The sequence below is a fragment of the Vigna unguiculata genome, chromosome 6 (assembly GCF_004118075.2).
Source record: "Vigna unguiculata cultivar IT97K-499-35 chromosome 6, ASM411807v1, whole genome shotgun sequence".
NCBI classification, from domain to species: domain Eukaryota; kingdom Viridiplantae; phylum Streptophyta; class Magnoliopsida; order Fabales; family Fabaceae; genus Vigna; species Vigna unguiculata.
This window is the reverse complement of record NC_040284.1, coordinates 27340958-27399599: the sequence shown is the minus strand read 5'-3', so window position 1 is coordinate 27399599 and position 58642 is coordinate 27340958. Positions and strand designations below refer to the sequence as shown.

The 58642-nt window shown below is 31.9% G+C and overlaps 7 protein-coding genes across 11 annotated transcripts in view; 4 read left to right on the top strand and 3 right to left on the bottom strand.

Annotated features, from left to right (window-relative positions):
* The first annotated feature begins 1554 nt into the window (after positions 1-1554).
* LOC114187667 (WEB family protein At1g12150-like) lies at positions 1555-4402 on the top strand. 2 transcript variants are annotated; one of them, XM_028075975.1, is made up of 3 exons: positions 1555-2092; positions 2245-2429; positions 2612-4402. In XM_028075975.1, the coding sequence occupies exons 2-3, from the start codon at positions 2265-2267 to the stop codon at positions 4181-4183; spliced, it is 1737 nt and encodes a 578-aa protein (XP_027931776.1). In that variant the 5' UTR covers positions 1555-2092; positions 2245-2264; the 3' UTR covers positions 4184-4402. The 2 variants fall into 2 exon arrangements, with proteins under 2 accessions (XP_027931776.1, XP_027931775.1); XM_028075974.1 differs by lacking the exon at positions 1555-2092 and having other exon boundaries at positions 2104-2429.
* A 1523-nt stretch (positions 4403-5925) lies between these two features.
* Positions 5926-9787, bottom strand: LOC114186529 (phosphatidylinositol/phosphatidylcholine transfer protein SFH1). Its single transcript, XM_028074455.1, has 11 exons — positions 9487-9787; positions 9344-9375; positions 8610-8693; positions 8260-8313; positions 7969-8046; positions 7766-7819; positions 7591-7650; positions 7391-7486; positions 7167-7268; positions 6988-7068; positions 5926-6582 (listed from the first exon to the last, which is right to left on the bottom strand). Exons 1-11 carry the CDS (start codon positions 9542-9544, stop codon positions 6289-6291), a joined length of 993 nt encoding a protein of 330 aa, XP_027930256.1. The 5' UTR covers positions 9545-9787; the 3' UTR covers positions 5926-6288.
* A 9216-nt stretch (positions 9788-19003) lies between these two features.
* On the top strand, positions 19004-20753 carry LOC114187195 (U-box domain-containing protein 35-like). Its single transcript, XM_028075363.1, has 4 exons — positions 19004-19489; positions 19986-20110; positions 20179-20294; positions 20376-20753. Exons 1-4 carry the CDS (start codon positions 19180-19182, stop codon positions 20575-20577), a joined length of 753 nt encoding a protein of 250 aa, XP_027931164.1. The 5' UTR covers positions 19004-19179; the 3' UTR covers positions 20578-20753.
* A 1812-nt stretch (positions 20754-22565) lies between these two features.
* LOC114189063 (U-box domain-containing protein 35-like) lies at positions 22566-24295 on the top strand. The gene is made up of 4 exons (XM_028077767.1): positions 22566-23148; positions 23374-23492; positions 23585-23700; positions 23784-24295. Exons 1-4 carry the CDS (start codon positions 22764-22766, stop codon positions 23998-24000), a joined length of 837 nt encoding a protein of 278 aa, XP_027933568.1. The 5' UTR covers positions 22566-22763; the 3' UTR covers positions 24001-24295.
* Positions 24296-25525: 1230 nt separating this feature from the next.
* On the bottom strand, positions 25526-29638 carry LOC114186910 (serine/threonine-protein kinase D6PKL2). Of its 4 annotated transcripts, XM_028074984.1 has the most exons (4): positions 29422-29577; positions 29218-29289; positions 27541-28583; positions 25734-26619 (listed from the first exon to the last, which is right to left on the bottom strand). In XM_028074984.1, the coding sequence occupies exons 3-4, from the start codon at positions 28494-28496 to the stop codon at positions 25734-25736; spliced, it is 1842 nt and encodes a 613-aa protein (XP_027930785.1). In that variant the 5' UTR covers positions 28497-28583; positions 29218-29289; positions 29422-29577. The 4 variants fall into 4 exon arrangements, with proteins under 4 accessions (XP_027930786.1, XP_027930785.1, XP_027930784.1 ...); XM_028074983.1 differs by lacking the exon at positions 29218-29289 and having other exon boundaries at positions 29422-29638; XM_028074982.1 differs by having other exon boundaries at positions 29218-29429.
* A 7860-nt stretch (positions 29639-37498) lies between these two features.
* LOC114187066 (phosphoglycolate phosphatase 2) lies at positions 37499-43467 on the bottom strand. The gene is made up of 10 exons (XM_028075189.1): positions 43283-43467; positions 43046-43206; positions 42885-42956; positions 41208-41279; positions 40743-40802; positions 40602-40654; positions 38394-38491; positions 38200-38299; positions 37997-38100; positions 37499-37905 (listed from the first exon to the last, which is right to left on the bottom strand). The coding sequence occupies exons 1-10, from the start codon at positions 43365-43367 to the stop codon at positions 37805-37807; spliced, it is 906 nt and encodes a 301-aa protein (XP_027930990.1). The 5' UTR covers positions 43368-43467; the 3' UTR covers positions 37499-37804.
* Positions 43468-55835: 12368 nt separating this feature from the next.
* LOC114186764 (farnesyl pyrophosphate synthase 1) overlaps positions 55836-58642 on the top strand; it is a 4431-nt gene continuing 1624 nt past the window's right edge. Inside the window, exons 1-6 of the mRNA XM_028074772.1 lie at positions 55836-56141; positions 57183-57207; positions 57371-57486; positions 57610-57696; positions 57803-57919; positions 58010-58098. Of these exons, the coding sequence (XP_027930573.1) occupies positions 56031-56141; positions 57183-57207; positions 57371-57486; positions 57610-57696; positions 57803-57919; positions 58010-58098 (545 nt within the window). The 5' untranslated portion in view covers positions 55836-56030. The remainder of the gene's footprint in view (positions 56142-57182; positions 57208-57370; positions 57487-57609; positions 57697-57802; positions 57920-58009; positions 58099-58642) is intronic.

The following is a 58642-nucleotide window of genomic DNA, read 5'->3' as shown; positions in this document are numbered from 1 at the left end:
GTTGTAGATTTACACTAAGTGACGTGTAAGTGTATGCGACATTTTATATGATAAAATTAACATATTTTAAATAAATAGATAAAAATTAAATCATGTTATTTTATTAATAATGTGAGATAATGTCTTCCAATGATGATAAGTAGTAAATCACTGAATGTAACATCATTATGATTATATGTTGTGGATGCAAATATATATATATGATATTGATGTGATGTGTTAAGTATCAATAGATATTATTCATATATATGCCACTAATTAAGTATAAGTTAAAGATGAGATATCTAACTTTTAATGGTATACAGTGAAATAAACAAATTAAGTTGATAGTTTAACTAGAAAATAATCTATACTATATTATAGTATTAAACTTCTAAAATTCTTACTAATATTAGATTTTATCTTCAAACATAATACTAGTCTTCATATATAAAATTTATCTAATTGATAAAAATGTTTGATATAAATATTTAATGTTATTTGAGACTATGATTATTATAATCATTTATAAAATAGTTATATCATACAATAATTTACACTTTTTTTACGATATTATTCTTTATATATATAGAGGAATAAATTAAAACTAAAAACTAATATACACGACTAAAATAAAATCTTTATAAATATTAAAAATAGTAAATATTTAGAAAAGGCAAAACATCACAAGATTGATAAATTAAGATAAATAAATATAAAATTGATTTTTATAATTTAAATTGTATAAGTAAGCATTGTTTAGCTAATTAAACTATATACCTTCATATTTATGTCTAAGTTAGCTTATTAAATCCACTAAAGTTGAATAAAGTTTTCAGTTTTAAGTGAAAAATTTGTTCTTTTTTCTTGTATTACGTTATTTCTAATTTTTATTTCTTTTTATCGGCAAGTTATTTCTAAATTAATGTATTTAAAGAAAAAGAATAAGGTCATTTCAATAAAATATATTGTTATATGCAAGATAACCTTTTACTGTTGCCTTCACATTATAATTCATTTTCCTTATAGTAGTAATTTAACATTCTTTTCTCAAGTCAAGACAATTTTTTTTAATTTTCAACGTAATTTTAAGTTAATTCTTTTTTATTTGACTTTTCTCTCCTCTAAAGTACACTAAATACACACTTTTTATAGGGTTTATAAAGCAGAAGAAAGAAAGGAGTTTAGAAAATTATAATGATAAAAATGTCCGCACCATTATTTAGATGCAGCAGACAGCAAAAAGAATATGGTCTGTCTGATTAATGTTCTGCACTTTCTTTCATTTGTGACGGAAATCAAAATTAAAATACTTTTGTTTATGTTTTATTTTTTATTTTCCCATTTATGTTATATTATATTTATTTTATCAACATATATTATATAGATATTTATTATTATCTAACTTCACTCATATTTGTTCTACTTTATTCCTTTAACTTAGACGTGCATAGGAAATGTTTGACAAAAATCTCTTCAACCCTTTGCAGCAATAAATGGGTAGTTATCACGATCAAATGACTAAATCCGTATATAGTTATTATAGTTGTATATAATGGATCCAGATCAGCAAGGTATACGCAAATTTCTGCCATATCCTACCTTTAGAACCCTAAAAGAAGGAATTGCAACCTCTGAATCGTGAACTGAGTTGAAAAGGGTTGACCCTTTGGTAAATTTTCCAACTCATATTTACTGTGAAATGTTATATCCATCATGGCTTCTTTGAATCTTCCTCATTTTCCGCTACTACAGAAAGAAAAAGGGTAATTTTTTGTATTGGATAAGCCTTTAGTTTTGAATCTTCCTTTCTGTCAGCACCACCACAAACTCCTATTCCCCTTGAGCCAAAATATAAGTTATATATAGCCAATTTACTCCAAACAAATTTAACCAGCCATATTTTAGGGCATTCCTTCTTTCAAAGGTCTCATCAGGAAGGTAAATAAAAGTTGGACTTAAAAGAACCAACGTTTTCATCTGGGTTCTTTTGAATTTCAACGCCTTCATTTTTCAAATTCATTATCTGCCTCATACCTGATCAAGTGCAAGAAGAACTCTCAGCCTCCACATCTGTTTCATTCTATCCTTTGTTGTAACATCAAACATTAAGGTAAGCATTTCATAACTTTATATGTAAGATGTTGTGCAATGATGTTGGTGAAGTTTGAAAGCATTAAAATACGTTGTTATTACAAAGCTTCGTGTAAAGAGATTTATCTGTGCATTGCTCGTTACTGTGTATCATCTGCTGCATGCATGCAGATACCTTTTGCAAGCACATAATGAGTTTCAGAGTTAGAGATCAAGAAAAGGAATCTGACTCTCCAAGAGAGGTTGGAGAGATTGACACAAGGGCTCCATTTCAATCTGTTAAAGCAGCAGTTAGTTTATTTGGTGAAGTAGCCGTGTCAAGGGACAAACGTTCTTTCAAGAGAAGATCATCAGAGGTAAACATCAAACATATTTTTTCCTTAAAAGAACAATTTAGGACAAGGACATCATCTATTTCAAAATGAATAGTTTATCTTTTAAGAAATCTTTAAGCTTCAACTCTTATTTAGATAGAAAACTGTTATTTAAGAAGTTATATTATACATGATATATGATTAGTAAATTGTGTGACTTGCAGAATGTGCTGGAAAAGGAGACTCAGCTTCTGTTGGCCCAAAGAGAATTAACCACCATAAAGAAAAAGCTGGATAGTTCTGAGGTCACAAAAGGAAAAGCACTTACAGAGCTTGATAAGGCCAATTTAACACTTCTAGAATTGACGAAGAAGCTCAACAGTGTGAGAGAATCAAAGCAAACAGCAATGGAGGCTGCTGAAGCTGTGAAGAATCAAGCCAAAGTACTTGAACAGGCATTATCCCAAAAAGCTATAGGATATGAAGCATGGAAACAAGAACTAGAGCATGCAAGAAAAGAGTACACAACAACAGTAAAAGAACTAGATGCTTCCAAGAAAGAACTCAATAAAATCAGGCAGGATTTTGACGCAGCTTTGGAGGCAAAACTAGCTGCATTCCAAACAGCGGGAGAGGCTCAGCGTTCTGCAAAATTGAACTCAGAAAAGCTCCAAGAACTCTCAAACCAAATTGCAACCATGAAAGAACAAATTCAACATCTGAAGGTTGCCTCATCACAAGCCCAAGATGGTCAGGCAAAGGCCTTGGAAGAAAGAGAAACACAGCTAAGTTTCTACAAAAATGCCAAGGAAGAAGCGCAGAATAAATTGATGGCTTTGAAGAAGGAGTGTGACCAGGAACTAACACAGGGTCTAGAGGCCAAACTTCATGCAACAAGTAAAGAGATTCTGGTTCTCCAAGAGCAGGTGAAACAGCAACATTCTTCAGAGATAGATTCAGTGAAAGTTATAACTTTGGAGATCGAAGAAGCCAAGAAAACACTTCAGGAAGTTGTGGAAGAGGAAACCTCCCTGAGAAACCTAGTGGATGTACTTAGGGCAGAGTTAGAACGAGTGAAGAAAGAGCAAGAGGATCTCACGGAGAAGGAACAGGCAGCAGAAGCCCTTACTGCTACCCTAACTGATGAACTACTGATTGGATCAGAAGAGATAAGGTCTGCGGCGGAAAGATCTGAAGACAGTGCTGAAGTAGAATTGAAGATCAAACAGCTTTCATTTGAGACAGAAGTTGCAAGAAGGGAAGAAGAAGAAATAAGAAGAAAAACTCAAGAGCTGAAGCTTGAGGCTGAAAAATCCAAAGCTGTGGCACAAGAATTGGAGAAGAAACTAGAGGCTTATATAAAACAGGCTGAGGAAGCCAGAGATGCAGAACAAAAAGCCATTGTGGCGATGAAGATGATGTCTGAAAGTGTCAACACTCATGACTCAGGCTCAGTTTTAGATGCTAATGGGAAGATTGTGTTGACAGTTGAGGAGTTTGCAGCACTGAGTGGGAAAATCAAGGAATCTGAAGACTTAATTGACAGAACAGAAACAGCATCCATGGCTCAGGTGGAAGCAATCAACATAAGAAAGAATGAAGTGAACAAAAAGGTGGAGGCAAACCTGAAAGCAATTGAGGAAATAAAGGCTGCAACAGACATGGCTCTCAAGAATGCAGAGATGGCAGATTCTGCAAAGGTTGTAGTTGAGAACGAGCTGAAGAAGTGGCGTATAGAAGAACAAAACTTGGAAAGCGCAGAAAATTCTCCAAGATCAATCTCTCTGCGTATTTAAAAGGGTCTATCATTTATCAGTATTCAGTAGCATTCACTGCCTTTGTTGCTTAATTTTTCTTGGGAATTGAAAAGCTCCTTGCACCACATGATCAATCATTTAGGCATCACAAACTCTCTCATTTAGCTTAAATGTAAATGTGAATTCTTATTGTCAAAGTTCTGGCTTCTTTAACTCCTAGACAACACAAAAATTTTCATGCTCTACATTCTTAGACAAAACCTCCTTCGGATGTAGCTGTTCTCTGGTGTTCATCGTTTACAAACAAACATGGTAATTCACGTGTCCAAAAAATAGGTAATAAAAAAGCATCTCAACATTATACTACACGAGATAATCGATTATCAACTTGTAATAGAGAAACAATCTCTTTTAACATAACAAAAATATTGTTACTTAACATCATATACTTTTTTTTGAAAAAACCTGCATAACTTATTGTATCATCTTTCTAACCAAAATTATAAACTTTCTTGTATAGATAAAATTGTAAATCACGCAATTATCTAATTCCTCTCAAATCAAATTATCATTTTTATAACAATAATTTATCAATAACTTCTTCGTATTACTTAATACAAAATACTCAGTTGAGAACAATTATATAGATTATACTAAATATTCATTATGCTCTTATATGATTTGAACCGTTAGTCAACATGCAAAAAGTTATAAAAGGTTAAAAATTACTTTTATTAATAATTAGTTTTCTTTTTCAAATTAAACAACTTCAGAATTTTGTTTCCACTTTATTTTTTTAACAAAAAACTTAATATTTATGTATTTCTTCTTCTTTTACTTATTTCTTCACCCTCTATCTCTTCCTGTCTACCAATAGAGGGTGGCAAACATTTTGGCAATTGAGGACGTTTTCATTGACAATTGTTTTTTTTTTTTATGTGCACAATATTTTATCTATTCATTACTTTCTCTTTATGTTACTCTCATGACGATTATTTTAGTCAAATGAGATTTGCAAGTGGCATTTTTGTTTCCTATGTAAAAGAAAATAAATGATGACAGAAGAAAAAAGTAACTACCAAAAGAAGACGAAAAAGTTGTGTGCTTTTTACTGTTCAACAATGAACCAAAGAGTATGGTGAAATTTTAACAGACATTTAAATGTGCTTAATGCAAAGAGGGCCCAGCTAGAACAGCGTAGCAGGGTAGGAACGTGGAAATTTTGCTACTGTCATAAAAATGCAGTAACTGTATATAAACTGACATAATGTATGAGTAATTTAAATAATAAATGAAACTTAAATCTGTGTTACATTAATAGTTTTGAAATAAAAATAATAAACATTAATTGTTTTGAAACAGAAATAATATAAGAATTGAGAACATTATTATTACATATTTTACCAATTGTACTGCATAACTTTCGAATATAAGATGACCTCAATAATGGCAATTACTATGACAACACATGTTACTATGACAATCTTTCTTTTTCTACTAAACTGTATTTGAAACTGAAACAGATACACCACTGTTAAATTTACCAGCAATTTCACTACTTATGTAAGTTCTAAGAGAAAATATATATCAGAGTTAATGAAAGAATTGAAGTTAAGGAAAGATATAGATGGTTTGAGATAGATACTACTTGAAAATTTGTACTGCATTAGATGTTGTTGGAAGAATGTTCTGTTCTCCATATAGGTGCAAATTGAATGTTTTTCCATTATACAGCTTTATGTAAATAAATTGGAAATGAGTAGGTACATTTTCCCACAAATATACACTATTTATCTATCTCCAAGTTCAGTACTTCGAACACAAACTGTTCTGTATTTTAATTGAAAAGGGAAATTGAAGATTAAAAATGCAAATATCTAGCTTTAGAAAAAACATGACGGGAAAGATCACATTTAATAACATTTCTTACTTGTTTTATGGCATAATGCAAATCTAGGACCCGCTTTATTCTTGCTACTACTTCCTAGATTTCTCAAGCTAACATAAACAAGGCTAACTAGTACTGCAGAATCCTGATGGTAGTGAAGAGGAAGAACCCTTGTACTATATTAGTTTGGTTCAAATGGTTAGTAGGACTGGTAAAAGACCACATGGCCAACATTGGCAACAGTATTCATCAATCTTCAGTCACAATCCCCATTGCTGATCTTAAACTTGTGTAGCTCAGACTCTAAAGTCTTGACAATCTCAGCTTTCTCAGCAGGAGGTTCAGGAAAATCTACATGGAATGATCCCTGCTTGATTGGTTCAACAACTTCATGGATTCTGGATTGTTCCTTTATGTGATTGTAGAGCTTCTGATGGAAAGGATGATCAAAGGAATAGCAATTTTCATTTCCACTTCCATTATCTGAATGTCTGGATGATCCAGAGCCTTCTCTTTTACAGAAATGTGGCAGCGATGCACAATCCATGATCTAGATGCGGGTTTTATTTGTTAATTTCCATTGAAAGATATAAAAGCAGACAACAAGTTATCAAGCATTTATTTATGACAAAAATAGGAACTACTCCACAAGCTTATTAATAAGGACTGAATAGAAAAGTAAAGAAATTTTCAGAATAAGATTGTATGCACTTGCACAGGAATGAACTGTGTTGTTCTGGCTACTGCTACCTTTTATAGAAAAACAGTGCAGAGATGCATATATGCCACAGAATCATTAATTTCTATGCTTGTAGATTTAAGCAGTGAATAGCATGCATGTGGTTGAAAGAAATACAGCAAAGATTCTCATCCATAGGCATGTGCTACTGTCTCTTATCTGTGGATAAAATTTCCAATTTAGCATCTCTACGACAAATAAAAACAACCACTTTACCTTCAACAGTTCATCTCGTCCACAACCCGGCAAGACTTGAACTTTTCTTCTTGTTCTCTCTTGCAGAAGTGGCTTCACAACCTGCCAATGCAAAGTGTTAAGCATTATCCCTAGGTGCACAACTTAAACCAGCATAATGAACAAAAGTATCACACAGAAAACAAAGTCACAAGGAATACCTTCCAACAGGCTGAAAATATGTATGGGGCATTTACAATGTAATAAGTATTTGTTTTCTCAGGGTAGTTCAGATCATCGATGGATGATATTATTGTTAACAACTGCATCAGCATGAAAGACAACTCAGCGATATAGGAAGACTCTTGAAATTTTGTATGCATTTTGATGTACCTTGATTTGTATTCATTTTGATGACCAGGTAGATGTATGAATTAGAAAGTACCTTGATCTGATTCAGGGCTGATAACTTCAGACCAGTCATATCCAAAACTTTTATACATGTGGTAATAGGCTTCCCATGCTTCTTTGATGCAGAAGGCTACAAGCATATACGGGTCAAAACAAACAAAAGGGCAGAAGCTAAATTAGCAGCTTAACAAAAAAATTAAGAATGTAAGAGGACTTCAAAGTGAAAATGCTCACCAATATTACACGATCACGATATTCGTTAATTTGAATATGAGACTGCACATAATAATGGACCTGCAAGCATACAAGCACGCAAAACTAGTGTTAGAAGAGATAAGAACACAAGACTTTTAAGATGAAGAAATAGATAGTGCCCCAAAGTTCAAACATAGCCATTGAAAATGCTTACTGATGCTTTGTCAAATGTGCTAAGCCCAACACCAATTGCAAAGACAGGAAGACCCTGAAAAGTATGGAAGGAAGAACAAGCATTACAATTGCCAAGATGTGATATAACAAGCAAGTTAGATAATCTTGATTAATGACAATAAAAATGTAATCAAGCACAACTAAGATGATATGTACTGAGATAAGATTGTGTTTGAAGAGCACCTCTCTTGAGTAACCTGACAAACCTACAAGTTGTGAATCACGAATGCCTCGGTATAAATCAGTAGGAATTATGGGTTTCTGAAAAAATGAAACAGCTTCCAGACTTAAGAACTAAGAACTCATAGTCTTGTGCAATCAGTACACATTTTAATCAGATTTTGCCAATAAATACATAAAGGGACCCCACGAGAATATCTCTCAATTACAGACAAAACTCCAAACTAAAAAATATGAACTGCCAAAAGAATGTCTAAACAATAATATACAAGGATGGGTGGAATCTAGACTTACCGATAATATGTTGTCAATCTCATTTTGCACTCTCCAATTTAAACAATCGATTATCTGAAAAGTAATACAGGCATTTAAAACTAAGTTAAATGGATGACATAGTCAATTTCCAACAATAAACCAATATAGCTAAATATCCATTACAGCACCGCCACAACGCTATAACATGGCTTTTCTGACCCCTCCACCATGGAGAATTTGTAAAGGGAGACCCACTTTGGTGGAGCCATATGCCACAACAGCATGTGTATATAGCAGAATTTGGGCCTTCTGACAGCCGTATTTATCTTTGCATTAAACACATTTGCAAAACATTCAATAAAACAACACTTCCTCTGCACATGTCTTACCATTTTATGTGCCTTGGTAACGTTCCACTCCCTAGCTTTTAGGAATCGAATTAAGGTTTCCGTGACACATCCTTGATGAACATTCTGCAAAAAAAAAAAAAACAGCAAATAAATTCCAAAAGGGGAGATAGAGTGCTTTTCTAGTGAAAAACACTTGTCCTTAAGCAGTTTCAATGAGTTGCCAAGAGATCACCAGATTTCACCAAACTCAAACTAGAATAGGTAGATAATCGCACGCAATTGATTGAATTAGCAGCAATCCAGAAATAGAAAGATCTTATATGTAAGCACACTTAAACAATAGGAGGTGTGAAACACAAGAAATGATTGTCCCCTTTAACCAAACTAACATTGAGTTTTGAAGAGAAACACAGAAGTACGACATTGATTGACCTACATACTTGAAATCAGATCTCATCCCCCTCCCCCTTTTTTTAGCTGAATCATCACTACCCCAGAAAAGTCTTAAACAGGAGAGGAAGAGGAATGTAGAAGAGCCAATTAGTCAACAGCATCCATGAAACACACAGAATTTCAGGGTTCCAAAGACCACAGTTAACAAAATCCATTGAAGCACCACATGCAATTTATACAGGTCAGACACAAAAAAGAGAGAGAGCGAGATCAGGGTCACCTCGCAGATGTTGAAAGCAAACAGACATCCAAGAAGCAAAAACAGAAGACAAAAAATAGAATGTTAAAATCATATGGGAATGAGTAACCAAAATGGTCACCTGAAAAGTTCTCAGCAGTGGCTCCTCCTCAACTAGAAAGAAACAATTCAACAAAAGGAAGAAAGAAAAGAAAAAGGGGTGAGAGAGAAAAAAACAAACAGACAAAGATGAAAAAGAAAGAGAAGATGTGATAAAGGTAAGACCTTGATCCATGAGAGCTTGGAGCTTCTTGAGGGCATCCTCAGAAACAACAAGGCCCATTTTTTTGTGTTGGTGAGAGAATGAAGAAAAGCAAAAACCCCAGAAGAGGAGAAGAGAGAAGAAAAATGAGTATTTTTTTGTTTGGTAGTTTTTGTAGCTTTAGCTTCACTCACTCACTATCTAGAGTGTTTGCATTGCTTGACTGTTACAGATACAGTACTGCACACCAAAGTTTGATGTTATATGCAGTCATTCCACTTAATGTATTGTACAGTAAGTGAGTCAGAGGTAGATAGTTACACAGATAGATATACTCAAGATTCAATCAACCATGCCATTAACCCCTCTCTCTCTCTCTCTCTCACACACAAACACAGCTTGTATTAATTTTAACCATTGCCTTTGCATCTGTGATTATTTGGTTGGATGTCTTTTTCAATATTACAATATTGTTTTTATAAAATTTATCATAATTGTTTTTCATTCTCAGTCATTAAAAATATAAACTAACTTTCTGTTACGGTCTCTATTTTTTCCTTAGTTTAAATCATATTAATCAATCGTAAATGTAAGAATATAACTAGTAATACATGATTAAGATTGTCTTCAAACTTGAAATATAATAATAAATAAATAAATTTAAAAAAATGGAGGGAATATCTTTCGTACTTTTGTCAAAACTACTTTTTCATAATTTTTTTACTATTTAAATTAAACCAATGCAATACTTCTAGCTTACTAGAGTTAATTTTGTAGAAGACTGTTTAAGTGGGTTTGTATTAAGAAAAATATAATCAATTCAAAATAAAAATATGTATAATTAGTTTTTACTACAATTAGAAAATTCTGGAATGTGTTGTTCTTTTAAAAGAAAATGTGTTAAAAAAGTAATTACATCCTAACAACTTATTTCAGTTTCTCAAAGAGAACAATTGTATTTCATTTAGAATATATAAATAACAAATAACTAATGTTTTTATAATTAAAGTTATCAACATAGTAAAAAGAAAGGGGTACTTTGAAAAAGGAAAACCATTTTGATTTAACAGTTTCTGTATCTTATTTTATTTAATCTGTGATTTTCCGTTCTCCTCTGACGTTAAAGCCATTGAACACTTATATTTCCGAAAATATAATTTTAGTTTAATCCTCCATTTAGAATTTCTTTTATTTTTTATTTATTCTAACATGTTTATTTAAGCTACTATTAAAAATATTTAATAAATCAATTAACCTGTAAAAAATATTAAAAATATAAAATCATTTAATCACCTCCTCGTCTTGGTTTGTGTGATGCTGATATAGGCATGACAGAGATCTGAGCCGTTCATTGCTCTGGTCCCGGTCTGTTCGATCCATTCTCCACCGACTGTTTTAAATTTGACTTTTGCAAAGGTGATAATAATAAATAATTAAAATTTTAACTATTTAAAGTTTTAATAGGTTGTTTTCTTACTCATTTTATCATGCCCTTTATGGAATCAAATCTAACTATTATATTTTTCATGAAGGAAAAAAAAATAGAATATACTCCCAGCATGGATCCCCTAATCATGAAGTTCCTATAATAGGTTAGATGAATGTTGGAACCTTAAATTTTATGGTTCTCATTTTTCTATTTTTTTTTATATATATAAGGTTAATGGTCAGCTAAAAAATAAAAATTAATAAACAATGTTTTATTTCTTTAAGGTTTTTATATTAAAAAAAACCTAAGAAAATACTATCAAACAAGGAATCAAAACACTTTTTTTTTCATTTTGTATGATTTGTACTGCACCAAAATGATTTTTACTGCATCACCTGTTATGCTAAGCAATTATAATTCATTGGTTGGAATGTATGGAGATATATGAGAATGTCATGAAACTTGTTGGTAAAACTACAAATGTATTATGATAAATATAGATATAATTGGAGATGAACTAGTTTTTATAAATCTTATAAAAATTGTTTTAGTTCTACAATTATAATAATATCAATACTTATTCACTTAAGATATTAATAATTCATTGGTTGTAATATTCAAAATTATTTATTTTTATCTATTTCCTTTGAACCAAACATAGCATTAGCAAATAGGTGGTAGAATGGTGAAAAATGACTAATAAAGTAAAGAAAAAAAGTTGATAAGATCGAAGAAATTACCTTGAGATTTTACATTTGGTGGCATGGGCTTGAAATGGCCCAACATTTGAATGTCCCATCAATTGAAAGGGCATGGTGAAAACATGCAACATGTTCTTGAAGTTTTAAACATATTCCATGGTGTTTTCCTCTATAGTCAACTTAGACTCTTTGAAAGTCTTTATCTGTGATTCTACTGAAATGGTAAAAATACTATTTTCTGAAGGTAGAATCGTGAATATTGGTACGCATCAAATGGTTTCAAATGTGGAGGATTTGTCGGAAAGCATAGGATAGGACCCCAATTGTGGAGGTCACACTCACATAAGATGCCGAATTTACATCAAAATATGAAAAATTATAAAATTTTAGGTTTAATTGATAGATGATATCTATTTTTATTTTTTATTTTGATATGTTAGTTTGGTATTCACTTGTAAAAATGTGTTAATTGAGTCTCAATTTTTGAAAAAATACCTCAATTAGGTCATTTTTAGCAAAAAATTATTAACATCGTTTAACAATATTGCTATTTAAAATGACTTACAAACTTAAGTATTGATACTTATATTAAAATTTAGTAGTAAAAGTCATGAATTAAGTTAACAATTTTAGTAATTTTTGTCTGAAAATGATCTTATTAAGACATTTTTTAAAAGTTAAAACTAGGTTGATAGATTTTTAATAATGCGTATCAAACTGACACATCTAAACAAAAGTGAGTATCATCCGAGTAATTAAACCAAATTTTTATAACATCAACCAACTTAAAGGAAGAATGGAACTATATTTTAAAAGAGGCTATGAACGGTTTATTATCAAATTATGAATGTAAATACATATGGAAGGATGCACTTTTTATCTAAAGAGAAAGTTGCACTGGATGGAACTAATCTCACATAAATACCAAGCACCACCACGTACCATGATAACTCTACGAAATGCAGCTTTTACTTTTCACAAAGGATCTTACCAAAAGCAATTCATATTTCTTTTTATTAAGATCACGTTTGAAGTTCATAAAAAATGTATATTAACAAAAGTTTTAATAAAACAAAAAAGTCCCTTAAATAAAATAAAAAACATAATATGAAACTTTACCTTTCAAAGTGTCATCCTTTCATCTTATTAACATGAATGGGCCCCATTAGTCCAATGTATTTGATTGCTTTTGATGTTGAAGGTCAAAACGTTAGAAATGCTTAAAGATTAGTTTTTGTTTTGATTTGACATTAAACAAAAAACTATACAATTTGGTTTTAAAAATTTTATTCAACTCAACCTAAATTAGTTCAGTTAAAATATATTAGTTGATTTTGGTTATTAGGTTTAAGTGGAAACATACATGTTTAAAAAAATTATAAATTATGTTAAAATTACTATATTTATTCATTTTTAATATTTGTGACCAAAATGTATCAAAGTTTCGGATAAATATAAATTTCAATTTTTTATCAAAGTTCATATATAAAAAAATAGTTAACCTTATTATTAATAAGATTTTATACAATTAAACACTTGAAATTGAGATATTTCTCACATATGAAAAACATAAACAATAAATAAAATATTAAAAAGGATAAAAACAAAATCTATGTCTTAAAAATTATTTGATTTAAATACATTATTGGAAGAAAAATGCACAGGTGTAATCAAAGCTGTAATAAGAAGAAAAAAATAGTAATCTAAATGAATGTAAATATTGAACTACAAATTAAGATAGGTAATGAAAAAGTGTTTGATAAAAAAAGAGAAAATAATAATTTTTCAAATGAAATGAAATGAAACTAAAGACAAGATAAGTTTGTTAAGTTACATATTATACTACGAGTGTTTTAATAATTTAAAATGGTAACATAAGAGCGAAAACGAGTATGGAGATGAGATGAAAAAGTTATATATATATATATATATATATATATATATATATATATATATATATATATATATATATATATATATATATATATATATATATATATATTCGTATGATCCTTACACTCAATTTAAAGAACGAGACATTACTCATTCATATACCTATAATTAACTATAATTAATGAAGGTAAAAGTTTTCCATCAAAACATTATTCATAAGAACAAGTTCAACAAAAATCCAAAGAAACAAATCTATTTTCCATCCTTACATTTAAGAATCAAACATGTGTCATGTTTTATAGACTTGTTTAGTTGGCTGATATGTATTTTTTTGAAAAGAAAAAGGAAAATATATTACTTGCTTTGTTAGCTGATCTAAAAATTTGTTTACATATTAAAAGTTTAGATAGGTGTAACTTACCTAAACAAGCTAATCATCATTTAATAGTCAACGAGAAAACTATTATGTAAGACAAATTATAAATCATCATAGTTGAAATAATTTATCGTGGAACATTAATGAAACTAAATAGGTTTGACTTTATAAGAATTTTCTAATAACGGTTAATAACATATAAATTTGTTTTTAAGATCCCATCTTAATTTCATTCATAATAACTCGTTTAATTAATTGTATATTTTACAATCAAACCAATAAACACTATTTTTTTAAGTTTACATAATTTTTTATGAGAGTAACATTTCAACACTAAAAATAACAAATAAATATTTGGGTTTAATATATATATATATATATATATATATAATTAACAAAAATATTATTTATGTTTACTTAAATAAGTTAAACATTTTAGATTTAAAGAGTATTTGAATAATTTCATTCCAAATTTTATTCAACTTGGGTGTATCCCTAGTCTAGGCTCATAGCTGGTTTGTCAAGCCTACGCACATATTTTGACTAAGTTCAATTAGTCAAACGTCATTATTTGACAACTAAATTATTTAATGTTTTATCTTTTTTCAAAACAACATAAAGTAATTGATATCTCTTAAAAACGTACAATTTAACATATATAAATATCAATATTAGTAAATATTTAAATAATTGTAAATATTTATATAATATACTAAGATGTGTTCTTATAAGATTTTTAAAAGATTGGAAATATACAAAAAAGTCATAATAATAAAAACTTTAAATAACTCCTGAGACTACCTAGTTTGTTGGTATAATGAGGTTAGTTAGTTACCTAGAAGTTTAGCAATAACTTTAGAATATTAGTTGGGTTAATTTAATAACACAAAAAATGATTACGTTTCTCTACAAATTAAATTACCTGTAGTTACATACTTATTTTTCATAGTATCTGGCTTGTTGGTAATATTTTATATAAAAAAATAAATTATGCTAAAATTTTTTAGTTTTGTACAAATCTCTATTTTATTTATAGAAACTATGTTGTCATTCCTCTTTATATTACATATATGTCCATTTAACTTTTAAAACATTATGCTTTCGAATAAATATTCTCAATAAGAAAACTCATTATAATAAAAAAAAAATAGAGGTGTAAGTGTATTTAAAAGAATCTCAGAAATATCTTACTCTTTTTAATAAAACTATATTAATTCTCTATGAGATTTTTGTCAAATTTCTCACACTTTTCTCTTTATACTACTATACTACTATTTGATTTTTTTTTTAAACATTACTAATAATTTTTATTAATTATATGGACAGCCTATAGTTAAAAAAACACGCCTTACATTGTGCTCCTTTAAAAAGTTATTATTAAAGGTAAATAATGTAATCTCACAAAATCTAGGTGTGAGAACTTGTAATTTTAAATATCATACTTTTTTAATCAAAACGCAAATAAAATAGTGTGATTGATTGGACTTTATCATATTGTAATATGTTTCGAGTTTTTTCTTACAAAATCATATGAAACAATGTGGAACCCATTGAACCCGAGTTTTAAAAAAGCAGAATAATCTCTTATTTTATAAAGTTGAAAATATAAACTAATTTGGTTCCAAATTAAACTAATTAGTAGTTTTTATTCATTTTTAAAGACAAACACAATAGTTTTTTTTTTTTTTTAATTCAGTCATGCAAGACAAAAGAAGTGTTTTAAACTCTAAGCTATCTTTTAGTTGGGTATGATATCTCTTAATTAGGCTTAGTCACCCTAAATATAATGTTATTTAGCAACTAGACCTAGTCACCCTAAATATAAGCCACGACAAAATTCTTTGTTTGTTTATATAAACTACGAATTATTTTATATAAATTCATTTTTATTTTTACCAAAATGCCTTTGGGTATTTTCTCTATTGTAAATATTAGAGAATTAAAGAGATTAATTTTAATAATTAAAACTCCATCAGTATTATTTAAATTTAGAATAATTTTATAAAATATTAAAAAATACAAACAAATTTTATGTTAATAAGTGGATGATTTCTCATATATATATATATATATATATATATATATATATATATATATATATATATATATATATATATATATATATATATATATATATATATATATAAAATATAAAACAATTGAAGACTAAACATGAGGAGTTATCAAACTCAAGGGATGGCAACGGGATATAAATAGTGTCTATCCAACAAAAAATTCACTCCTTACTTACTTATATGAGTATCTATTTAAAAAATTATATTTATAAATTTTTTAAATTAAATTTAAATAAAATTACAAAAAGTATATTAAATAAAAAATAAATTTAATTTAAAATAATAAAATATAATTTTAATTTTAATTAAATTTAACTTAATTAAAAATCTTAATTTTATTTTATTTTTTTGCAGGTAACGGGTATTTACGGGTACGAATAGTATGATACTCACATTTATAAGCGGGTATTAAAATATCTGCTATCCGCAAATCACAAATACTCGCGAGTACAGATAATATAGTACCCGCACCTGACTCGTTTATAAGCGGGTATTAAAATACCCCCTACCCATTAGTAACAAATACCCGTGGGTACCAACTATCTGTCGCAGATTTTATCTGCAGATACTTACAAACACTGGTATTTTTGCCATCCTTACCCAAACATGACTGGGTTAACCTCACTAGCTCTATCCTTTTTCATATCATAGTGTTTATGATGTGAAGTTTCGTTCGATTCACACCACTTAAATATCACATCCTATACAATGAGATACTAGTTGAGTCAAAATAGTTTTGCTTTCAGACTCCCCTTTTAGTACATTTTTACATCTTAAGTAGTAGTATTTTCTTTGAAAATAGCCACATAAGACCAAACTTATCATTACAAGCTAAACAAAGCATAGATAAACAAAAATTAAAGTTTTGTTCGAAAAAACCCATACTAGCTTAACATACGAGCTTTTATCAACTTAATATCTCATTCTATAACAAGAAATTCATATATTTATCCTTATCACCAATAATCATTTTCTTCAAGATATTTAGCCTAGATTTTTTTCAAAATTACAGTCACACCAACACCATCACCATAGTATTAAAAATTTAGTATTAATAAAAGAAATTCCTAATCATCATTAATGCATAAAAATCGTTCTATAATTCATTATTAATCAAATATATACTCATTTCCAAACATAATACATATCACCAAAACTTCATTATTTAATTGAATCAAACTTCACCCAGTTATACGGTTATCAATTATTATTTTTAAGTAATTTTAAATAATCAATTTCCTTGACCTTAAGGAAAACTATTATTGTTCTCTCCTTTATACAAAGTCTTTAGTTACAACTGTCATATATTCACAACCTAAAGACTAAAATTAACGATTGAACAATGGTTTAAGAACCCCAACTAGATGAAGATACATCTAGAAAACAGACAAATCACATGCAACAAGAGACAATTGCATGCATAACAAAAAAAAGAATTGTTCTGTCAAATGAGGAAAATTTGAACTTACCCTAATATGAAATTGATCGACTTGTATGGTAGAATCTTTGATACCAATTATTTCTATGACTTTGGATCTTCAAGAAAAAAAAATGAAGGAGATCAATCTACTAAAAAGGAATAGGAAGGAAGGAGATTGATAATTGAGAATGATATGATTTTATGTAAACAACCTTTGTTTTTCAAAAGATCATCTAAAATCTTTTAACTTTTTATAATATATATAATATATTATTAATAAGGAAAAAAAGTATTAATATAATAATATAAGTCCACTCATTCTTAGGATTTATAATGAAGTTCTCATATTATATTTTTCTTAGTTCAAAGATGTCATTGTTTAGTTCAAAATAAACTTCAAATAAAGCAAATTGAACAATCCTCACTGTAACTAATCAGTTTCGCAATTAACAAGTTTTAGTTCATTCAAACATTCAATATTATTATTTCAATACACAAGACCAACATACACTTCAGACATTAGCAACAATTTCAATTTCTCATCACAATTCCTTTATTGAGCAAAAATCATAAATCAATTTATATAATTAAATTAATTTCTCTTACCTTGAGTAAAAGTCCTAACTCAAATGTTACTCTTGCAACTCTAGTAAAATATTATCAAAGATCATAACACATCTTTATGATCACAAACATACAAATATTCAATTTGACATATTTTGAGTCATATGCATACACAAAAGAGTCACATGCAACTCAAAACAGTAGACTAACTAAAAAAACAAATGTGAGTTTACTCTATTTTGAGTTCTGATCAAATGGGTGTGAAGAATTTTTTTCAAAGATCCCTTCTATGAGCTTTCACTTTCAAATAGATGAAGATAAGGTTAAAGACATAAAAAGAAAATAAAAAAGAATCTTTAGAATTTTTCTTTTTAAAAAATAATAGTCTTTATAAAATGAAACTTAATTAATAAAAAATTTATTTATAATTTAAATTATAAAATAATCAAATCTCACATTTGAAAATCACTACTACTTTTTAATATATGTTAAACTTCAAGCAGACTTTTTACCACCTACATAATTGTCATTTGGAGTGCATTTTTAAATTCAATGCTAATGAAATATCTGATTACAAACATCACAAAATTCAAAATATACTCATGTATCTATTTAACTAAATTAGAACTATAGATATCAAATCCATTTTAAATAATCCAAAAAAAATTAGCCTTTTAACTATTCAATTAACGAAATTTGGCTAATAAAAGCCAACTTTTCCCGGACTCAATATGTTAAGTCAAATTTTAAGCACCTAAATGTTTCTTTGTAATTATTTTTTATTTCCCCCTAGAGTTGTTGAGCAAAATTTTAATTTAAAAAGAACTAAGAGTCCTTAATTAGCAACTGTAAAATAAAAAATAAAGTCATGAATTGAGTGCCACTTCTTCTTAACTTTTAAATATTTAAAAAAAAAACTAAATTCATAAATTTGAAAAAAAAAAGAAAAAAAAAAGAACTACACTGTTGAGTGGCAAAATATCTTATAGAACACATTTGGGTTGGTCTAGAGAAAAAAAAAAGTCAAAGTTGATATTCAAACTCTAAATTTCCTAGTCTACGAATCACATGCCTTTTCACACCCTCAAATTTGTTTCTGAGGCCGGTGCTGCTATTAATTCAACTCCATACATTTCTCTCTCTCATTTACACCACACTTTCTCTCTTCATTTACACCTTCAACTTTCTTCTAAACATAACTATTATTGCCCTTTCACCCAGGCCAAGAACCCACAACAACAATTCTTCACTCATATAAATGTCTCAAACCTTAACTCACACCATGCACCGTTCACCTCTTCAGCCGGAGAACAACCGCTACGGAAGAAGCAACAGCACCGTGAGTGAGATAGAGGAAGATAACTCTTCAGACTTGCCCTTCAATGATTCTCTGGTTACCATTAGCGAACAAGAGAAGAAGGAGGAGGAAGACACTGTTTATGTGGCCGTGGGAAAGAGTCCCAGCAGCATCGAAGCCTTGTCATGGACTCTCAACAACTTCACCACTCCATCTACCATTCTCTATCTCATACACGTTTTCCCAGAGATCAAACACCTTCCAAATCCATGTAACTTTTCTTCCAAATCTCTCATGCCCCTTTTCTTTGTTTTTTTCTTTATTTTGTTCTTTCGTTTTTGGATCATACTTTTTCAATCATTCTTTCTTTTCTGTCTCTATGGTAGATATATAGGTGCAAGTTGTTCACACCCTTGGCCTACCTCTGAGGTTGAGGTCTTACCCACCATGCTCTTTTTAAGACCACAAAAAATTTATCAATCACTTCTGTGATATGTATATGATGATGGTTGACAGTTTGAAAGGTCAACATGTTTTCTTTTTTCTCCCATTCGGTTTTCTTCAGTATTTCCCAAGAATCAATTTTGAGGGCTTATGATAATCCAATGTCTGCTAAAGTTAAAGTTGTAATGTGAATTTCTAATTCTAAGACAAAAGGTCAAAGCCCCGTTTGTTGAATTTTTCCACAAATAAGAATTTTGCAAGCATATGCATTTGTGAGTTTGTGAATGTGTCTGAGAGATGGCACTGTGTTTGTGTTATGACAGTGGGAGTGGGAATGATTCCAAAGGACCAAGTGAGTCCTGAGCAGGTAGAGAGCTACATGGCCCAAGAACGAGGCAAGAGAAGAGAACTCCTTAACAAATTCCTCCAACTATGTTCTGCTTCCAAGGTACTCATTCTACAACTAAAATGATTTCACCCAAAATCAAGACTTGAAGTAAGCAAAATATCAAACAGGTTAAGGTCGACACAATCTTGATTGAGAGTGACTTGATTGCAAAGGCTATCATCGACCTCATTCCCATTCTTCAAATAAGAAAACTAGTGATTGGAGCAAACAAATCCCAAATAAGGTACAGTACAATATTTTTGAAACAGTTAATTTATCCGAAAAGAATCGATGATTTAGTGTTTGTAACATTTTGGTTGGACAGAAAATTGAGATCAAGGAAAGGGAGTGGCATAGTTGATCAGATAGTTCAGAATGCTCCAGAAAGTTGCAATGTGAGTATTGTGTGTGATGGAAAAGAAGTAAATGAACAGATAGGTGGTGCCATTGCCAGTGATACTTCCATGTCCCAGAAAAACAAGCATCAGCAGAATGCATCGGTTTCGTGTGTTTGTTTCAACTTTTAAGTCAAAAGTACTGTGTGTCAGTCACTGAATTTCAGCATTGGGAATAGTTCCCTAAATGAATGTTGGTTTTAGATTTTACCCTTTGAAAAACCAACAATGTTCATGAATCTACCATTGTTTATATAGAGGTGTGAATTGGGTTTAAGAATCTACATATATTCAGAATTTTTTATTTACCAGAGACTGGCAAAATTATGTTAAATTCACTTGCTGGGAGAAGAGTAAATAAAATAGGAGAATTTATCTTCAAAATGAAAAGGATATATATATATATATATATATATATATATATATATATATATATATATATATATATATATATATATATATATATATATCATTCATTTTAAAGTACATTTTCATCTGAATTTATTAAAATTAGTAGTTCGTAAGGAAAAATATTAATATTAAAAGATATGTTCAATTTTTTTTTATTGAAAGGTAGTTAAACTTTTTTTATTCAACTTAAAAAAAAAATTATGTGTTTAACCCTTGATTGTTGGTTCAAGCTGATCAAGTCGACAACTTAGTGGTTTATCCAGCAATTTGTGGGCTGGTCTTAATCTACACAGTTTTTCTGATTTTTTTGTTTATATTGATTTTTTGGTTTTATAGACTTCATTTTTTTTTTATTTAAAGATGTTCTTAATTTATTTTGGTTCCGGTGAAAAGAATTCTTTGATTTTAGTTACTCTAAAAACTACAATTATTTATAATACAACGTGACACTTATTAATTATTTGTGAGCAAAAGTCAAATGATAATTTTCAATGATGAAGACTAACAATAGTATGATATGATATCAAAAATAACATCGTTAAAAATAAATTTTAAATTATTTAAAAAAAGGATGTTTTGTTTATTTTAAACGGAACTTTAAAAAACTAAAATTAGTGATTTAAATTTTGAAGGAATGGAAAATAGAAGATATATTACAAGAAGTATAGAATCAACTTCTGTTTTTGTAAGGATTAAAAACAATAATTTTAAATTTCACAAGAATAAGAAAAACGTTATAAGAACAAAGTCAAAATTTGATTTCAAGAATTAAACATATATTTAAAATTTATTTGTTTCATGTTAGGGTTACGGGTAAGTTCATCAATTTTGATAGCTAAAATAATCTAATTTTATTGTTTTTGGTACAATATTACTTAGTAAAAACAGAAAACGTAGACTCAATTAGAATTAGCTTTTCAGTCTATTGAAGTTTTTTTGTTTATTTTAAAGCGCCACAATTTTCTTTTAAAGTTAGATAGTTTTAAAAATAACCGAACATGTAAATTGATTTTAACTTTGAAAAAAAAATGATTCATTTTATCTTTTTAATAAATCTATATGCTATAGTTCTTTTACATATTTATTAACTTAAATTCCAACCACACACATATACAATCACAAGTAAAGTTGTACAGTGAGGTTTTTCTAAGTCACAATGCTGAAAACGAACAATTACATAAGATGGAACTTATTGTATGATATGACTTAATAAAGCTTGCATTGCATGCTTGATTAAAAATTTCTCATTATAAGTTAAAAAAATAAAATCTAACTCATAATATTGAAGTTTATTTTACTAATATAACCATTATAATCAATGTCCCAAACTGTCTGAGCACTCTCAACCCAAAACCTTAAGGCAATGAGTTTATGGGTCTTGATTCTTATATAGTGCTATACTTTCTCATTTCTGGTCAATGTGGGACTTAGACTCACACTTAGATTCCTAACACAAACTCCATTAATTTATATTTTAATATTTGTAAAGAATTTTTCTATTCATCTTCGTATCATTTTCTTACTAATTAAAAAATCCTCCTCTCCGCACCTTCATTATTATTACAAAACAAAACATATACCATTGAAAATGTATGCCAACTAACTTCAACTTATTTTAACTCAATTCCAATAACATTAGGTTCAAGTGTCAACTATGAAAATGAATTAAATCCTCGTATAGAACTTTCCCTTAACAATTTTGTCTAGTTTGAACAACATTAACTTCAAAAACAAAATACCTATTGTCTATATAAAAGACAAAAAATTGTTCATTGCAGTTTCGTTTTAGCTATGCTTATTAACACAACGAAACTCTAATCCAATTCCAAGGTTTTTATCAGAGAGTCTACAAAACTCATCATAAGACAAACCAAGTTGATGTAAAACTGTTACTGTAGAAAACACCAATGTTGTCAGGGGAAACTAGGCATGATTGTGTGCACTACGAATCCGATGATGAAACCTTTAGCTGTTCTTGCGGGTTCATAGGGTTCGGGAGAAACCAAGTTTATGACAGCAGCATCAATGGAGCAAACAATGAAGATTCAGAGGAGCTATTTGAGATCAATCTGAAGGAGTCATTGGAGACAATATCAGAAGACTGTGAGAGCAGTGTGTTCTCTTTCGACATTCACAACGACAACGACACAGATGTTGTTCATGTGGCAGTAGACCACGTTGGAGAATCAAGCATGGAAGCCCTTTTATGGACTTTGAACCATGCTGTCACACCCTCTACCACTGTCTATCTCATACACGTTTTTCCTCAAATCAGACTCATCCCAAGCCCATGTGAGTCATCATCTTCTTTAAGAGAAACTGTTACATAGTTCATCATCATCACATGGTCCAGACTATAATTTTGGTTATTTTTCAAAAGTTGAAAATTTTGGTTGTTACCATTTTCATTAATTAAAATGCTGAAGTCAACGAATGAATGAAGTGGTTGTTTGTTTCCATTGATTAATCAAGCCATTCATTGAGCTATGACTTTGTGTGCTTGATCTTTGATGGCAGTTGGAAAATTTCCTAGGAATCGTGTGAATGCAGAGTATGTTTACTTTCACTTGACTCAACAGAAAAGCAAGAGAATATTGCTCCTTCAAGAGTTCATTGACTTGTGCCTTGATTCAAAGGTAAAGAAATTTTCTCACACAAAAACAATACACAGTTTGATGGTTGAAAAATATCACTTTCATGGAATTTAATATGTAAAGAAAAAGTGCAGGTTAAGGTGGAAGTGATGGTTGTAGAGGGTGACAACGTTGCCAAAGCAATAACAGAACTAGTTAGAGATCATGATATAAGAAAACTAGTGATTGGAATCACCAAATCTAATTTAAGGTACCATTTCATGCAATAATCTAAAATTAAATTAATAGCAATAATTGTTTCTACTGATCTGTCACTAATTTTTTTCTGAGTAGCAAATCCGTGTCTAGAAGGAGAAATGGTATAGCAGATAAGATCCTGAGAAATGCAGCAGAGATCTGTGATGTTAAAATGATATGCGATGGAAATGAAGTGACAGATGAAATGATTAGCAGTTTCGGAGTTGCACATGAAGAGAATGAATCATGTGGTTTTGTTCCTCTTATGCGTTTTGTGTCCAATCCTATATGGCTATTTAGACCCAGATTTTGATCAATAACCCTGTTTTAATATAGTATTACCAAAAGGTGGTGCATAAAAATGTCATTAATTAGTGAATAATTGATGTTTAAAGAGCTAATTATCATTATGGAGATGTATGTATTAGAGAATTGTAATTACTGAAAGTGGCAATTGTCTATTCCAAGCAATTAGTGGTGAGCATGTGATGCATGATGATGTGGTGAGTTAGGCTGAAAGTATTTTATACTAATGTTGTTGTAACGTGTGGTGGTTGCAGAGACTTCAAATTGTTGCTCTCAAAATTACAATACACATGCATCACTGGCCTGAGATAAGATAATATTTATATCAAATATCATAAATTCAATTGACCAAGTGGTAGTTTAAATTATCTACTATTTCTTAAAAATGGTTTTAGTTTTAAATTGCTCTGACTTTTGAAACAACTAAAGTATTCAATGATCTATTTACATAATTGTTTGGGATTAATTCTTGAAATAAAGTTACATTTTTTTATTTTCTAAAATCTTGCTTTTTTTGACTTCTGATCTATTTTAGCTTTGGTCCTTGTTGGTTTATTTTAGTACCTTTAAATTTATTTTTTCTTTTGTGTTTTACTGACTACTTTTAAGGGATTAATTCAAAATAAAAAAAATAATATGAAGACTAAAAAAATATTTACCAAAATCAAGATAATAAATTTCATAGAATTCAAGTTTTTTTTTAAAATTCAATTATATATCAAGTACTAGTGAAATATATACACATAAATGATACTCCTGTCGGTTGCGTGTAATTTGAATAATTCATACTAATGTGGAAATTAAGAGATTAAAACATTATTTATTAATTAGTATTGTATAGTTAACATAATTAATGAATAAAGTCAATAAGTATTTATTGGGGCTATAATAGAGGCTGGATTTGGCTGAGGAATGATAGTATAAGCTGGATATTTAGACCAGTAAATACAAAGTATTTGTTGAAATCTACTAAGAATTTGTGTTTTTTTTATATATTTGTACTCCTCATTTAAAATAAACATGAATAAAAGTGTAACTGATTTGTAATCTTCTCCGCTCTTTTTAAAAAGTAAGTTGATAGATAGAACTTCTTTTTCAAAAGTAGAAGCCGCATTCTCTATAGTAGTCAATGCAGCAATTTGTAAGAAAAGGTTCCGAAACAAAATGAAATTGCCATTAAAAACTTAAATTGTAGCACAGTCTAACCTATATTCATACAAATTAAGAATCAGAACTTTATTTATTTTAAGAAATGTTTTAATGTTAATTGTTTTTCTTCGCATGACTATCACACAACATTTGTTTTCATTATCACTCTTTAATTTTATTATATCTACAAAAATAATTATAAACTGAATAAAAATAAAAGTATGAGTGATGCAATATTATTATTTTAGCATCAGGAGGAGCTAGCTCACATTTGTTTTGAAAGAAATGGTGTGGAGATTAAAATGAGGATGTTGGATGATGCAGATGTGCTCCACTATCATTTTACCAATTGGGGAGCTTAGAGCATCATCACCAGCATTGGCTGGTAGTGAATAAATGTTGTTTTTATATGACTTGTATTTGAGATGACAGAGAAGGCATGCATTAATTGTGCCATACAAATATGAAACTGCAAATAGCCAACAAAAAACAAACATACAATTCCTCATGGTCTGTTTTCTGAAACATTGAAAAAAACTTCCTCCCCTCTTGACAGAAACCATTGGCAATCAATAGTGTCTGTCTCTACCTCTAGAAGAAATCAAACTCCAGATAATTATCAGAACCTTTCTGATTAGCTATTGACATGTGATTAACAGCCTTTTCACCAGCACCACCTGATGAGGCTGGGGAGGGTATCTTCTCAAACTCCACAGCCTTTGGGATCTCAGGTGGAGTAGCACATCTGATCAATGCCCAGTTCACACCTTCAAAAAAAGGGTGTTGCTTTATCTCAGTTGCACCTCTTTTGTATGCCAATCTGTGCTGGGGTTCTTTCACAAGCAACCCCCTTATGAGATCTCTTGCTGCAAAACTCACAACAGGTGCTTCTGGAAAACGCAGCGGCTGACCCACGACGTTGAACAGTGTGGCTCGGTTGCCGGATCCCTTGAAAGGAGTTTTTCCGAACAACAGCTCGTAAAGAAAGATCCCAAAAGTCCACCAATCAACTGCACTGCCATGACCTTCACCCTTGATGATCTCAGGTGCCAAGTATTCATGAGTTCCGACAAATGACATGGACCTAGCATCGGTAGGCTCTGCAATCAGCTCAGGTAATGGGCTCACTTGGTTGCCAATTTCAGTTTTTGGCTTTCGGTCTTTCTTTGATTTGCTGGAGAAGAGGCGGGGTGAAAAGCATGTGGTGGGGGCAACACAGGATGGTTGGATGCAGGAAGGTGGTTCAATACATGCAGGTTGGACACAGTAAACAGGGTTCTTTCTTAAAGGCTCAGAATCCGTGGATGAGGTTTTCACAAGGGTTGGACTCACGGCACATCGGAGGGAAAGATCAAAGTCAGAGAGCATAATATGTCCGTCGTCCCTAACAAGGACATTTTCTGGCTTAAGGTCACGGTAGACAATCCCAAGCATGTGGAGGTACTCCAAAGCCAGAAGGACCTCTGCTACATAAAATCTGCAATTTACAAGGAAATTATCAGTGATTACCATCAAATCATATTAACATAACTGCCAAAACCAGGAAAAGTACCCAAAAGGAAAGAAACCATGACTAAGAGGCTTAAGGAGCATTCAGACATCTCATTTTCAGCTGAAAGAATTGATAGAAAATCAAAAGCTTTCCTTAAACCATGACTAATTACAGTTACAATTTGCACTTAAGTTATCTTACCTTAAACAAGCTTTCAAAGATTCATTCACTTTTACTATGGTTGAGGTTATGTATTGATGTGTTCATTTAGAAAAATGAAAGCAGACATCAAACCCACAATTGATATATGAAATTGTCTGGAATACAGTATTTGACTTCATATAGGACTTGAATACATCAACCAGAAGCATCATAAACCCTTTGAAAAGTAAAACAAGCAAACCCACATGTTAAAGAACTCGTATCACAACCTCCACCTATACTTTCCATGCATGCATGAGAGGAAGATTCTACACTAAAAATTTGATGTTCTTTACATATTAAGCAATTAAGTGGTCATAGATGTTTGTATAATGGAAACCAGGATCTGGACACAAGGATAAAGTGATCAAAGCATTAGAATTAGGTTGTTTAAATATAGTGCAGCAATTAGAGCAATAACCACAAATAAGGATGAGGCCACTGCAACCACCTACATGAGTTTATCCAGGGACAATTTTGAAAAGAAATTAAAAGACAAATGCTTTAGTTGTAATTACAACACCCTGATAGGACTCAAATCTAGTTTCTTTCCCAGTAGAATAACAAGCCAGTAAGCACTGTATCTGAAATCGGATCCAATTTTCACTAAATAGTATAAGAAAACGGAGAAACTCTAAAGGAGAAATACAGTGAGTATAATAATCATTATGAATGAACCAAAATTAAATTGTAATTTAAACATACTTTACTGCCTGCTCAGGAAAATGCTTCCCTGGTTGCTTCTGCCTGAGAGTATGGAGGTCACCACCTGGGCAGAATTCCATTACCAAACATGAGAATTTCTCAGTTTCAAAATGAGTGTACAAAGTTGGGAGAAACGGGTGATCAAGAGACTGCAGGATTTCTCGTTCTGTCTGAGCACGAAGTAGCTTTTTGCGACTCGCTAGGGACCCTTTGTCCATTACCTTCATTGCAAAGTAACATTTAGTTCCACTCAACTCAGAGAGATAAACACTGCCTATATCCCCACAACCCAGCCTCTTCAGTAGTCTAAAGTGACCTAATCCCAACACCCCATCTCTACTTCGAACTGCTTGAATGGCTTCCCATCTCAAGTCATTTGCCTTGTGAGGTTTGTTTATGCTGCTACTAAAGCTACTGCAAGTACTCTCATCACTCACATCACTGCTCGTGCTTCCTCTGTAAATACTGCTCTTACCACTCTCAACAAAATCAGCTCTGTCACTAATCTTGGCACTTCCACTTGTCTTTGCAAGACTGCTCGCCCCATCACTAACTTTGGCAGAAACAGAACTGTTCTTTACACTTCCATATTCCGATGTCTTTTTGTCTTGGTCAATGGAGCTTTCCTGTGACCCTATGTTCTCATTAACAGCACGATCCGCCTTGTCTAGAACAGATGAAGAAGCACCAGAACTACTTTTATTGCTCAAGGATTCGGCAGACCCCTTTTGGATTGAAACTCCTAACTTCTTGTTTTCAGCAGTTTCCCCAGTATTCTGCTTGGACATGCTCCCTACAGACTTGGATAAATCCTCTGGACCAGCCAGCTCCGTTTTCCCTGTTTTCAGGGAAGCTGGATTCCCTGAAGACCAGTTGTCTTTTGCCTCAAGAGTTTGAATTCCAGCCGTCTTCTGATGGTGTTTCGGAAGAGATCTAGAGCTAGTTTTTGAGTCCATCAGAAATACTAAAAACTTTCAATCAAGATCAAATTGACCAAACCAGTGGCTCAGCACCCATTTATCTCTCCAAAAACAACAAACAACCTATAAAAAAGCCACCAACATCGCAAAAAAGCAGTCAGCCGTCAAGCCACAGTATGAAAACCATGCCAGTTTAACGGGTGCGTGTTAACAGATATTCATGAACCAATCCACAAAACAAACACTTCAAACATCAATAAATTCACAACATAATTTCCTCACATTCAGAATCAGACAAATATATCCTTTTAACAGATAAAACCAAAACAGTTCCTCCACTTGACACATAACAGCACAAGTACATCACAACCTAACCAAAACACAAGAAGATAATTAACCAACCAAGACCTCAGACTGCAGCAGAAAGGTGAACCCCATCCCATATTATCCATGAACAAACAGACGACATAACCCTAAGACCAATTTTAAAAAGAAGAGATACCATATATCTACATCCCTAGCAAAGCTGCATGCAAAGCACGATCCAATTAGTGAAGCAGAACAGTCACTGAACACCAACAAGACAAGAATCAACCAAAAAACAGAAAAAAAAAATCAGAGAAGAAGATGAAAGGGTTGGACTTAGAAGACCAAGAGAAGAGTAAAGTAAAAAGGTCAAATTTGCCGGCAAAAACGGGAAAAACCATATTTTGGAGAGAAAAAAAAAAGGTATTGGGGTTAGAGGAAAATAAATTACCAGAAGCAGGTTGAAGAGAGTGATCCTGAGAGAATTGTATAAAAAATGGATCTTGAAGAGGAAAAGTGGAATCTGAAGCAGATCGGAAGAGGGAGAGAGAAACCCAGATGGAAAAAAGAGTTAAACTTGAAGAGCTATGGCGAAAAGTAAATGAGAAGTGAGGGATTGGAAGAAAGGGAAAGTAAGAAGAGAACAAAAGAGTACCTAATTTGAAGGATCAGAACACAGCTTCGTTGCTTTAGCAGAGAGAGAGAGATAGCACTGTAGATAGGGAGCTGGTGGTAGCTTAGAGAGAGAAAGAGAGAAAAAGGAGAGAGAGAGAGAGAGAGGGGTCAAAGGTAAAGCAAAACTTTTTTCTTGATTCAATAATTTCAAAGGGTTTTTGTCGCCAAAACCAAGAGAGGTCCAAATCACTAAACAGTTCTGAGGTCTTGCACCTGTCTGTCATGCCTTTGCCCAAATAATTCTTTTATCCTTTTCATTTTATCTTTTTTTTCCTTTCTTTTTTATTTATTTTTCAATGCTAATGTATAAAGGTATGCATACATCAATGACTATTTTCATGTGTTATGCAAATTATTCAAACTTTTTCAATATATTAAACACAAATTCTAGCTATGGGTATTAAATGAAAAATCCAATTCTTCTATTAGGAAATATTATTAGTATATTGTAGAATTTTAATACATCTCAAGAAAATTTTAATAGTTTTTTGTACTAATTTATATTCAGTGTATTCAAAAAAATTGTCTGACGAAACCTTCCTAAAGATATTTTTGAATGGTGTTTTGTGCATATTATTATTAATATAAATCATGTTACTTACTTGTATACGGAGTAGAATTAAAAACTAAATAAGGCAAAACTAGATACTACTGAAAAGTTAGTTAGTTCGTTATGTTTGAAAAGTTAAATAGATTCCGAAAAGTTAATTTATTGGAATTTGTTGATAATTGAATTATTTGGAATTAGTAAAAGTTTATGTTAATCAATAAATATAAAATGATGTATATGTATTTAAATAATATTTTATATCAAATTTAATTTTATGCTGTTTTATAAAGATGTGTTCTAGAATTATTTTCAATTTTAAAGACTCGTAATTTTTGTTTATAATTAATTATTTTAAATATATTTAGGTTTAATTATTATAATTTTTATATTTTATATTTTATATTTTATTATTAAGCTTACACATAGTCTTAAAATATTTTTAAATTAAATTTAAAAATAAATAATACACTTCGAAAATATTTGGTACAAGATAAATTTGTAGTTTATGAAAATCTTAGCATAAATATCTTGTCATCATGTTTTGGTTTTTCTCTGTCGTTAATGGTTGTAGTTATTTTTGATATAAATCATTACATAGTTGGTAATACGAAGGAATGATAACGTGGGTCAGTTTATTTAGTTTTAGTTCGTCTCGTATTTATCTCGTAAAAATTGTAAATTCATATTATTTAGAAAGAAAGTGCAGTATGATTATGATAAATACGATTAATTTTTTTGTCCTGTATAATGTTTATTATGTTATGAAAGTTTGCAGACGACCCACAAACTACATAACAAGTTATTTGTTTGGTAATATTTTTCTTCTCTAAAGTATTAAGATACAAAATTTTAATAACTTTATTTTCACTTTATTAAATTAATGGAAATAATAAATTTTATAAATTCATTTCTTAAAATAAATAATATTTTTAATTTATAATATCTAATTTCTAAGTATAAGTCCATTGAAAATATAAACAATTTTGAACTTGAAAAAAAAAATACTAATGAAGAAGTTACTCTTGGATAAACTGAACATGGATGAATGAATTAACTCCTGATGAACTAAAAAAGAAAAGTAAATAAACAAGTTACTTATAATACTTCATTCACTTAACATTTTTTTCTAGCAGATTTGTGCATTGTCATCCATAGTAAGAGTTAAGGAAATCTTTTACTGCAATAAAACCATCATGTTACTTTTATTTTATGTAGGAAATAGTTATAGTTTATATTAAAATAAAAAAATTACTTTTTTAAATTATAAAATATTTCTAGAAGTACTTAGGAATAACTAAACGAAGTTTAGTTCTTTTTGAAAGAAATAAAATTTCTAAAGTTCATGAGTTTTAAACATAACAAAATTCTCTAACATCAAACACTTCCTTAATTACTTTGTAACTTTAACTATGTTTGTATAGTGGTTGAAATTTCCTAAAGTGTAATGAAATATAATTTATTTTAAGAAAAGAAAAATACACATTTAATGATTACTACGACATAAGATATGAAAAAAGTGATTTTTTTTAAATACATCTTAAAATAACATTAGAAACTTACAATTTACTTAAAAACTTTTTTTTTTCTATTAAATACTTATAGCAACGGTACAATCTACTTTAAACCTGTTTATCAAACGCAGCTAGTAAGTTAAAGCAGGTTTTTCAAATGATAAAAATATAAAATCTAGTTTAAATATTATGAAAGACAAAATCTTCTATTTATTTTCTTAATATTTGGATGAAATAGATCATTACATCGATTGTAAACAGAATTTTGGTGATGATTTACATGGAAAAAAGTATTATTTTTAACCTGTTTGACAGCTGTGAGTATAATAAAAATAATGAGTTGAATCTTAACACGAATTCTTATGAAATATTGAGCACAAGTTTCGAACTAGAATATTAGTTAAATAGTTAATAATTGGATATTTACAATAAAGAAATTTTGAGTTCATGTTATTGAGGAAGAAAGTGTGACCAGGTTGAACAAGACGACAACTTGGTTATGGTCGGGAGAATCTAATGCCTACCATCCTATATTTCTTCTTTTAATGGTAGGAAGGCCTATTTTTATTTTAAATTGTAATAATTTAACTTCATTAATTTTTTTTTACTAATTTAAGTCTTTTAATTAAATTTTTACTAAAATAATTATTTTACTGAGTGTTAAAAAATGTTATGTTTTTCAAAACTTATGTTATTTGATATTTTGGTTAACTAAACTAACATAGATATTTTTTCTATCTTGATTTTGTTATGTATTTTTATTAGAAAACAAAAAAAATGATAATATAATTTAATTTTTAAGTATTTTACAAATTTGAATATTTTAATTATTTCTCATTACCAGATGTTTAAAATATTTCCAATCTCTATCATCAATCATGGTATGTTAATTATTTGATACCAATTCAATCACACACTTAAACAACAATCTAGTTTATGGTAAAATTAAATTTACAAACTCAATCAATCAAATTTTGATTTTTTTTTTAATAAAAACTCAATTGAAGATACATGTGTTTATAATTAGCTTCATTAAGTTTTTTTCTAATACTTGTATACATAAATAATTTTTCATATTTACGGTGAAATTTTGCAACTTTTAAAAAGTTAAAAAAATCCTTAATTTATTAACAAAATAATGACATGTTATGAAAAAAATAAAATGAAACAATATTGCTGCATTTCCAATATTTATAAAATCATGTTATATTGATCTTTCTATTATTTCAAAAACCATAACACGTTTTAAAAATTGAGTATTTATTAAAAAATTAAGTTTGTGATAAGAACTCAATTAAGTTAGAATAATAGAAAAAGGAATTGAGAGATAAAATTGCAAAATTTTCAGAATTAAGTTAAGAAAGAAAACATGGGATGCAAAATTAAACAAGTTAAAGAAAGGAAAAAGAATGAAGGGAATAATAAATAAAATTCCTATAGACAATAATTGTTATTATGATTATGTTGGCATTGTTCATCTGATGGAAATACAAATTCCCATCACTTAAGCCGACATGAAGATTTTTGGTTACCTAAAATGGGTGCTACTTTCCTCTGCAGTCAATAAAATCACCAAGTAATGGACCAACGGTTCATGGAATGTTTGGGTGATCCAATGAAAAATAGAGGTGTATTACTGAATCATCTTCCCTATAATAACTTTTGGTGGACCACACTCACTCAATCACTCACACCATATTCATATTATGAATCACATAATCATACACATTATGTACATACCAATACCAAAAAACAACTCTTTTAATCTCATTCCAAAATTAAAATATGACTTATAATAGCATTAACCTATGCTCTTCTCATTCATTCATTACAGGGCCCAGTTTCTAAATGCAATTCCTATGATGGGACAAGGGATCACACAAGGATCACTTAATCCCTTTTCTGTTCTTTATGTCACCAATTCAGAAAGAGAAATATATATACACTGAGGTTGCATTAATTAATAACTTTACCCTCAAATTGGTTTCATTAGTGTGTGTGGAAGTAGATGGAGCTTTAGGTGTTTATTTTTTTCTGGAGATGAGTGATTCTGCAAGTGTACAACTGTATAAGGTCCCAACTGAGTATGAAATCTCATAAAGAATAACAATGGAGGTGGTTGGAATTCATTTTCTCATATATGAAAACCACCCAGATAATAAATAATGAACAAAACTTCTTGAGCTTCTTTTGTGATTCATGTAATCCAAATATCTCTCTTTCCCAAAAGCACATCCACAAACACATCTTATTTTGACAGTCACAGTGAGATGTGCAAGTGCAAGCACCAGAGCCAAGCAAAACAAGTACTCATTCATGTGTGCAAATATCAGCAACTGAGGCTTTTAATCCCCTCCTCAAAAATCTTGAACAAGGGTTTTCAAAAGAGTGAAAATTTCTTGAGAGCTATCACTAGAACTCTTTCCCTTAAATAACCACAACAGAAGTGACACTTGTCAGTTATAGTACATGCTACATATACATGGCCCTAGTATAACATATCTTATATAGGATATGACCAAAAATGTCCACTTCAAACATGAACAAAGTGTTTTCTTTTTCTTTCTAGACTTTTTCTTTCATGTATGTTGTATTTTTTTCCTGCTATAATGTTTTTCAGACAGTAGTTACGTATGAGCCATTGCTCACCGAATTGGAAAAATCTGAACACGGAACTGAGAATCTAAGTGTCTAAAAACGACAATAAATCAACTTTGAAGTGTGACTTGAATTTTTTACCACGGTTTTGTTTGATTGTTGGTGTAGTGGACAACTTTCTTGGCTTGTGTCTTGTCTAGAGTCATTCAGCAATAGCCACATGGGGGCAATAAAAAGAAGGTTGTGAATTAACATTAAGATTAGTGTGTTTTGGAATTTGATTCCACAATATGCTAGCTAAGTTTGGTCCCAGAATAAAAGTACTCCACGCTTCTTTGGTCCTTTCCCCCTCTCAAACAGACACTTTGTTTTCTCAGTTGCTTTCCTCTTTTTTATAGACCCTTCCCCCTAAAAATATTTTTTCCTGGGTCAAACCAAACTTTATTATTTTTGGGTGAGTTTTATCCTTTTGTGTCTAGGCTTTTTTGGTTGTGGAAAATGTTGAATCATGATAAGATTTTTCTCGCCTTTTATTTTTCTAGGTTTAGAAACGTGTGGTGTGTTAAGAGTGAGTGGAACCAAACTAAGACAACTTTTCTCATATACAAAAATAGTGTCAGCTTTTGTATTTTTGAGTTGCATGAGAATATATATGTATACTTCATTTCAGAATTATTTCTTTTAAAAGTAATATTGATCGATTGATTGAACAACTATTTGGTTTTGTTTATTCTAGTCAAAGTTATCAACTCCAGCTATAGTAATTTATATTAACTCACTGCTCCAAAAAGTTTTTAAACATGGCTGCTGTATAACAAATTCATGAATTCCAATGTAGAGATTGAACAATGAATAGTCGTGAAGCTTAGGCATTGGTCATCTTCTTTCTCTATCCTTCACAGGAGTTCAAATTTCAGTAAAATTTAACCAAAGAAAAAAAAAACGAAGTTAGGAGTTGCAGTTAATTGAGAATTAATAATCAACCAACGGATTCAATCACTGTCTCAGAAACCGACATGGTCTTACAGATAACATTGTGTGACGATATAACACTTTTTGACCTTTTTAGGGCATTATTTGTGACCTTCTAAACCATGCAAGTTGAGGAAACCTTTGCATATGTTTGTTTCTACTAACCCTGGTTTCAATTTTCCCTTGAGGCTATGAAACAATATATGGGAATACTAAAAAAATTGCAAAGGGAAAATAAAATATAAGAGAAAAAACAAAGCAGATCTGAGTTCCATGCATAGAGTTGCGAGCTACTTACTTACCCCATGCCCACATGCAGGTCTCTCTGTATTTTGAATCAAAACTAGCAGTTTCATGCAGTGGTCCTCTTCTCCTCACTCATATTAAACTCATTATTATACTTTCTATGATTAAATATTACTGAGACAGTGATATTATAAGAGCAGCTACCAAATGGAAGGAGCAGTACAATGAGATTTTGACATGTGGCATGCATGTGAGTCTTGGGCCCCTCAACAAATAATTTACATATTTAGTTATTTTGTTAAAAATATTTGGGTCTGAGCAAAGTTTGAATTGTTTTTTGTTTTACTGGTAGAAGGGAATATATTCCTTCAAGCGGGAGAGTCTGATGATTCAGAGTTTGATAGTCTCACCAAGCAGAAAAAAGCTTTTAAGAAAAGCATTGGATATGTAGGATTTGGCTGCTAGCTTCTTCACTTTTAGCTTTACTTTTTAGTTTCTTTTGATGTCAAAATCTACACCACCAAAGGGAATGTAAAAATTTTGGCTTTGGCGAATTGGTTGGATAAAAATTTGACTGCTACTGTGAGGCTGTAACCTATTAACAAGGCACAACACAGCTCAAGGTTTTGTTGGCATGGCTAAACGGTCCAACCTTTTCCTTTGAGGCCACTTTCTCACACTTATCATCATTCACATCCTTGACCTGTGAACTGTCTGGAAAGAGAAAAATGTGTGGACCAATTATGATGGGGAAAGTTCTTTAATGTGGATTACTGAGTTTAAGAGCTGTTCTTATCTTTTTCATTGGAATGATGGAGGAGTCAAGTTGAATGTTGTTAGTTATCAAATATTGAGACATTAAATGTTTTACTAGACATGCCATGTAAAATATAGTTTGACAGCATGTGAAGTGAGTAACGGTAGAACTGCATCAAACCTGTAAGAATATTGATTGGTGCCACAACCGAGGGATGCGGGAGTGTAAGAAGTCAATTATTGTGACAGAGCACAGCGTGAGAATATTCCCCCAAATGCGACAAAACACAACAACACCCTTCTCTCTCACTTTTTTTTTTATCTAGAATGTGGCTAGTAGTATTGCAGTTGCAGGCCATCCCAAACATGATCCAATAGATACAGAGGGCCCATGGCCCAATATGTGCATCGAAGGAAGGTAAGAAATTACTTATGCTCAAGAGGTTGGGTGATGAACTAAATGAAATGACAGCTATTGCATTGATGAACACTGAACAAAATGAAAAATGCAGATATGGTTTGGATAAAGGGTAACACGTGAGTCGTGACTACTTTGCATGCTGAGAAATAATAGGAGTAGAGGAGATTAATCTATGTATGATGTCCTAGTTACAACATATGTGGCCATTCCTGATGTGGCTCAAACCATGAAACCAAAACCATGGTAGACCACCCAGACGAGAGGACTTTGTGTTTGTTCATTTGGAAACTTCTATAATTCGAGGTTGGCACGATTAAAAGAGACAAGTCATAATGAAGTGTTCGTGTGGGACAGAACATCTTGCCAGTGCTACTTAATAGCATAATCCGTTTTATGCGGATATATGATTGCTTATTAAGTTCTGTTCCGATAGTCCTTCTATACTCCTATACTGCGCTTATCTAGAATTGTTATCCTGCTTATTTTTTGTAAGAATAGATATTTGTAGTGGATAACTTTTTATCGTTTTATGCGACAGTGGCCCTTGTCCCCGAATGACTTAATGGGGCTTTGTCTAGGCCGTGCTAATACTTCAACAACATAATAGATTATGCGTTGAATTAGATTTTCAGTTTAAAATTGTCTTGATATTTCTTAATGTCAAAGAACAAATCGGCTATTTAACTTATAGCTTATTCGTTCCAAACATTGTTTTTTCATATTGTACGTGATCTTTCCCATTGTAGTCATGTGGCAATCAGGATTTCCCATTATAAAAGCACTATCTTACCCCAACTTCAGGAAAAAGAAAAAAAGGATACACAATAGTTAAAATTTTATTCCCAACCCCCATGCCCAGCTAATGTTGGAGTTTCTAAAGCATCTGAATTTAAATCCAGAGAAACCTGTTGCTTTGGATGAGCTACCCTACTGAGACTGTAAATAAATAAGCTATACAGTTATACAACAGAGTCAAGGTAAATTTAAATGAAGTACTGCAGCATTAGAAATATCAAAACTTGCATTACAATGCCTCATTTATTGAAATGCCAGAACGAGTAATTTCCCCTCGTCGTGACTTATATTCTGCAACGAAATGAGTATACAGAGCAATTATAAAATAGTTCTGCTTCTCAAAGGAGAACAACCAATGTCTCTTCTATTAATGCTTAGTGCAAATCACCTCACAACGAAGTGATGTAACAGAGAGATCCAGATATAAGTTATAATTAGATTGTGAAAAAATTAAATAGAACAGTACTCTCGATGATATGGGTGTAAAAGAATGTCTAAATTGGGAAGAACCCATTCATGCTTTTGATAAGTCAAGCATGTCAGAAATTGTATTTGTATAGTAATCAGGTTGGATATTATTTGAAGGGTCCTGTAAAGCTGACTGAGTTGTGACACCTGTTTATTTGCACAATAAAAATGGTCGCAATATGTTATGAACGAGTTCTCTAGTAACATATATGATACAGAAAAAGACAAGCCCCATTACCTGAAAGAACTAGAAGTGTTTTGCAACCAGCATTTTGTCCAAACAAAATATCAGTATCTAGTCTATCACCCACCATGCACATCTTGGAGCAACTTACGTTGAATCTTCCAAAAAAGATTAAGTTATATATGCTGATAAAACTAGAACATAAAAGACAAAACATTCCGGAAAGACCAAGACATTTAAGCATTTAACTTTCTTACTTCTTAAGTAAAAACTCCATCATAAAGGTTGATGGTTTCCCCACCACAACAGGCTCCTTCTGGGTTGATCCACATATAGCAGCAACCATACAACCCGCACCTGAAATCCATGTTTTCTCAATTATGAGAACATAAAATCAAGTTGTATACTAATTCTACACTGTTTAAGAGTAAAATGGAGTTGAAAAAAGGACCAGGCCATTCTTGCAAAGCTGTCATATGTCCAACTGCATCACGGTTGGTGGCAATAAAAAGGCATCCTAGATTTTCTCGTATGCAAAGGGTTCCGTACCTACCAGATGACATTGAAATATCAAAATTTGTAACAAAAAATGCAAGTAATTAAGTATATGTGGCTAGAAAATAAGATACTGTTGGCATATATAAATATAAGATTTTTATGATTTTATTCACCTATTGTATAACATAAACAAAAAATATATATGCCATTCACCAAAAGCATAATACAATTAATATGCAAAGCCTATTTTTAGCTATTCTTCTTTGGGTTAATTAACTAAAAAACCACTTACCATATCATTAATGTTCTCAAAAAATGTAGTTAGTTTATTAAATCATCATCACAGTATTATGAACTTATTATTAGTCATTTCAACAGTCTACAAATACATCCATACAAATTGTTGGAAAACTTCCTTAATTACAGTCAGACACAGTTTGCCTTACTTGCAGCTTCTTTAGGATACCTTAATTGCAGCAGTGGTAGTTTATTCTCACATTGACTTTAGAAATGGCTTAATAGAGCGGATAAAGTTTAGACAATCCTCCTTACAAACTAAATTTGTGGAGTTGAACTAGACCTTTAGTCCGGATTCTAAAATGCTACCAAATATTATCTTAGATCCATTGTTGGGTAACTTGCATTCGCTACACTCTAGGATGGTAGCCATGGAAATGAAGAGTGATGCAAGGCCACAATCGCAGTCACCCCTAGTTTGTCTTAGCTGCAACTTCTTTAAAGACTGCTTTAAGGTAGAACAGAGCTTATAAAGTTTGGACAGTATTCACCTCTAAAGTTAGGCCCTAAGTCCAATGTGTAAGACAAAGCTTTAATGTAACAAAATTTTCTCAACTAAAGTCTTCTAAAGATCTTACCAAAGATCTCACCACTCTTAAAGGATAAAATCACATACTTCCCTCACTTTATATAGAAGACCCTAACTTTCTGTTTCTAGAGGATTTCACTATATATAACTATCGTCGAATGGTGGATCACTCCAAATAATAGTTTTGCACGAATAAGGACAAGTGCATGTACCTCATGCGGAGAAAGACCGGTTTGGTTCACTTGGTGATAACATATGGATGATCGATTGGTGGCACTGGGGTCGCCTAAGGAAGGAATCCGTGATGAGAGGAGTGGGCTGATGAAATCCCAAACATATTACTCACCACGAAGGCCAATAATTGCACAAGAAAAGAGAGAGAGAGAGAGAGAGAGAGAGAGAATGAGAATAAGGGATCAAACTTCAATCCTAAATATCTTTGCATTCTTCCATGTTACAACTGATCTCCTTACTATTTCTCCTTTAGTTTGGATTTTGTGTTTATTCCTAAGTCTATAGGTGAAGGTAAGGCTAATCCTGTTGGAAACAAAATGGTATTTGAAGACATGATTTTTTTTACATACCAGTGGGGCATGTGGGAGATGGTCCAATTACCTCCAAACAATACTGCTATTGGTTGACGTAGGGTGTATACAATCAAGGTTGGATTGGATGGTAATATTGATCAGTACAAAGTTTGTTTGATGGAGAAAGGCTATACTCAAATTACTTTGGTTAGTCTATTTTTCTAGCCATGTTTGTTATCTGTGATTGGCAGTTTCAACAATTAGATACTAAAACTACATTCTTACATGGAGCTGCAGGAAATGGTTTACAACACCCAATATTTACTGCTTCTAGTGGCTCATTTTGTTTGTCGCTTGTGACGCTCCTTTATGTATTGAAGCAATCTCGTCGTAGCAATATCCCTGTGCCTAGTTTTGGTTGTTTTAGCTCGGCTCTAGTTCAGTTTGGTATGACGTGTTGCAAAGTTGATCACTCGATTTTCTTCCTCCATTCTTCAGTTTTAGCCTATGCTTTTATTTGGTGGTATATCTTGATGGCATATGATTTTTAGGTCTCACATTAATCATATTTGTAAAAAGCTTGGCACATATGACATATATGCTCCAGCTTTTGAAGATATGATCTGATTGGGTTGAATTTAAAGGGATAAGATATATTTAGCAGATATGTAGGGATTTTTTTTGTTACCTTAATTATCCTGTACATAAATTATAATTAGATCAGTGTATGTATGAGGCACGAGTCAGAGGAAATATGAACCAGAATGTAACATTTTAAATAAAAGAGAAAAGGAATAGATACTCTTACTGAAGCTTGTAATAGTTAATGTTTGGATCTATACCAACCACTACAGCTCCAACCTGAAAGAAACCCATCAGTTAACTGCAAGCACTGATCTCGATGAAGATATTCAAAGTAACAAATTAACAATGAGCAAGGTGTCATTACACTCTTATCATGCTCAACAAAGCAGTTCTGCTTCAGGTCTATTGTTTTATTTGCATCCTCCTGCACCAATGAATGCTTTAGTGAGAACAACTTAAGTGACAATCATGTGATTCACATCCCTTGTTATTGTTTTGCTAGAAGTGTGCGTTGCCTTTAAGAAAACGTAGACTAATAATAGACTTGACTATGATCACTTGAACCAAACATTAGTGTAAGGGTTTCCTTTTTAATAATAACACAATCAAAAGTACTTGTTTATCCGTAAGTTGTTTCAACTCAATCAAGGTGAATAATCATCCAAACCAACAAACTTTACAAGAAAAAGAGAACATGAACAAGAAAACTAGTCTAGTGGAACAGCAGTGCAAGCCTCCTAAGTAACACTTTGGACGACATGAATTCAATTTCAATGATGGAAAAAGAGAAAGAGGGAAACAGATTATAATTTATAAATGCACAACTTACTGGTCCACCAAAAGCTGTAATGCCAGCAAGCCGCAACTCCTCCAGTATACCCTCCCCACCAATCACATAAACCTGAAAATAAAGGACACCAAGGGAAAAATTATCACATAACTGTATGCAAATGGGTGATTTACGATGACAGCAAAAGTCTAATGAGAGGAAAGTGAAAATGTAATGTGAAGAAAAGATTCTCTGTTTTCACAGCAAATTAAGAAATCATCACCCTGATTTATTTTAATTAATTAGCAAGCGTCAATGTCAAGTCAGTTTAGCGCTATTTCAGTTAGCCTAGCCGTTAATCACCAGTCTCCACCAAATGTGCACTGTATATAAAGCTTGTTGATCATTCAACATGGATTCAGTTTTTCATCATCCCTGATTTGAAACCATATTTGAAACTCGGAAAACACAATAAAACAATGCATCATTTATTATTCCAACTAAGAAAAACAGTTCCTTAAATTCTACGAGTTTTTTAGAATACTATTTTCTTGAATATCATTCAAGGAAATTTGAAATTGCCGAGTATTCTACTAATTAACAGGTCAAACTTTTATTAATTGCGAAAGAGATACACACGAATAAATATGCCGTTGATGTAAGATATAGAAAGGGAATGAGTGCTTCCATCTCATTCGTCAACTCTATATTGATCATCTGCTATTAATCATACGTTCTATTACAGATTATAATGTTCGAGCTTTAAGTCTGCAACCTTCTCATACTCACCAATCACTACATCACGGGTATTGTTTATATAACATTTCCTACAAGTACTGATAAGAGAAGAGATTAATACAAAAAATGAAATAACTTTTTCCAAAAACTAAAATTAGCTTGTGAGTAACTTATGTCAATATAACACAGCAACCTATGTTGTCCGGATACGGACACGGGTACGAATACGACACGGATACGGAGATACGGCTAAATTGAAAAAACATAGGACACGGGACACGACGTGTATATACATGTTAAGTTTGAATCTTTCAATTAACACATTGCCAACTAACACAAAAATGAATCAAATCTATTTATCTAATATCCAATATGCCAAAAGTAGTGATAGAATAAGATTTGTTCCTTATTTTAATCATCAAAATCATGTCAAAGATAAAAAAATATTTTTCAAATTGGACATAGTGTGTCCTACAAGTATCATACAAGTGTCGGTGTCCGATAGGACACAGGACACGCCCTTTACAAGGAGTGTCGAAGCATCATAGACGGCAACTTAGTGTTTATCTTATTAAAGAAGTAAAAAAAAACCTTTGGAGATATTAATCTGAGAGAGTTTCTACATATAAGTTAACAGAATCAACTCTGGTATGTAGAGCTCATGGTCTTGTTCTCGATAACAGCCTCAGTGTTTAGTGTTTAGCAATGACCATCGGTCATGTCCCGAAACTTAAGTACTGTGAGACTTTTTCTGTGAACCAAATCAATAGAGGCCCTAGTCAGGGGTAGGGGCCTTGAGGCCCACACGTGTATGGCCAATGGCCATGCCTCATTATAGTTTTAATGGTGTGATGTCAAGTTTGCAACTTCAACTCAATGTAGGACTCTGTGTGTACGGCACACAGTAGTACCAGTAACATTCTCCATTCACGAGTAACTAATAATCCCGCGGAAGGATATTAAATAAAAATAAAATAAAATAAACTATGACTTAGGAACCTTGTTTTGTGAAGGGAAATCCTTGGCCTTCAAGTACATAGCAGCCGCAAACGACGAGGAGAATATCTCGTCCTGCGGAACGAAAAAAAGAACAATATTACAAAAAGAATTCAAAAGAATTCAGCGAATATCGAAGTGAAAGAAAGAGAATAGGCGTGAACCTGGGAAACGGAAATTCCTAAGGATTGAAACTTTTGAGCATACTGAGAGCGCGACTTCCAGGAATTGTTGGTGACGAAGACGAGCTTCTTTCCCTTGGAGCGAAGCATTTGGAGAGTCTGCGAAACGCCTTGGATGAGTTCATCGCCCTTCCAAATGACACCTAATTGAAGAGTGCAAAGTGGAATGATTCAATACATGGTGAAAGTAGGTGAGAAAAATGTTGCAGAGTTACCCACCGTCGCAATCGAAAAGAAAAGCTTCCACGGAATCGAAGAGATCCCTGAAATTGCTTGGTGACAGGGGTCGGGAACTCGTACTCATAGCAGAAGAAGAAGAAGACACAGAATGTGAAAAGTGCTTCTGTGACAGTTCAAACGCCACCTAGAATGACGTGTGTCTCAGTTAGTGGTCCAAATGAAAAAAAGTTACATAGGTTAACAAATTCTTTAACAAAGTTTTTGACAAAGTTTCCTATTCAGGTAAAAAAACATTATTTTATTATTTTATTTTAATTAAAAAAAATTAATATGTTTTAATTCTATTTTTATAAACTTTGTTAAATTTATCAAAAGTTTTTTTTCAAGAGGTAATTTTTCATGAAAACATAATATGAGCAATAACTATTTCGCAAAAGTAGTACTAATGTATTTGAGGAGAAGAAATTAAAAAAAAAACAATATTCAAGGTTATTAAAGACTCAAGAAGAGAGAAAGACAAGAGGGGGCTTCTCCCTGCACCCGGAAACCTTATCTTGTACCCTCAATAATTACCCTTTTGACCCTAATTAAAAGTATGAAACGGATTTCGAAATCCATGAAAATTTTTTTATGAAATGGATTTCGGAATCCGTTTCAGAAAAGTATGAAACGGATTCTGAAATACGTTTCAAAAAAAAAAATTGTAAAACAGATTTCAGAATCCGTTTCAGAAATGTATGAAACGGATTCCGAAATCCGTTTCACAAAAAAAAAATTGTGAAACGGATTTCAGGATCCGTTTCAGAAATGTATGAAACGGATTCCGAAATCCGTTTCACAAAAAAGAAATTAAAATTTGTGAAACGGATTTCGGAATCCGTTTCAGAAAAGTATGAAACGGATTTCAAATTCCATTTCATAAAAGTATGAAACGGATTCCGAAATCCGTTTCTAGTAAAAAAAAATTAAAAATTGTGAAACGGATTTCGAAATCCGTTTCATACTTTTCTGAAATGGATTCTGAAATCTGTTTCACAAAAAAAAACATTAAAATTTGTGAAACGGATATCGAAATCCGTTTCAGAAAAATATGAAACGGATTCCAAAATCCGTTTCTAAAAAAAATTAAAATTAAAAACGTGGTTGTCGTTGATGTCGCTGAGGGAGGGGTCGAAGGTAGTGTGGCGAAGGAGGTTGAGCTGGGGGAGGGTTGAGGGAGGCCCATGGAGAGGGCGGGGAAGTGGGTGGAGGAGGCGATGAGGAAGGTGAGGCCTTCGCCGGAGGGACATGAGGGAGAGGAGAGGATGGAGAAGGAGAAGCGGGAGGAGAAGGAGGCGGTGGAGTTGGTTTGGGGGTGAAGAAAACAGATGGTCAAAAGAGTAATTATTGGAAGTATAGGAGAAAGTTTGGGGGTGCAGGGAAAAGCCCTCAAGACAAGATCCAAAGAAAAAGTCCAAAAGAAAAGCTTAAGAAGGAGATTATTCGAGAAGAAAATTTTAAGAACAACAATTCAATAAAGAGCATTAAAAAATTTAACACGAAGCATTCAAGAGGATGATTAAAGATTCAAGAAAAATGATAAATGATTCAATAGAAGAGGATTAAAAAAGAGAAGATTAGGAAGAAATATTCAAGAAAAAATTTAATTAGAAGATTCTTGGAGAAGAATTTGGGAAAAAAAGAAATTGAAAAACAGGAAAACAGGCAAGAAGTTAATGATTCAAGAAAATAATAATAAATTAAAAGGAATAAAAGTAAATAATTTAAGAAATTAATGAAACTAAAGAATTAAAAAGAAGATACGGAAAAGAATATTGAAAACCAAAACATTCATGAGAAAATAATTTGAGAGAGCAAGATTCAAGAACAAAAGAAATTGGAAAGGAAGAATTAAATAAAAAACAATTTAAAAAATTTAAGAAGAATTCAATAAAATAATTAAAGATTAAAAAAGTTTAACAAGATGATAGAAGATTAAAGAAAATGATTAAAGATTACAAAAAATCAAGAAGAAGATTAAATATTAAAAAATATTAAAGAAAGTGATTAAATATTAAAAAAGAGAACAATAAAAAAGATGATTAAAGATTAAAAAATATCGAGAAGATGATTAAAGATTAAAAAGACAACATTTAAGAATATAAAATTCAATAAAAAAATATTGAAGAGGAGAAAATTATAAAGAAGAATTGAAGAAGAAAAACCTTGAAATTTTGATATTGGCAAAGAAGATGCCACGCGATAGAGAAATATCCAAGGAGCGAATTTCAGCCTCAAATTTTGCAATAAGATGTGAACCATTTTAAATTTTCGATCAAGTGATTATCCTGAAAATGAGTTGAATCTATTTATACATGAAGACAAGCACCACACTGAGATTCTAACGTCACTATCTCTTGTTTCCTTTTTAATTCTCAAATATCCGTTTCAAATTAAACTACCAATAATTAACTATAAACCCCTCATACAACAAATTATTGTTAGATAGATAGGTTAATTTGATACAATGCAAAATTTAACTCTAACCATTCTTATAAAAGTTTACTTGTAATTATTTTATATACGATGAATTGTATTTATTTTGAGGATTAAATATGTTTTTGTCCCTTAACTTTCAGTCAAAATTGAAATTAGTTCCTTTTCGAAATTTTCGTCTAATTTAGTCTTTCAATTTTAGAAATGTTTGGATTTAGTCATTTCAATCAATATTTTTTAAGTTAATTTAAGGTTTTAAATGCGTTTCATGAGAGTAGTTGAGTTGCTTACCCCGCTTGACACATTTCCGTTCTAATGTTAACTAAGAATTTGGCTTGAAACATCTTTGAAATGTTAAATAAACTTAACAAACTTTTGTTAAAAAGATTATATCCAAACATTAATAAAGTTGAAGAACTAAATTGGACAAAAATTTCAAAAAGGGACTAATTCTAATTTACATTTAAAATGAAATAAAAACATATCTGACCCTTATTTTTATTCAATATAAAATCTCTAAATTAATCACAAGACTTTGAACACGATTTGTAACGTTAACCAGAGGATAAGTAAGTTAATCCAATATATAATTATCGATTACTTGAGATTTTATATTTACTATTTTGTTTACTACAAGAAGGACGGTTGCTCTTTAATGGAATTGATTCATTCTTAATACACTATAATCCATTAACAATAGATAATGAATATAATTATTTGAATTCTGATGATGATTGATAAGATAAGATTTTCTTAAGAAAACTTGAATCTGTACCTTTCTTCAAACATATTGCTGACGACAATATTTCTGGAAGCCGTGTTAGTTACTAATACACAATAAATTATGAATTAATAAGTTAGTTTATTAAATTGTATTTTAAAATCAATTTTTATAAAATGATGTAAAATTATATAAATATATTTAAATTGTAAAAAGTTGATTCACTAAAGGTGAAATTGGACAATAATAAGTAAGAAGAAAGTAAGGATTATAAGAAAATATATTAAAAATATAAGGAAAAGTATTACAATAAATTCATTGAAGCTATGTAAGAATATAAAAAAATTGCAAAAACTAATAATAATTTTTAAAACGTAATACTCAATTATTTTATTATTTAAAATATTATACTATAACAAAAATTATATTAATATAATTTCATTTTATAAAAACGACATTTTTTCTAAAATTCTTTTTAAAACCTCTTTCTATCTTGTTTATAGATTTTTTATCTTCATCTTTCACCATTTTCAAAATATGAGATAGTAGATTATATCCTTTTAGAAAATTCTACCCATTCCACCTATCATAATTTAAAATAAAGTAAGTTCACTTTTTCTCCTTTTGAGTTAGTGTATTGTTTTAAAATACATGTGATTCAAAATAACCTAAGGTGAATATATGTTTATTTGTGATAAAAAATAGCTTTGATCTTTGATAGGGTTTTCTTTGTCTAGTTAAAGTATCATGTGAGAAGTAAAGTTGTAAGATAAACTTTTGAGTTAGGGACTTTTATTCCAGATAAGGGAAGATAATTAATTATAATGTTTGATTTGTTTAAAATTGATGAAATTGATTTGATGTATTAATGCTTAAAACTATTGATTTTGGTTGAAATGAAAATTTTCTATGTGGAACTGATTGATTTGATTACGATTATCCAATTTGCTATACATGAGGGTTATTTTTGAGCTAAACAAGATATTTTAACTAAGAAAGAGCTATATTTCCCTGGATAACCTATCTATGTCAAATTAGAAGCTGAATCTTTTTAATAGTGTTGGACTCAAGTCAATGAGCTCTAGAACCCGAGATCACTAGACACTTTCTTGTTAGTAAGCTTTAAGGGGTTCGTGCTAAGCGTTACAAATTTGGTGGTGGGCGCCTAAACTTTGCGTTGAGCATCACTCAGAATTAAATTCCACGGGTTCCTAAATCTTTGTTGAAAAATTTACGAATCATGAACAAATGAGCACTTCCTAAAACGTGTAGATTCACTGCCCTTAAAGATATATCCACAGTGTGTGTTGCACAAGACTCCCAAAATACAACAAAAACTTTCTAGATTTCCTGAGAATCTCAAAACTAGCAATAAAACACTTCTTTTTGTAGAAGAAGTAGCCCAAAACAATAGTAGAAAATAAAGGAAAGAAAATCAAATCAAGTAAATTGAGAAGGTATATTTTGAGAAAGTACTAAACCACCTATTTAGAAGTGTTATATGTTTGTTTATGTTTTTTTTAATCAATAATGTAATGTTTTAATCAGTAAGATCATCTACTAAATTGAGATATTACGATTTATATATAATTTGCTAAAACATATTTTTAGGTAACTAAAATAGTAATCAATTTATATTTGTTATTTAATTTCCAAAGTATCCACAATTATTAAGAATTTTGTAAGTTTAATGACATTTCTCCTAATTAATAATACTGTTTTAGAACTCTTTTATGTGTTAAGTTATAACGTCTTAAACATAAACAAAGCTATTTTTTCAAGTGTTAAGATATAACATCTTAAATATAAATAAAACTTATATATTTGTTTAAAGTATGTATTTGTTGTATTTTTTTTTCTCAAATATTAATTCAGTTTCTCAAAATTAAAAACAAACACACAACAACAAACTAATATCCTAAATTTCTAACATTCTACTTGAGAAGATAAAAGACGAATCTTGATTTAGAATTTTATATTGTTATCATAGGAAAATAATATTTTGTCACTGTGGTATTTCAAAGAACATCCCACATCATTTCAAGGTCAAAGCACAATCTTTCTTCAATTATCTTTTAAAGATAAAATCATGAAAGAGTTTCATGCTAAAAGGATAAACAATATTTCAAATAGTGATACATCCCACTAATATTGACTTGAGATTAGTATAAACTATTTTTTTATTTTATTTACTATTCAAGCTTTAATATTAAAAAAACACTTTACCAAAATAAATTATTTTACCATCTAAATCACTATCAACTTGCCTCATTCTTTAAAAAATTATCAATCATTATTATTTAAATCATTATCAACCGGACATTTTTCTTTAAAGAATTATTAATTATTATTATTTTTTTGTTTTTTTGTTTTACTTTTATCTTTATCCCCAACATGGTATATTTTTATTATTTTTAATGTATACTTGATGAATTTTATAAACAACAATAAAATCTAAATCAAATTCTTTTAGGAGATTAATACTATTTATAATAAGAAAAACCTTCAAATAATATATTTATAAATATTTTTTTCTTCTATAGTTTATTTTATGATTTCTACACCATATTTACACTTAAATTTCTCAGTCCCAATTAAATAGATAAATCTCATTTAATAAAACAACGTCATATACATAAATATCCAGAGAGTACGAAGATTTGGAATATGAAGTACACAGTATCCCAAACATATCCATATTACATAAAAGAGGCCACACACGGCCTAAAACAAAGTATACTGGTGAAATAATTGTATTAGGTCTTGTACAGATAAGAGAATCATAACTAATAAAATCCTTCAGCGATGGGTCCTATAGTGAGCCCAATACCCGTCCAGTCCATCAAGCTGTATCATCCCTATCATCACTACCACTGTCATGGGTTCTCACATATGCTCACATCAATAAAATTGATGATCATCGCAATAGAGGAAACCACACACAACATACAAGCAAGCGAAAGGGTAAACTAGTGTAAAGAAATCTTATATCACAACAGTCAACATGCAGTTTCAAAGTCAGACACAAATAACACACATTCACACATAGATTACCAATTCATTTGAGACTCCAAGAATTGACTATACGGATACGTAAAATGAGGCACCACCACAAGGCAGTGGAATTACGTCCTAGCACTGAGGCATCACCACAAGGCCTTCGCGGAATTACACCCTTACAAGAGGCACCACCACGTGGCCTTCGTGGAATTACGTCTTGGCCTTGAGGCACCACCACGATACTCGCGTGAAATTACGTCCTTATGTTAAGGCACCACCATGAACTCTCACCTTGAGGTTCATGGAATTAGGTCCAATAGCTGAGGCACCACCGTGGACTCCCCCTAGGAGTACCCATGAAATTATGTCCATATGATGAGGCACCACCACGAGCCCCCGCTACAAGGGTCATGGGATTACGTCCTACTCATACCCTGTCTATGTTTCATCAACCAATCATATAATTTCCATGCATATCAATTCATGCCAATATTGGTGAAAACGACCAACTATCCAAGAATATATCATACCAATCTCATGCCAAACACATCAACTTACAGCCTTAATATAACATATGGAGTATATATATAACATCATAACTTGAGCGGTTCAAAATGTAAGACCCGGGAAAATTAAATAGTTATTTAGTTAATTATTTAATTAGGACGGGTAATGAGAACATTTAAAGCAATAAATGTGAGGGACTATGACGTGGAAAAGTACTAGCTCAAGTGGTTGAGAGTACTTTATTGTGTGTGAGGACTTGGGTTTGAGTTCTATGTGTGTCACTTGGATGTTATTAAATTATGCATTTTATGTAATTATATATTGAATGCGTGGTGTCATGATAAACTCTTAGAATTGTAGGACTTATCATGAAATAAGGATTGATTGAATGGTTTGGCCTTGGTTAGGTATGTGTATGAGTGTGGGTTCAAACCTTGGTGAGAACTAAATAATTCCTTTTTGTCAAATTTTTCCTTGTGCATGAATATGGAAGGGTTAGAAACCTAGCAGCCAAGGGAGAGGTAACCTAAGGGCTGGAAAACAGAGAGTTAATTAAACATTTGGTTAGCCTTAGTGTCATTTTTATTTAAAATTCGTGTAAGCCACTAAAGGAGCAATTAAGTGAGAGTGGTAGTGAGAGAGAAGGTTAAAAGAGGAGAAAATAACATTGAGGGTTCGTGGTAATCATAAGCAAAGTTTTTTCCAGAGGATTGGGGCTGATAGAGTAAGGTAGTGAGGCTGAAATCGCAAAGGTTGGAGTGGAAAGCAAAGGCTAGGGAGGTTTTGGTGAAGGGATAAGCACACCAACCCGAATTTAGCAAGGAATCCAAGTAAGGGGAGTTGTTTTTGCGTGCTATTAATAGTATACACTCTGTTGTGCCTTGTACGATCGTAATTGCATGGATTATCTGACTGATATGCGCTGTTTTTCGTGATTTCTGGGTTCTGCCCCGAAACCGCCTGGCGGGCATGCATGAGCCGCCAGGCGGTTCGACTGTCTGTGTGTAATTTTGGGTTCTGGTTGCTTAAACCGCCTGGCAGGGATGAATATCCGCCAGGCGGCGCGTCAGTGTTTGTGCTTGTTGTTGACTTGTGTTCTGTGCAGGGTCATTGAGACTTCTGATTATGATTTTATGTATTGAATGTATAGACTGATTAGAATTGGGATCTAATGGTGTATAAGAATACCTTTATATGTTAATATGAATGGAGTGGGGCTATTGGAATGGTAGAACCCGAGTTGAGGTATTAGGGTTCATGGTGAGTACGAATTTGAGGACAGTACATCAATGGAAACTGGGTCAGTAAATTAAGTATGATTTATGGTGTGACATTGTCTGGGTAGTATAAGTCGGATTTTGGCCAACTTGGCTGGTTGCAGGTGCAGCAACCTGGATATTTTCCTGGGTTCTGGTATGCCGCCTGGCGGCGTCTAGCTTACCGCCTGGCGACGTCTAGCTTACCGCCAGGCGATGACGGGAGCAGTGGCGTAATGCGTGTTGTTTTCGAGTGGTCGTGAGAGGAGAGACTAAGAGGGATATAGGTAATTACAGGAGGACACAGTAAGGATTAATATGCTTAGGTAAGAGAGCATGGGAGTGGAGAGTGGTTGATAGTATGTTCATGCGATGGGTTGTTGAGAGTTGAGTTATTTAAAGGAAGAAATTAGATAACATTAGTCAATGGATCAAGATTTGAAAGCTTAGAATTCTGTATAATTGTTGTTAAATATCCTTGATGGTGTGTTGTGGGTTTTATGTGTTTTGGAGACTTGTGAGCTTAGATGTAAGTCATGTGATTATGTAATGTTAAGTGGAACAAGATGCGTGGCAGTACAACGTGAGATAAGTATGATGAGAAGAGGGTTGATAATGTTTCTGAACTGAGTGCTTATGATAGACAATGGAGTGTGTTGTTACTACAGTAGTGGTTGACCGTGAGAGAGTAACGAGAGAGAGTGCCTAAATGTCTCTATTTTAGGTACAGGAGCTATACTTGGGAGGGGATAATGTTGGAAATCAATAACTCTGATAGAACAAGTGTACAATATCTTCTAAAGTATTCTAGAATTGCATAATTAACCACTTTGGGTGCCAAAACCAGTAGCAGGGAGCTATTGGTATGGCGCCTAGCAGTCCACTGAATACCGCCAGGTGGTAGCCTTAGTAGGAGAGAGTTATGCCTTGAGTGGCGCCTGGTGACACGGCGTGTTTCGCCAGGCGGTAGCGATCAGACAGTGGCGCTGGAAGTGCTCTGACGCTTGGCGGTGAGTTGGTACCGCCAGGCGGTCTGGAACAGTTTCGCCTGGCAGCGTTTGGGTCGAGCCAGGCGGAAATGTCGTTGTTCTTTGCTTTCTAGGGTGTTGTTTTAAATTGATAATGATGCTTTGCTTGGATCGGGAGATGCTGTGCCATTAGCGGGTAGGTTCATGGATGGTGTTTGACATGTGATGATATGAACGGGGAGGTTCATATCTAGTTACTCTCACGTGGGGATACGAGCGAGGTATGTTCGTATGTTCCGTGCTCACGTTGAGAGATGCCACGTGCGGGGAGGTACGGGGGCTGGTGGATCACATGTGTTGGACTACGGGCGGGTAGGTCCGTAGAGCAGGACTACGAGCGGGGAGGTTCAAAGAGGCAGGACCACGAGTGGGCAGGTTCGTGTGAGCATCATGTTCCCGAGTCCAAGGCTAACCAATTGTATGATTTGAAGACTGATAAGTCTTGGGGTTAAGGTCTTGGCCAAGAATTATATATAATGAATACGATGGGTAAACGATTTATCTTGTGTTTTATATGCTTGTTATTTTATTTTCTCAGCTCACCCTTTCTGTTTGTGTGTGGCGATGATCGTGTAATTCGTTACACGGGAGCAAATGTTGATACAGGTGGTGCTGAGGATGTTCAGATGGCGGAGTGAGGGCTAGCATGAGATTAGAGCTAGGATTTTCTCTTACATGTATTACTTTACGTTTTTATTTTGAACACGAATAATGGAAACTTGTAACAATTGACTAATTATGTTATAAGTTTTGGCGCGTGCTTTCATGAAATTAAATTTTCCCGCGTTGAGATTTTTATCGAGACGACTATTAATATAATTATTTTCTTTTATTATTTATTTTTAAGTAATATTCCCTTGGGATGTTACACAAAACACCCATCAACCAATCATGTAAAACATACGTATATGCACTCAACTCTGCCAATCTCACTCAAGCTAAAAAGCTTTCGCTCAGGCGAGAGAAACCCCTCGCTCAAGCTACTTGCTCTCGCCTGAGCGAGACTGCAAACAGAGAGCACGTTAAGGTCTCGCTCAAGCTAGCCCAACTCGCTCAGGCGAGTGGCCTTCGCTTAGGCGAGCCCTCGAATCTGAGAAGGGGGTGAGTTGTTGCTGCGCTCGCTCAGGCGAGAGCTTTCGTTTTGAGCGACCAACCCGCTCGCCTGGGCGAGTTCAACATAACTCCGCCTGTTCTCACGCGTGCAGAGTCAAGAACCAAACAAATATTCAAGGCACACACATGGTCACACCATCACAACATCATACAAATATGCAAGATCACGAAATAGACCAACCACATGCAAAATAATCTTAAAGACATGAAATCCTAGCTTCCTTTACCTGGAAATAGCTAGAGGAAGGGTTCGACTCCAACAGCGGGGACGCAACAGTTCCAGGGACAGACGAACAAGCTGGAACAGAAAAGCAGAGCGAGTTTTTAAAATGGTTCACAACGAAACCCTAGTTAGGAACACGAGCATACGAACAGAAAAGGAATGAGGAAGTCGTAGAATACATACACGAATCAAGAAGACGAAGTTGGGCTCATTGGATCGAGATTGGGGTTAAACCCTAACAGAGCTCTTAGAGATAATAGGGAGCATGACGACTACGTTTTCTGTAAAGTGAAGGGAATGGGTGAGACTAGGGCAAATTAGGTCTAAATCCTCTTTTTGGGTCAGCCCTTAGACCCAATCGATTGTGGCAACCCTTAAAATAAAAGGCAGAAAAATAGATAGACCTTACTCAGTATATTTTAGTGAAAAAATTTGAATTTCTCTTTCTTTAAGTATTGATATTACTAGCAATTTGGGATAATTCTGCTGGAAGGTTCAAACTTCTTTTCTTATTAATATGAATAGCAAGTCTAATGTCTTTACCATATATATATATATATATATATATATATATATATATATATATATATATATATGCAAATTTAAATTTAGATAAAATTCATGAGTATAAGATTAAAGAAAAAAATATAAAATACTATTACACTTGGATTAGTAACATTCTATGCTAAATATGTGCTGTTTTGGGGTCTTAAATACAATTATCCTCCAACAATTTCACTATAACAACAGATTCAAAGATCTATTAAATAAATACCACGTGTACCATGCAGACTTAGACTCAAATAGGTCACTTACAAGATATAAAAATAATATAGTTTTATTAGAGAAATAGTTTACCTACAATAATATAATGTAATATTCGAAATATTGACATCAATACATGTTGTTTTTTTATATTACAAAGTATAGATTTTATAGTGTAGAATATGACTTATATTTTTATTGGATTTTTTAATTACAATTATTTTATTTAAACAATGTGACCTTGGTTCTATTTATACTAATAAAATTTTATGAAAATATATTAAAAGTCATATAAGCGGACATTATTTTTTTATCCACTAATTAATAATTTTTTAACATACTATTGCTAAAGGTAGGGGCCAGAATATAAAGTATTGATAATGACATGGATATACAGCGAAGATCTATTTAATAAAGATGCCACGTGAACCATACGCTCAGAGATTAAATATTAAATAATTAATTAATAAAATAAGGTGTTATTTATTTATGTTTAATCAATATTATTCAGTTATTTTTAATTAAGATATGTACAAAATTATATACTTTATCAAATAATAATATAATTTAAATTTAAAGAAATAAATTTATCTAATTTAAAAACACGAAAAAAATTATATTCATCAATCATATATAATCATATAAAAATACAGATATCTCAAGTTTTTCCTCAACCGCCAGATTCATCTTGACCTCCCCAACTTGACCAACTGGCTTAATATTCACCGTTGGATCTAGGGGTTTAGAATTTTGGAGACGCCGTGGACCATATCTTGCAATTCGCGCACAGTTCTCGTGGGGTTCACGTGGAGAACAAACGAGGGCGTCGTGGCCAATTTTTTCTTTATTATTTTAAGTACTTTATTATTATTATTATTATTTCAAGGATATTAATTTGAAATGTTAATGTAAAACTATTAAAAATCACATTGTTAAACACCGGTAAAAAAAATTGTATGAATTTCATATTCGAGCTTTATCTATTTTTTGTAAAAAATATAAAATAATCTGTCATCAGCAAAATTCACACGACGATGAAAAATTCCAGAACAATTATAGGTAAACCATTCAATAGACTTTGAAGACTATAAATGTACTTCCGATATTGAAAATATAGATTGTGTTAAATCTTTTATCTGTTTAAATTAATATTTATAATCATAAATTTTGAAAGACGGATATTTAGCAACGTTCAAATACTATTATTAAGATAGGTATTCCTGTTTTTATAATTATTATACCTAACAACTTGGAAACTTCCTTAATTTAAGTAACACGAAAATTCAATGGAATTTAATTGAACAGTGATTTGAAGAAGACAAAGTAGATGGTTGTTGGCAAAAGAGACGAAAGAGAGTTAGGAGTGGCAAATGATGGTAATTTAAGCTATAACTTTATACTAATATCAAAGGGTACAATTAAAATAAATAAATAAATAAAGCAAAACAAAGCTAGTTTTATATTTTTGTGGGTGTTTCTTTGGTACCTGGGTTGTATAATTGCATTACACACGTGCGACAGAAGACACACTCACATGCAGGGCGAATAGCGCCTCCTTCCTTAGAGTCCTCACTTCCCCTCTTTGTCTCCATTTCATATATATAATCTCAAAATTCCAAGAACACATTTTGAAACACCAACCCAAATTTCTCTGTTCTGATTTTTAACCTCCATTAAGTGATTAATTCTTCGTCTGATCATGGCGGATCTTAAGTCCACATTCTTGAACGTCTATTCCGTTCTCAAAGCCGAACTCCTCCACGACCCCGCTTTCGAATTCTCCGATGACGCTCGCCAATGGGTTGACCGGGTATGCATCTTTTTTTTCATTTTAGTTTTACGAGTTTCGGCATTCTGATTTAATCGTAGTTGTTGAAGAGTTATGTAATTACTATTTCCAAAAAGGAGAGTGGATTTGGTTTAATTACGGAGCTGGCATGTCTTTCATTGAACACTGATTGAGTAGATCAACCACTAATTGGGAGTTTAATATTAAAAGGCCATACTAGTAGATTAGCAGACATAAGTTTAATCAACTTTTTTTTTTGTAGGCATAAGTTTAATCAACTTAATCAGTAATCTCGAGTTAAATTTTAAAACGGCTTTATGGCCATGGTGATTTTTTTTTTTATCTGGATCGAGTACAATTATATTTAGTGAAGAATATGTGTGGTTTAAAAAAAGTGTTGCATTTGGATAAATTTGAGGTTGATGTGACGTTGGTCTAAATATTTCTCAGATTCGAAGCAGTTTAATGTTAGAAGTCCGTAGTAGTAGATCAGCAGACATAAGTTTAGTCAACTTAATCACTAATCTTGAGTTAAATTTTAAAAGAGCTTTACGGCAATAGTAGTTTTTTTATATGTGGTTCGAGGAGAAATATATTTAGTGAAGAATGTATGTGGTTCAAAAAAATGTTTCATTTGGATTGACTTTAGGTTGATGTGACGTTGGTCCAAAAATTTCTCAGATTCAATTCAAAGCAGTTTAATATTAAAAGGCCATAGTAGTAGATCAGGACATCAGTTTAGTCGACTTATTCAGTAATCTCGAGTTAAAGTTTAAAAGAGCCTTACGGCGATAGTAATTTTTTTTTATCTAGTTCGAGTAGAAATATATTTAGTGAAGAATATATGTGGTTTAAAAAAATGTTTCGTTTAGATTAATTAGAGGGTTGGTGTGATGTTGGTCCAAAATTTTCTCAGAATCAATGGAGTTTGTTGTGGGATGTTGGTCCAAAAGTTATACCATTACTTGTGTCTGTTACGTTACAGGTGTTTGCTATTTCATTGAAATGTATGTTATGAATTGTTGTGTTACTTACTGTGTTATGTATTACAATTTATTGCAGATGCTGGACTACAATGTGCCAGGAGGTGTGGCTTGAGAATTTCTTGTGTTTGTGTTGAGTTAGTTTTTAGTTTATTGTGTCTGTTGCATTCCTTTTTAGGAAAGAACTGAGTGGAGGGGGTGTTCTTTTCTGAAGCACTGTTAAAAAGAGATAAAGAGTATTGATAAAAAGATTGATTATAACTGCAGGAAAGTTGAACCGGGGACTTTCAGTCATTGATAGCTACAGACTGTTGAAAGAAGGACAGGCATTAAATGATGACGAAATTTTCCTTGCTAGTGCTCTTGGTTGGTGTATTGAATGGGTATGGCTGTTGAATGCTTTTGCTTTTCTTGTTTAAATGATTAAACTAATTCTAATGGTTTCAGAGTTTACTGTGATGATGCCATTGGGGGGTCTTAAAATAGTATGTTGTTGAGTTTTGCAGCTTCAGGCGTATTTTCTTGTCCTTGATGACATTATGGATAATTCTCACACACGTAGGGGTCAGCCGTGCTGGTATAGAGTGCCCAAGGTTTGTAGAAAAATAGACACGACCCATTGTGTTATTTTTATGCTGCTGTTCTGCTTAAGTAGTTATCACTGATAATCTATTAATCTCTAATTATTGTATCGTGTAGGTTGGGTTGATTGCAGCAAATGATGGAGTTTTACTAAGAAACCATATTCCACGCATTCTTAAGAAACATTTCAGGGGAAAGCCGTATTACGTTGATCTTCTTGATTTGTTTAATGAGGTAGTACAATTCAGATGTCAAAGTTTAAATTATGTGGGTTTATTCTTGTCAATATGCTTAAATGTGACCATCTTGCTCTTTTTCCTTTAGGTTGAGTTCCAGACTGCTTCAGGACAGATGATAGATCTGATTACCACACTGCAAGGAGAAAAAGACCTGTCCAAGTACACATTAACTCTGTGAGTACGGGAAAACAAGGAGAACAATTGGAGAGAAATTATTATTGCTTAACCACTTTTTTGACAAACATGAAATCATGGATCATATGTAAATGTGACTTAAACAACTATAAAAGAAGGATAAATTATTCTGCCAGAGAGCAAATCACATCCTTTCTATAGAGTGCAATCAAGAGTATTCCGTAAAACCTGACTGGAAGCTAACACCAGACGAGAGATATCTGCTTGCTTTGCCTCTTTGTCTCTGCACATGCCTATTACATATAGACGTGGCTATCTTTAGGATTTAAATGAAACATGGCTAGTAAGTCTGCTACTTTGCTTGCTATCCTTCAGCAAAATTTTGTGAGCACTGGTTAAAATTTCCGAAATGAATAACGCCAGTTCTTTTTTGGCTGTGAGTGGTGAAGAATATGGTGTGAAACTTGCTTGTTACTAGTTACTTCTCTTCTTGCTAGCTAGCAATGTGCTATGTTTCAATGCAATCTATATATTTTCTCTTCAGTTTCTTGTCCCTTATCCTTTTCTGTCTTCAGAAATCAAT

Bases quoted from the DNA above. Each gene is read 5' to 3' on its own strand.
- LOC114186529 (XM_028074455.1), bottom strand. From the start codon at position 9,544: ATGGGCCTTGTTGTTTCTGAGGATGCCCTCAAGAAGCTCCAAGCTCTC. The intron at 8,314-8,609 runs GTAAGACATGTG...ATTACTTTTCAG, and splicing joins TTACCAAGGCACATAAAATG to ATAATCGATTGTTTAAATTG. The intron at 8,047-8,259 runs GTAAGTCTAGAT...TCATTTTTTCAG, and splicing joins AGATTGACAACATATTATCG to AAACCCATAATTCCTACTGA.
- LOC114187667 (XM_028075974.1), top strand. From the start codon at position 2,235: ATGCATGCAGATACCTTTTGCAAGCACATAATGAGTTTCAGAGTTAGA. The intron at 2,430-2,611 runs GTAAACATCAAA...TGTGACTTGCAG, and splicing joins TCAAGAGAAGATCATCAGAG to AATGTGCTGGAAAAGGAGAC.
- LOC114187195 (XM_028075363.1), top strand. From the start codon at position 19,180: ATGTCTCAAACCTTAACTCACACCATGCACCGTTCACCTCTTCAGCCG. The intron at 19,490-19,985 runs GTAACTTTTCTT...GTGTTATGACAG, and splicing joins CAAACACCTTCCAAATCCAT to TGGGAGTGGGAATGATTCCA. The intron at 20,295-20,375 runs GTACAGTACAAT...TTGGTTGGACAG, and splicing joins GCAAACAAATCCCAAATAAG to AAAATTGAGATCAAGGAAAG.
- LOC114189063 (XM_028077767.1), top strand. From the start codon at position 22,764: ATGTTGTCAGGGGAAACTAGGCATGATTGTGTGCACTACGAATCCGAT. The intron at 23,493-23,584 runs GTAAAGAAATTT...GAAAAAGTGCAG, and splicing joins ACTTGTGCCTTGATTCAAAG to GTTAAGGTGGAAGTGATGGT. The intron at 23,701-23,783 runs GTACCATTTCAT...TTTTCTGAGTAG, and splicing joins ATCACCAAATCTAATTTAAG to CAAATCCGTGTCTAGAAGGA.
- LOC114187066 (XM_028075189.1), bottom strand. From the start codon at position 43,367: ATGAGTACGAGTTCCCGACCCCTGTCACCAAGCAATTTCAGGGATCTC. The intron at 40,803-41,207 runs GTAAGTTGTGCA...TCATTGGTGCAG, and splicing joins TTACAGCTTTTGGTGGACCA to GAGGATGCAAATAAAACAAT. The intron at 40,655-40,742 runs GTAATGACACCT...GGTTTCTTTCAG, and splicing joins TTGTTGAGCATGATAAGAGT to GTTGGAGCTGTAGTGGTTGG.
- LOC114186910 (XM_028074983.1), bottom strand. From the start codon at position 28,496: ATGGACTCAAAAACTAGCTCTAGATCTCTTCCGAAACACCATCAGAAG. The intron at 26,620-27,540 runs GTATGTTTAAAT...TGTAAATTGCAG, and splicing joins TTTCCTGAGCAGGCAGTAAA to ATTTTATGTAGCAGAGGTCC.